This window comes from Rutidosis leptorrhynchoides, chromosome 7 (assembly GCF_046630445.1).
Source record: "Rutidosis leptorrhynchoides isolate AG116_Rl617_1_P2 chromosome 7, CSIRO_AGI_Rlap_v1, whole genome shotgun sequence".
In the NCBI taxonomy this organism is placed as follows: Eukaryota; Viridiplantae; Streptophyta; class Magnoliopsida; order Asterales; family Asteraceae; genus Rutidosis; species Rutidosis leptorrhynchoides.
Genome location: NC_092339.1, coordinates 140,564,142 through 140,636,230, shown reverse-complemented (window position 1 = coordinate 140,636,230; position 72,089 = coordinate 140,564,142). Strand labels below are relative to the sequence as shown.

At 35.0% G+C, this 72,089-nt stretch overlaps 1 protein-coding gene across 1 annotated transcript; it reads left to right on the top strand.

Moving 5' to 3' along the window:
- Positions 1–44,564: 44,564 nt before the first annotated feature.
- LOC139859649 (uncharacterized) lies at positions 44,565–46,283 on the top strand. The gene is made up of 3 exons (XM_071848427.1): positions 44,565–44,926; positions 46,095–46,149; positions 46,218–46,283. Exons 1-3 carry the CDS (start codon positions 44,565–44,567, stop codon positions 46,281–46,283), a joined length of 483 nt encoding a protein of 160 aa, XP_071704528.1.
- Positions 46,284–72,089: the final 25,806 nt, after the last annotated feature.

Here is a 72,089-nt window from a genome sequence, read left to right as displayed (position 1 = left end):
AAAAAGTGTTACTTAACAAAGAACATATGTCAAGATATTCCATTCATTCGAGGGCAAACAAGATGTACCTTGATTTTAAGAAAGAGTATTTGTAACACCCTGATTTTTTTAAACACGGCGTAAGTAAGTACAATTACCAAAATAACCTTAATTAATGTTTACAAAACATAGTTGAGAAATCAAATTAATTATCATTCATTACAACATTCCAAATTGACGATGTTACATAAAACAGTACAGAAGAGACAACATCAGAATTTAGCTTATAGTCAAACATGTCTTCAACCCGTCCGTATCACCCTTATAGCCAGCAGTACCTAAACCTGTAATGGGTGGAAATGTGGGGGAATTAGCACAAATGCTAAGTGAATGGATAATATCTAACAGACCAAGCATAAGCAACTGAACTTGCAAGGGGTCATAGATATGCTAACGTCCTGAACTACCATATAACAACAACTGACAATATGAGGATTGACGGCTTGTACGAGCACACGACTTAGCTTATCAGGCTACAGTCTATCGATAGTCCGCTTTAATGATTCCACTGCATTACCGTCCATATGCAACACATGCGTCCTTCTATGCTATACTGAACAATCAGTAACATCATGACCCGACCAGGCTACCACGATCGACCTCACACAGACCCTACCTTACCGCCTCAGTGGGTTCCCAACCTTGCCGCCTCGGTTGGTGCCCAACTAACAGTGTGTACATAAGATCATAGATAATCAGTCATGAAATCATCCTAACTAGCATGAAAATATCTAACTACGCATGGTATTCATACAGGATATAAACATAAGAGTAAAGAGTCTGAACAAGTAGCGTGTCAGGTACTTAATACTCTATTCGGAGATAGACCTATTCACCGACTACTAGCAACTAGCTCATATAATCAATCACTGAGCGGCTTCCTTATCCTTATCACCTGAACATAAGGTAAATCAACTTAGTTTCTGTCCGTTAACACAAAACATCACAGTACAGTAAATCAGTATCAAAAAGTGCCGCTAAAAAGTCTACTCAACACTTATGTATTTTCAGAATTTGCATCCTAATTATCATAAGTCACCCGGGCAGCATAACAGCTAGAAAATAGCCAAATTAAACAACACTGCAGTTCTTATCTACACCCGTACGGTTGCACATGCATCTGTACGGTTACAAGTCCATCCGTACGGTTACATCATGTATCCGTACGGTTGCATACTTTCTTCCCAGTTGCACCAACACCACTGCATCCGTATGATTGCACATGGACCCGTACGGTTGTACAATGTACCCATGCGGTTGCAGGCTGCAATCGTACGGTTGTGTTTATCAAGCAACGGTAGCAGAACTGACGGGCTTTCAAACCAAAATCACTCAATATAGTTTCCAGACATGTGTTTAACCCAAAATCCACACACAACATGTTAGGAAAACATTTAGGGACTTAAACCCTCTAGTTTTAAGCATCAACAACACCAATTTGGCTAGATTTGACTCAAAATTCAATTTTGACAAAACCTAACTTAAAACCACAAAAATCTATCAATTTGGAACTGAAATTCACGAGTTATTACCTTGAAACAAACACGAAATTAGTTAGAATAAGCTTTGTGACACAAATTCAATTCCAAAAGACAAGATTGAGGATTAGGGTTTCAAGTGGTGAGAGTGAGTTTAGGTACGGAGTAAAATTAGAAGATTCAAGAAAATTAGAGAAAAGGCTGGTCTCTAGCTTATATATTTATGCTAAACACAATACCCCATCACACACGGGTATTTACCATTTATCTGATAACTTTCGTACTTAATTTGACTGCCCTAACGGAGTTCAAATTAAATAAATGAACCTGTTTTGTGACCCTTGTCACAAACTGGTCTTAACCAAATAATAAAATAACACTAAACATTTAATTAAAATAAAAGCATAATTAACCATACAATTATGCCTAAGGGCAAAAAGGTCATCTTACGTCTAGGCCCGTTCTAAGGATGTTACAAATCCACCCCCTTAAAGAGATTCTGTCCTCAGAATCTGGTCATGGTCAAACAGACGTGGATAACGAGCCTTCATCAGCTCTTCGATCTCCCACGTAAGGTTCATTCCTAAGCTATGCTTTCACTCAACAAGCACCTTTGGATCTCCTTCTTTCTTAGCTTTATTACCTTTGTATCAACAATATAACCGGTTTTTCAACTAACTTTTGATTTAGGTCCACCCTCAAGTCACTCAACGGAACCTATTGCGTTTCATCACCGACCTTACACTTCCTAAGGTAACACACATTAAATGTGTTATGTATCTCTGCGCCAACTCTGCTAGAAGCTCTAACACAACAGTCTGGTTGTTAACCCTTTGAATAATCTTGAACGGCCCAATGTACCTCGGAGCTAACTTACCTCACTTACCAAACCTGATAACTCCCTTCCATGGTGAAACTTTCAAATAAACAAGATCTTCCACATCAAAGTTTACCGGACGTCTACGTGGATCGGCATACATTTTCTGTCTATCATGCGTCGCTTTCAACTTTTCACGTGCTATCATTACCTTTTCTGCCGTTATCTAAACTATTTCTAGACCTGCAAACTGTTTCTCTCCGTCTTCTAACCAACAAGGTGGTGTTCTACATTTACGACCATACAGCTTCTCATAAGGTGGCATCCCAATAATCGAATGATAAGTATTATTGTAAGCAAACTCGACTAATGGTAGATGTATATCCCACGGACCACCGTACTCTAATACGCAGGATCTAAGCATATCCTCTAGTGTCTGGATTGTACGCTCACTCTGACCGTCGGTCTGTGGATGATACGTTGTACTCAGATTTACCCTCGTTCCCAAACTTTTCTATAAACTGTTCCAGAAGTTAGACACAAATCTAGAATCCCTGTCAGATACGATCGATAACGGAACCCCATGTCGACTAACTATCTCTTTTAAGTACAACTCTGCAAGAACGTTCAATGAGGCTGTCTCTTTTGTTCCTAAAAAGTGTGCACTCTTTGTCAGTCGATCAACAATTACCCAAATAATATCATTACCTTTTTGAGACCTAGGTAATTTGGTTACAAAATCCATCGTAATATGATCCCATTTCCACTTTGGAATATTCATCTGATGAAATGAACCATAGGGTTTCTGGTTTTCCGCCTTGACCTGCGTGCAAATGTGACATTTTTCTACCAACTGAGCAACATCTTTCTTCATCTTTGGCCACCAATACATCGGATTTAAATCATTATACATCTTGGTACTACTCAGGTGGACAGTCAACCTCGATTTGTGCGCTTCATTTAAGATCAATTTCCTTAAATCTTCAAGCATAGGCACCCAAATTCGGTTCTTAAACATCTTAAGTCCATGAGAATCGTCAGTCAATTAGTCTTTTATTTTAGTTATCAATTTAGTCTTTAAATTTTCTTCCAATAAAGCTTGGGCTTGAACCCGTTTTATCTGTTCAATAAGTTTCAAAACAATTTCAATTCTCATAAGTTTCACGGTCTCCACGGTCTTTTTACGACTCAGAGCATCGGAAACAACATTTGCTTTGCCCGGATGATACATTATTTCACAATCGTAATCTTTTATAAGCTCAATTCACCGTCTCTGCCACATATTCAGTTCTTTCTGTGTGAAAATATACTGAAGACTTTTATGATCTGTACATATTATACACTTTGTACCATATAAGTAATGTCTCCATAGCTTTAACGAAAATACCACTGCGGCCATTTCAAATTCATGAACAAAATAGTTACATTCGTGTGTCTTTAACTGACGTGAAGCGTACTCGATAACTTTATCTCTCTGTATCAGTGCACACCCCAAACAGGTAGTTGACGCATCATAATAAACCACAAATTCATCTAAACCCTCTGCTAACACTTACACTGGAGCCTGACACAACAACGGTTTAAGTGTCTGAAAAGCCTGTTCCTGTTGGTCACTCCATCAAAAACTTACATCTTTTCTGGTCAATTTGGTTAACGGACCCACTATTTTAGAAAAATCTTTTATAAATCGGCGATAATAACCCGCAAGACCCAAGAAACTCTAAACTTCTGTCGGCGTCTTCGACGAATTCCAACCCATTACCCTTCTATTTTCGACGAATCCACTTTAATACCTGCCTCACAAATAACATGACCCATAAACTGTACCTCCCGAAGCGAAAACTCACACTTCGAGAACTTAGCGTATAGCTGCTCTTTTTTAACAATTCTAACACTAATCGAAGACATGTTGCATGATCAGCTTCTGTCTTTGAATACACCAATATATCATCGATAAACACAATAATAAACTGATCTAAATACGATTTATAACCCCTGTTCATCAGATCCATGAAGACCGCCAGAGCATTTGTTAACCCAAATGGCATAACCAAGAACTCGTAATGCCCATCTCGTTCTAAACGCTGTCTTCAGTGTATATGATTCTGCAACCTGAACCTGATGATACCCAGATCTAAGATCTATTTTCGAAAAGTAAGACGCACCCTGAAGCTGGTCAAACAGATCATCGATTCTAGGCAAAGGATACTTGTTTTTAACTGTCCTCTTATTCAAGTCTCGATAATTTATACAAATTCTTAGAGTTCCGTCTTTCTTCTTTACAAACAACACCGGTGTTCCTCACGGTAAAGAACTCGGTCTTATAAACCCTATGTCTAATAATTCCTGTATCTGAGACATCATTTCTTTGATTCAGAAGGAGCTGACCTATAAGGAGCCTTAGCTACAGGAGTTGTTCCCGAAACCAACTCAATCTTATACTCTACTTCTCTTAATGGTGGCAACCCCGATAACTCATCAAGAAATACCTCAAAAAATTCCGAAACCATCATAATATCGATAACAGATCTCTTCTCTATCTTGACATCAATAACATAAGCCATAAAAGATTCACACCCCTTAGAAAGTGACTTCTTCGCCTTCATCATAGATATCAACAAAAAACTGAACCCACTTCGTTCCCCTCGGGCCACAATACGGGTTCCGTCGGTCAAACGGAAGGTCACAATCTTCTTATCACACTTGATGTGAGCCTTATGTAGGCTCATCCATTTCATCCCTAACACTACGTCAAAACTAGGGATATGCAATACTAAACAGGACATAGCAAGCGGTCTACCATCAATTTCTATACTAGCCCCGGACACATACGTTGTGACTAGAACCGTCTTACTATCAGGTACCTCTACTCTAACAGGGTCAGACAATACAGTAACAGGTAACCCTAAATTAGTACAGAAATCTATAGACATAAACATCCTATTTGTACCTGAATCAAACAATACTCTAGCAGGTATTGAGTTGATCAAGAACATACCGATTATGACATCATCGGTATTAGTATCGGCCTCCACTGTCATCTGAAAGGCCCTCACCTCCGCAGTCGGCGGGTTCTTTCTCTTCCACTCGAGGCTGTGGAACCCCCGACAGATGCCGAACGCACCCCTGTCTCTGCCCTAAAACTTGCACCCTTTGACGCCTAATAACTTGCTGAACGATGACCCGGCTGACGACAACTCCAACAGACATTTTCCCTGAAGGAACACCCTTGAGATTCATGACCTACCATACCACATCTCAAACATCTTCTCGTAGCCTCTGAACATTGCCCATTGTAAAAAGACTTACAACCCTTACACCATTCTCTCTTTCCCGAAGCAGACCCTGTGCTTGCTTGATTACCTTTACCCTTTTGCCTAAACTCAAACGATTTCTTAGACCTCGAGCTTGACTGATTGGTAGCTTGACTACCCTGCGGTACCACATTCCCTGTATTCATACCCCTTGCTGCTCTAACATCACTTTCAACCATCTTTGCCATCACAAAAGCCTGATATAACGTCGGTGTTGACCTCACAAATGTCCTGTACTCCGGAAAGATCATGTTCACAAAATGCTGGATTCTTGATTGTTCATCAGGCACACATTGTTGCACAAACCTTAACTTATCCATGTATTTCTCAATCACCTCATCAATTGACATCTGAGGTGTCATCCGCATCTCCAAAAAATCCATCTTAATTCTATTCATGTCAAACACATTGCAGTACTGATCACATACCTTACCATAAAACTGCTCCCAAGTGATCATTCGAACTTGTTCTGGAGGAACACTTGCTATTACTGAATCCCACCACACCATAGCCCTGTATTTTAACAACCTACTGGCATAAGTCACCTTCAGTTATGGTTCACACTGATAGGCCTCAAATGCCTTTTCAACCTCCCGTAACCAATTGAGAGTCACGGTTGGGTCTGAACTTCCCGAGAACGGGGACGGTCCACAATCTCTGAATTGTTTGAAGGTACATTATTTTGGTGGCTGGTATTGTTGTTGGAATTGTTGTTGTGGAAATGATTGGTGATATGTGGGTGGATGAACTTGGTTCATCATCATTGGATTTTGATACTGGTATTGAATCTGTGGTGGCATGATGTGAAGTGGGAATTGGTTCTATAATGGGTATTGGTACTGGTTCTGGTGTATTCGTGGTATGGTGTGTGATTGAGCAGTGGCAAAACCTAGTGGTGTATCCTCATTACCCGAATGTCTTGCTAATTCAAGCTCGACAACCTTTTCCTGAGCTTCTTTGAGTTTACTTTCAAATTCATGCATCTATTCAGCCCCATAAACCTCTGCATCCTCCTCCACATCTGGAGCACTAAACGTTCCGGGGTGGATTGGGTTTGTAGCGTTCGTATCCCTGTTATCTGCCATCTGTACTACAAAACACTCGCACAAAAACTTAGTGGATAACTGTTAGCTTACTAAACATTAACATGCACAAACATCTTACATTCACTTAGCTCCCATCCCACGGACATGTTTGAGTTAACTCAGGGATTAGGAACAAATACGTGCACGTACTTGCTGCTAAACCACGCTCTGATACCAACTTGTAGCACCCTTATTTTTTAAACACAGTGGAAGTAAGTACAATTACCAAAATAACCTTAGTTAATACAACAACAACAAAACCCAATCCTATATGTGTGGGGTATGGGGAAGGTGGGACGTAGACAATCCTTCCTCTATCCTTGAATAAAGAGAAATCATCTCTCCACCCCGAGTTAAACACTCCCAAGAGTAGAGAGAGTCATCCCTCTCTCGATTTGACGGGTAGAGAGATTGCTTTCAAGCGGACCTCCGGCCAAAAAGTAAGGAACATAAATAATAATAATAATAATAAATAAATACATAAAAGAAAAGAAAAAAAAATAATAATAAAATAAAAATTAAAAATAGTTGAGAAATCAACTTAATTATCATTCATTACAACATTCCAAATTGACGGTGTTACATAAAATAGTACAGAAGAGACAACATCAGAGTTTAGCTTATAGTCAAACATGTCTTCAACCCGTCCGTATCACCCTTATAGCCAGCAGTACCTAAACCTGCAATGGGTGGAAATGTAGGGGAATTAGCACAACTGCTAAGTGAATGGATACTATCTAACAGACCAAACATACGCAACTAAACATGCAAGGGGTCAGAGATATGCTAACATCCTGAACTAGCATATAACGACAAATGACAATATGAGAATCGGTAGCTTGTACGAGCACACGACTTAGCTGATCAGGCTACAGTCTACCGATAGTCCGCTTTACTGATTCCACTGCATAACCGTCCAGACGCAACACATGCGTCCTTCTATGCTATACTGAACAATCATTAACATCTTGACCTGACCAGGCTACCACGATCGACCTTACACAAACCCTAACTTGCCGTATCAGTGGGTTCCCTACCTTGACGCCTCGGTTGGTGTCTAACTAACAGTATGTAACAACCCGACTTTTCGAGTTGCTTTTGTGCTTTGTGCTTTCACGAAACTGCGTATTTGTGCGTACTCAGCTATACCATACTCTGGGATCTTACTACATGTGGATTACTTTTGTTTATATGTGAAAACATGCCTTTAAGTACGTAGGGTACTTAACTTGATCTCCGGAAGCCTTTATGACCGTTAGTGTCACTTGACGTTTAGAACGAACTGCGTACTGTGTACACGTTTAACTTTGGTCATAATCAGAATATTATGACTATGAAATATTAATTTTTATTTTATAATAACAATTACTTGGGTTTTTGGATGCTTAATTACGCTTAGTAATTTACTAGAGCACACTAGTTGGTCTTGTTGGACTTTCTACCTTGTTGGACCTTAGCCCACCCTACACTAGCTAGTGGACTATTTAATTAGCCCAATTATAATAAGTTAGTGACCCATAATAATGAAAGACAAATGCCCATTTATTAGAGGGAACATACTAGCATTTTTTTAAACATTATCCTTAATGTTGCATGGGATCCTAACATAAGCACCAACTTTAGACAACCATTAACCAAAAAGAAAAAAGGTGTCCCCTTTGTCCCCTCCCAAACCTCACGGCCTAAACACCTCACCACCAACTCACTTCCTATAAATACCAAACTTATCCCATTCATTTCACACTTAATTTCATTTACAAATTACACACACTTACTCTCTAATTCTCTCTCTAGTCTTTCTCAATCTAAAAAGTGTAAGTTTTAAACTTTTCTTTCTCTTCTTCTCCTCTTCTCATCCACTACATCATCATCATTATTTAATGGATCTAGCTTTTAGCTTTTGATCTTGTTATATCTTGTAGATTCAAACTTGAGTTTGAATTCTTCAAGAACATGAAAGATTCAAGCTTTCTAGCTTTGAATCTTCATTTACTTATTAGATCTAGCTTGTGATTTCTTTATTTTGTTATAAAGATCAAAACTTGTGTTTATGATCTTCATGTATCTTAAAGATCCAAGCTTTATGCTTCAAGATCTTCAAGAACACTAAAGATCCAAGCTTTCTAGCTTAGGGTTTCATTATTATGTTAAAGATCTTAGCTTGTTAGCTTATGGTCTCATTACTTTCATTATTTTGTTAAAGATCTTAGCTTTCTAGCTTATGGTCTCATTAATCTTGTAAAGATCCAAGCTTTCTAGCTTAGGGTTTTCTTAATACTTGAGATCTAAGTTATTATTGTAGATCTCACTCACTTGGAACCTTTTTATGTTTTTTGTGATGATAAAGATCAAGTCTTCATCATCACATATGATGGAGATGCATAAACTTGTGTAAAATGGATAAAGGTTGAAGCTTTATTGGATCTATGCAATAAAGAGGCAATCTTGATGTTCAAAACTTGTAGAATGATAGATTTTACTCTTATTTGTGTATTTATTGTTGAACCTTGGTCAAAGTGATGCTAAAACATCAAAGAGTTGTACACTTGAAGCTTACAAGCATCAAAGATGAGAACCGTGATGAGCATCAAGCACCAAGAATCTCACCGGAGCACATGTTTGCTGTTTTTCGGGGTCTAATCAACTCTTGGGCTTCTGAAAAAATTTATTTTCAGATATTTCGTTTCGATTAAATGACATTTCGTTTAGGCCTCGACTTAATCCGATATACGGTTTAGGATTTATAGCCTTCTGAAAGTCACTACGCCTTTGTAACGTTGTGCTGAAATTTCTGACCTACTCGCACTTAAACCATCGCCCTGGTCAAACAAAGACGAGTTAGGTTCTGAAAATTGGTCAGCGGTTAGAGAACTCACATACGGAGCCATGGCCACTAACTACACATCTTTTTGATTTGTATAGAGGTCGTAACAGCTGTCTGAAATCACCCTATTGTTTAGATCTCTATTCTTGTTAAACTTACCTTAGTGTTGATGAATGATGATGATAATGATGATGTTGATGATGACATTTAAACTTAATTTATTCACTTTTAACCCTTTTGGGACAACATACTGACCTAGTGACCTTTGACTTAGGTTGATGACCTTTCGGACCGACTTACTACCTGCATACGTTTCATATCGACTTTTACTGCTTATTCACTGTGAGTTATAGCATCCATTTACTACTTTTTACTATTTTTGGGACTGAGAATATATGCGCTTTATACATTTTACATACTAGATACGAGTACTTAAACTTTACATATGTGTGGGTGATATAACGGTACAAAGATTCCCCTTAGCTCGGTAACATTTAATCATTGGTTTTCTAACCGTGAATGTGAATCTTAGATATGGATCCATAGGGTTTGACAACCCAACTCGGCCTAGTCGCGCTAACATTCAACGGGTGTTTAATACTTCGAGGACAAACGCACTAACCAAGTTCACTTTTAGGGGGTGATATACATACGTTAAGTCTAGTTATCGGGTGCCCACGGTTAAGCATATACTTTTCATACTGATTTAAACTACTGATTGAAGCACTGAAATCTCGTGGTCTACATTACTTTACTGATTACAAACTATAGCTCACCAACATTCGTGTTGACTTTTAAGCGTGTATTTCTCAGGTGCTTTGACAATGTTGCTTCTGCTGTTAGAATTGTTGTCTTGGTGTTATAGACTTACTGTTATGGAGCTGCTGTGTTAGATTTCCGCTGCATAACTTAGAGATGTCTCAATCATGGAACTTTTCTTTTGCATTCGTAACTTATGTTATTTTTAAATAATGACTTTGTAACGATCTTTGTGTCACGTTATCTTTTGTAAAACGCTATCTTTTATGAATGCAAAACTGGTTTTCAAATAACATATAGTGTTTGACCATGTAATGATCCTGTTGTTGATGAACCGTACACGATGGTTTTGTATGGGGCGTCACACAGTGTGTACATAAGATTACAGATAATCAGTCATGTAATCGTCCTAACTAGCATGAAAATATCTAACCACACATGGTATTCATACATGATATAAACATAAGAGTAAAGAGTCTGAACAAGTAGCGTGTTAGCTACTTAATACTCTATCCAGAGATAGACCCACTCACCGAATACCAACAACTAGCTTAGATAATCAATCACTGAGCGGCTTCTTTATCCTTATCACCTGAACATAAGGCATATCAAGTTAGTTTCTGTCCGTTAACACAAAACAGCACAGTACAGTAAATCAGTATCAAAAAGCGCCACTAATGTGATGGCCCTGTCAAGTACCCTTAACGACTCCGTCACTTGGTCCCACAAGCTTGATCGAACTTTAAATGAATTTATAAACAATATTGCATTCTTTTATTCAAAAAGTTTCCCAAAAAAGAAATTTACCAAAATATGTAGTTTAAACAAACCCAACATATTAAATAACCAAAGTTGACATAAAACACTGTCAACCAAATAACCACAATTTAATAATCCAAAAGAGAATGCAAGTTCAATGTTTCATAAAACGTTTAACAAAATCTGCCCAAATGTATGCAGACACTTCTAACACAGCGGAAGCCCAAACAAATCAAGTACCTGTGAAAACATGCGAGTAAACTGTCAACAAAAATGTTGAGTGAATTATATGTTTAAATAAATGAATAAACTTTAGACCACCAGATATACAAATATTAGAAAACATTAAAACATTATTCCATTATCTATGAGTCACCTCGTAACCATTTAACCATTTCCATACCCTTACCAAACACAATATATACACTGAACAGGTGTATCTTCAAATAAATACGAAGTACTAATACATTTCGATTATAAATTGCTAGCGTTTCTAGCTCGAAATGGGGTTGTCAAGCCCGATAGATCTATCCATAGGATTCGCGTTCACTAGTAGAAACCAGCGATTTGGGAATATTTTCATTCAACTCATAATGAATAATTTAAACTTAATTGCCACTTGTGTCTAAACGTAAAACAAAATGCATGTAATCACATCCCAAAAATACTTTAAAAGTATAAACAAATGGGACTATAACTCACCTCAAAGCAAATGAAGTAACCACACAAAAAGCGAACAGCAAAAGAAGTAAAGTGATCAAGAATGATTACAACACCGACCTATAAATAAAGCAGGTCGATATAAATAACTAACTTAGGCCAAGTCTTAGTATGATAGCTATAGTACTTGTTGCAAGTAAACATAGAACAACACTCAGTTGCTTCGGTTTGATCAGAACAGTGTAAGGACACGTACTTTCTATTTTTAGAAAGTTTCTATTTTTGGCAGGTTTCCATTTTTGGAAAGTTTATATTTTAGGAAAGTTTATATTTTAGGAAAGTTTCTATTTTTGGAAAGTTTCTATTTTAGTAAAGTTTCTATTTTTTGAAAGTTTCTAACTTAGGAAAGTTTCCTTAATTAGAAAGTCAACAAAAAGTCAACTGAAAGTCAAAGTCAGCCGAAAGTCAACTCAAAAGTCAACCTTGGTCAAACATAGTGAACATTAATTTTTAAAGTATAAGTTATAATAATAATATAAGTTATAATGTTATTTAAAGTCATATATGTATAATTATGTCATTACATAAGTTTAATTAAATTAAATTGAATTATTAAAGTTAACATAAGTTTAAATGATATAATTAATATAACATGAGTATTTAATTAATTAATTAAATATTAATCATAATATAAGTATTATTAATTAATAATAAATTTTTAATCATATCATAAGTAATATTAATTAATAATGAATTAATAATCATATCATAAGTATTTAATTATAATTATTAAATCATAAGTATTTAATAATTAAATTATAATTAAATAATAACTAAGCCTTATAATAATTAAATAATTAATTAATCCTTATTATAAGTCTTATTATAATAATCTCAATACATAAGTTTAGTACTTATCATAAGTATTTTCCATTAATAATAAAAGTATTATTAATCATAAGTTTAATTAAATGTTTAATTAATCAAAATGTATTTAATAAATGATATAATAAATATATATATATATATATATATATATATATATATATATATATATATATATATATATATATATATATATATATAAATATATATATATCATAAGTCTTAATTTAAAATAATTACTTTTATATCATAAGTAATTTAATGATAATGAAAATCATTATTTATATCATAAGTTTTATTTTATAACCACAAGTTTTAATTAAAAGTTCATCGGGTCATAGCTTGAGTCCCGGTTGTCGGTTTTCAGTGAGTCTTATATATATATCCTCGCCTAACCAAACCACCCGACATATTAGTACACTCAAGAACACCCCAAGAATAGCCCCTAAGTCGTGACCAATAGCCATATATCAACTTGGAGCTTTAATCCGTTCAAAAACAAGTTTTAGTCATAACGGGTGATCCGTGGCTCGGGTTTCGATGACCCGAACATGAAAGCTCATCCAATCATCAATCCTAACACACTAGTATACCCTAAAGACTCCAAAAATGGTCACAAAGTCGGACCAAACCTGAACACATTCGTTTTTATATTTTGATTTCTTGAAAACACCATTTTAATCATAACTTAAGTTCCGGGAATTGAAATAACATGAATCCGGAGTCTAAAATCAATGTCTTGATGAGAGGAACACATATAGACACTTTAATTTAACAAAATTATCAGTTTAGTTTACAGAAATGATCAAATACTCCGCTGTCCAAAATCAATCAAACCGAAATCATGTAGTAACGAGTGATTCTATGCATATAATAAATAATCCAACAACATACAAGCACTATACTATCATATTAAACATTAAAAACAGAAAAATTAAAGAAAAATCAAAAAGTTAGGGTTAGGGTTTATACCCTAATTGAGAATCAAAGAGTATAGACGCATAGAGAACGAAGAGTAGAATCCGATTTGTGTAAACAATTGTTTGATCCAAGTATTAATTTTGATGAAGATGATGATGATGGTGTATGTTTGGCGATGGCCAAGAACAAGGGAGGAGAGGGAGAGGGTTTGAGAGAAAATAGAAATTAGGTTTAGATGAAAATGGAATGAAAATGCAAAATGGAAAAACAAAGGCAAGGCTTCCCCCCCCCCTCTATGGGGTTCGGCCAAAATTTTCATGGGGGTGGGACCCATTGGCCCACTTTTGTGATTTGGTAGATTACTTGTGGCCCGAACGCCCGATCGAAGCCCGAAACGCGAAAACGCTATTACGCGATTGATTATTCGGAGAGATAACAAATACGCGACGAATAAAATATATAAACACTATATATAATCATATGACATAAAAATATCATATTTAAAATAATTTGGATTTAAAAATCCCAAAAGTTTGACCGTTGGTTTGAAAACTGAAAAGATTCGCCGGATAAAAATCCACGACATGTAGAAACGTACAATTTAAAATATGAATACAAATATTCACTTAACACATAATAATTAATATACTATTACTAAAATAATAATATAGGTCATATAAATGACGTGGCACGAATAACAAATAACGGGCATTAAATAATAAACGGTAAAAGATAACGGAAAAAGTAGGGTCGTGACAGTACCTTCCCGTTACGAAAATTTCATCCCGAAATTTAAGCAGGTGCAAGGGTTGACTCGTCATCTGGGAACAAATGCGGGTACTTCGGCCTCATCTGATCTTCACGCTCCCAAGTGAACTCGGGACCGCGTCTGACATTCCATCTCACTCGGACGATAGGAATTATACTTTGCTTAAGAGTCTTAACCTCTCGATCCATAATCTCGACAGGTTCCTCAATAAAATGGAGTTGTTTATCAACATGAAGTTCTTCTAGAAGAATAGTTTCATCGACCTCAGCCAAACACTTCTTCAAATTCGATACATGAAAAACGTCATGAACGGCACTAAGTTCTTGTGGCAATTTCAAATGATATGCCACGGGTCCAACTCTCTCTGTAATCTCAAACGGTTTAACAAAATGAGGATTCAACTTTCCTATTTTGCCAAATCGTAATACACCCTTCCAAGGTGATACCTTCAACATAACACGGTCACCGACTTGAAATTCTATATCTTTCCTTCTCTTATCGGCATAACTCTTTTGCCGACTTCTGGCAGTTCTCAATCTTCCTTTAATCTGTACGATCTTCTCGGTAGTCTCATGAATAATTTCTGGGCATGTGAGTTGAGCATCCCCAACCTCATTCCAACAGACAAGAGACCTACACTTTCTACCATACAGAGCTTCAAACGGTGCGGATTTTATACTTGCATGATAGCTGTTATTATAAGAATTTTCAGCTAGTGGCAAATATTAATCCCACTCATTACCAAAATCAATAACGCGCGCTCGTAACATGTCTTCCAAAGTTTGAATGGTCCTTTCACTTTGACCATCCGTCTGCGGATGATAAGCGGTGGTCATATCCAACTTAGTTCCCAAAGCTTCCTATAAGGATTGCCAAAATCTCGATATAAATCGACTGTCTCGGTCTGAAATAATAGATACAGGAACACCATGTCTTGAAACAATTTCCTTCAACTACAAACGAGTAAGCTTCTCCATCGAATCTGTTTCCTTAATCGGCAAGAAATAAGCTGACTTTGTGAGTCGGTCAACAATCACCCAAATGGTATCATAACCACCCACAACTCTCGGTAACTTCGTAATAAAGTCCATCGTAATACCTTACCACTTCCACTCGGGAGTCTCAGGTTGCACCAAAAGTCCAGACGGTTTCTGATGTTCAGCTTTAACCTTAGCATATGTCAAACACTTAGCCACATACGTAGTCACATCAGTTTTCAAATTAGGCCACCAATACAGCTCCTTAAGGTCATGATACATCTTTCCTGAACGAGGATGAATAGAGTACCTAGACTTATGAGCCTCATCTAAAACAAGTTATCGTAGATCACCAAATTTCGGAACCCAAAGGAGTCCCACAAAATATCTAGTACCATCTGCTGGTACCTCAAACTTCTTAGCCATGCCTCTGACTTTATCGTTCACAAAGTTCTCCTCCTTCAAGGCTTCTTGTTGAGCTGCAAGAATCTGCCTTGCGAGGTTTGTTCGAATGGTCATGTTCAAAGCTCTAAACCTGCGAGGTTCAATCCTCTCTTTACGACTTAACGCATCGGCCACAATATTGGCCTTCCCCGGGTGATATAAAAATTCACAATCGTAATCATTCAACGTCTCAACCCATCTACGCTGCCTCATATTCAACTGTTTCTGATCAAGGATATGTTGAAGACTTTTGTGATCAGTGTACACTGTACTTTTGACCCCATAAAGATAATGTCTCCAAATCTTAAGTGCAAACACAACAGCTCCCAATTCTAAATCGTGGGTTGTATAATTCTGTCGTGGATCTTTAACTGACGTGACGCGTAAGCGATGACTTTCTTTCGTTGCATCAAAACATAACCAAAGCCTTAACGCGAAGCATCACAGTAGACAACAAAATCATCATTACCCTCAGGTAGTGATAATATCGTAGCGATAGTCAACTTCTTCTTCAGAGTTTGAAAAGCAGTCTCTTGTTCATCCTTCCACTCATACTTCTTCCCCTTGTGCGTTAAAGCAGTCAGAGGTTTTGCTATCCGAGAGAAATCTTGAATGAACCTTCTATAGTAACCTGCCAACCCTAGAAACTGACGTATCTGAGTAGGTGTCTTCGAAATCTCCCACTTCTCAATTGCCTCAATCTTGACAGGATCAACTTGTATTCCCTGTTTACTAACAACATGTCTAAGGAATTGAACTTCTCTTAACCAGAAAGCACACTTAGAGAATTTAGCGTACAGTTCCTCTTTTCTCAACAAATCAAGCACCAACTTCAAATGTTCTTCATCACTCTTGGAATAAATAAGAATATCATCAATGAAAACAATGACAAATTTGTCCAGATAGGGTCTACACACACGGTTCATGAGGTCCATGAACATAGCAGGTGCATTTGTCAATCCAAACGGCATAACAAGGAATTCTTAATGACCATAACGGTTGCAAAATGTGGTGTTTGGAACATCAAATTCTTTAACCCGCAATTGATGATAACCGAAACGAAGATCGATCTTGGAATAAACAGACGAAACTTGAAGCTAATCGAACAAATCATCGATTCTTGGAAGAGGATAACGGTTTTTAAGTGTGAGCTTATTCAATTCACGATAATCAATACACAAACGAAACGAACCATCCTTCTTTTTAACAAACAGAACAGGAGCTCTCCAAGGGGATGAACTGGGACGAATAAAACCCTTGTCTAACAACTCAAGGAGTTGACTTGACAATTCTTGAAGTTCAGACGGCGCAAGTCGATAAGGAACACGTGCTACAAGAGCAGCACCGGGAACAAGATCGATTTGAAATTCTACCGCGCGTTGCGGCGGAAGGCCAGGTAAATCTTCGGGAAACACCTCGGGAAAATCTCTAACAATAGGAACATCACCAATGCTCTTCTCTTCTTTATCAGAATCAACAACATGAGCTAGAATAGCATGACAGCCTTTGCAAAGATATTTATGAACTTTCAAACAGCTAATAAGTTTTAAGTGTCTGCATTTCTTATCCCCAAAAACCATCAGCGACTCTCCAACCATACTAGTAATACGAACAGTTTTCTCATAACACACGATTTCAGCACGATTTGCAAACAACCAATCCATACCAATAACAACGTCAAAATGTGACGACCCAAAAATTTTCGATCAAATTTTAAACTTAATCTTATTATGATTCCGACATGATAAGCAAAGTCTGTAAGGTTGATTCTCAAAAAGTTTTAACTGTTTCAAATATTCAATTGACCTTCGACTGCTCTCGACGATTCACGAACCACTAATTGTAAATAGATATGTATATATTTAAATGTAAATATATATATATATATATATTTTTTGAAATATAATTTATGATGTAATTGTAAGAAACTAATTATGAAAAATAAAATAAAATAAAATAAATATTATTTAAAACATATCTATATATATAAATAAAGTATATTAAAAATAAATATTAAATGATTGTAATACTTGTTTGAGGTTTTGATTGATATTAAGCAAGTTAAATTCAAACATATGTAATTTTAAAATAAACGGTGATACGAAAATGAGTTCTATAAATTTTAGGCTTATTAAAAATGTATTTAGGAACTATTTGTTAAGTTTTAACCCTTTATTTTACCCATAAATGAGAGGGACAGTTGATGTAATTTTTATTTAACAAATTAAGGATATAATTTTATACCATAATGACCAAAATAAATAAATATAGTTAAACTAAAAATTTGAGATTTTTCCGAAGGCTTTTATTCGCCACTGAGTAACAACGGAGTACGAAATAATAGTCCATGAAAACTGTCGGTAGAAGATACAAATTCATGGGTGCTAAATGAATTCTCATGTGTTGATTTTTATTATTATATTAATTATAAGATTACTTTAACGTTATTATTTGATTCCTTCTCAAGACTAAGACAACCCTCATTCCAAATTTAGACTGTACTTAATTGAAACTTTAATATTACTGTGTTGTAGTAGTATGTTAGGATATTTATTATATATGTAGAGAATGCGAAACAAGTTTCAAACCATCACCAATTGAATTCCTTTTCTACAACAATCACCATCCCTTGATCACCTTGATAAACCACATCTGCATAAAACGTTTCTGTTGAGTACCTCCCTCCCATCTCCAAACCACCACTACCACGATTAACTTAAGTATATTTTTACTGTTTATACTTCGATCACAACAAAACCCCTAGACAATCACCACACCATTCTTTCATTCTGTTTCTATTAGTTCTGTTTCTGATCAGGCTACTCGCTAACTGTAGCACCTGTTTGATTATGTCTTCTATCCGAAAACTCACCCAAATAACCACCACCTTCATCAAACGATCATGAACGTCGAACACTATCTTCACCCTACCATCGAAACCCATTCGTTTTTACCCGTTTTGTTGTCGTGAAATCATAAAACAACAAAACCCATTTAAATCATCAAACCACACCGTCTAAAACCCGTTCAATTTATTACCATTCAATCACCATCGTTCTACTATTTTCCTGTTCAGAATGAAACCCACCAACAGACCCCTTACGAACCTCCATATACCACCATCTTTGATCCACCACGAACCACCATTAAGTCGAACACCATCAATTTTTTTTGTTTAGTCGTGAATCATTAGACCACCACCACTCCACCACTATTACCCTACTACTGCTACAGATAACCTTTCTGTTTACATTCATTCTGATTCAAAAGCCAAAGAACAAAACTGTTTCATGAGAAAACAGTTAATAAATAATGATGAAGATTAAGTATGATGATCGTAATGATTATGATCGAGATAATGGTGGTTGAAGTAAGTAATGACGAGAACATAGTGATACAGTGATCATGAGCTGCAATCCCTATTTCTGTTTGAGTTTACACGCGAAGTGATGATGATGGTGAATACCGTATGAAGCTGTGATGTCACTATGTGAGGAAATAACGAAGATGATACTGGAAGAAGTAATGATGATGATGGTGAGGAAGCTGAGTTAATAACCATATTATGTTCATGATGGTGAGTTATGATAATGACGTTAACGGTGGACGAGGAGAGAGGACGAGAATGATAATGAATTATGATGATAGTGTTATATTAGGAAAAAGGTGAGGAAAGTGTGTTACAGCGAATGATGATGGTACGTTTGTTATTGTTTGTTCCCTGAATTCGGACAACAAGAATCCACACAAAATAAAGGCTGCTAATTGAGCCTGTTAAGTACTAGCTATAGAAGTTATCACTTTGGGCCGATGAATTTCAATTGTCTGTTGGGCCGAGTTTAGTACGAGCCGAGGTTAAAAATGGGCCGAGATCCACTTGTCTGTTGGGCCAAGGTTCATTCTTCTGTGGGCCGAATAGTATAGGATAAGTACAAGCGGGTTCATATTAAATCAAAAAAACTTAATTGGAGCGACGGTTAGGGGTGTGTGCGTGGAACGAGAGGTCTTGGGTTCGAGCCCAACTCATGGCAATTTTTTTTAGAAAAGCTTGTTGAAGGTAGTTTTCATTTATAATATTAGTGTTATTATTATGATTATTATTATTATGAGTATTATTTTTATTGTTGCTGTTGTTGTTGTTGTTGTTATTATTATTATTATTATTATTATTATTATTATTATTATTATTATTATTATTATTATTATTATTATTATTATTATTATTATTATTATTATTATTATTATTAGAAAAATTATCACTTTTAGTAACATTATTACTAAATTTATCATTTTTATCATTATTAATAATATTATTGTTAGCATCATTGTAGTATTACTATACTTATTATTGTAACAAAGAAATAATATTCTTATAAAAGTATAGTTAAAACATATAACCTAACTACATTGATATTTTATACTAAGTATTTATAAAATAAGTATAGTTAATTAATTAATGAAACATATAATTCATTAAAATAACAAATATATCATTAATAATAATAGTATATAAATTTGTTCGATTACAATGTGTTAATATATATAATTGATATAGGTTCGTGAATCCGAGGCCAACCCTGCATTGTTCAATATCGTCATATATATTTTTACTACAAAATACAGTATTGTGAGTTTAATTTGCTCCCTTTTACTCTTTACATTTTTGGGACTGAGAATACATGCACTGTTTTTATACCTGTTTTATTAAATGCTTTTGCAATCTATATTTTTGGACTGAGAATACATGCAATGCTTTTATAAATGTTTGACGAGATAGACACAAGCAAAATATTCTTCGAATGAATTATTATGCAGACAGAAGTTCTGTGGATTATTATTGAATTAGTTGGACGTTATAATTGCCACTAATTGTTGTGAATATTTTCCCCTGATTATTATTGCTTGGTAACCTAAGAATTAGAAACGGGTATGGCCCTAATTCACGCGAATCCTAAAGGTAGCTACTGGGTTTAACACCCCCACCCAGAATATTCACTAGACGGAAGAGCTAGTGGGCGTGGTGTTTAGTACTTCGAAGTTTATATATTATACAGACGAGATGTTCTGTTTTGGGGATATTATTTATGCGCATTATATGTTAAGGTCGGTTACCAAGCCAAGCAATGAATGAAAAGTGAATGTTATGTATCGAGAGAATGATTTTATACACAGGTTATGTGTATGATATTTTTGTACACGAGATATGTGTACGGTTACTAAGATTTATGAAAATGGTTTCGTACACGAGATAGGTGTACTGTATTTAAATCTTGTGGTCTATCAAAATGATGAATTTTATTGTTTTATGATAAACCTATGAACTCACCAACCTTTTGGTTGACATTTGAAAGCATGTTTATTCTCAGGTATGAAAGAAATCTTCCGCTGTGCATTTGCTCATTTTAGAGATATTACTTGGAGTCATTCATGACATATTTCAAAAGACATTGCATTCAAGTCGTTGAGTTCAACAAGATTATATTTAAGTTATTCATAGTTTGGATATATTATGAAATGGTATGCATGCCGTCAACTTTCGATGTAATGAAAGTTTGTCTTTTTAAAAACGAATGCAATGTTTGTAAAATGTATCATATAGAGGTCAAGTACCTCGCGATGTAACCAAATGTAATGTATTCGTCCAGATGGATTAGGACGGGTCGTTAAACAAAACTGCCTAGATCAATCGGTATTAAATCTACCTTAAAATCTCTACCAGCCAGATTAATGTTACACTTACGATACACACTCTTAACAGTAAGCACTTTACCATTAGCTACCTCTACAACATAAGTTCTGTCTAAAGGAATTAACGGAGTTTTGATTTTTGGACTAAATTCACTTGACACGAAACTTAAATCATCCCTTGAATCAAATAGTACATAAACCGATAAGTCATTGATCGAGAATGTACTTGTAATAAGTTTTGGATCTTCCTCAGCATCCCTAGCATTAATATTGAACGCCCTTCCATGTGCGTTTTCAGTAGTCTTTTTGTTAGGGCAAGTATCACGAAAATGCCCCAGTTTACCACATTCATAACACACCTTCTGATTACTACCATTTCTCGGCTTCCCATTACCATTACCACCATTATTACCACCATTATTACCACCACTTGCAGCAGGAGTAGCAGTATCCGGCATGATCACCGTACAATTTTTAGCAATGTGTCCCTACTTGGAACACCTTTTACAAGTAACCGTGCAATAACCATCATGAGCCTTATAGCATCGTGGACAAACACGCTGATTACAGTTATTCGAACCAGAAGTATTTTGTTTATTCTGCTGATTTTGATTCTGGTTGCTGGTGTTATCTTTAACGACCCGTTCATATCGATTATAAACGATTCACAATAGTTGATTACATCGCAAGGTTCTGACCTCTATATGATACGTTTTACAAACATTGCATTCGTTTTTACGAGACAAACTTTCATTACATCGAAAGTTGACAGGCATGCATACCATTTCATAATATATCCAAACTATAAATGACTTAATAATAATCTTGTTGAACTCAACGAATAGAATGCAACGTCTTTTGAAATATGCCATGAATGACTCCAAGTAATATCTTTAAAATGAGCAAATGCACAGCGGAAGATTTCTTTCATACCTGAGAATAAACATGCTTAAAAGTGTCAATCAAAAGCTTGGTGAGTTCATTAGTTTATCATAATCATTCATTTTCATCATTTTAATAGACCACAAGATTTTCAGATATTTAATTGTACACGTAACCCGAGTACAAAAGAATACGCGTAACCCGCGAATTAAAAATCATTCATATGGTGAACGCTTGATAACCGAACTAATAGCATGCATATAGAATATCCCCATCATTCCGGAACTCTCATCGGATATGATAATCGAAGTACTAAAGCATTTGTAACCCGAATCGGACTTGTCGAGGTCCATAGATCTATCTTTAGGATTCGCGTCTATTAGTGGCAATTATAATAAACACTAATTCTTAGGCTACCAACCTAAAAAGGGGCATATTCGATTTCGATAATCCAACCATAGAATGTAGTTTCGATTACTTGTGTCTATATCGTCAAACATTTATAAAACAGCGCATGTATTCTCAGTCTCAAAAATATATATTGCAAAAGCATTTAAAAAGGGAGCAAATGAAACTCACAATACTGTATTTTGTAGTAAAAATACATATGACGAAACTGAACAATGCAGGGTTGACCTCGGATTCACGAACCTATATCAATTGTATATCTATTAAAACATATATTCGTAATCGAATAATTCTATTTATTATTAATGATGTATTTGTTATATTAATAATTTATAAGTTTCACTATTTATTTATATTTTCATTTTATATACGTAGATATATTAATTAAGTTATGTAATTCAAATATATTTTTGTATATAAAAATCTTTATTTTTATACCTATAACCTTAACAACGTTATTAAAACTTTTAATTTTAGTAATCATAATTATTTTAATAACGATAATATAGATGATATTGATAATAATAATAATCGTAGTTTTAATGATAGTAAAATAATAATTTTAATAAAAATGATAATATTGTTAACAATTTTTAATAATATCAATACTATTAATGATAATCATATTAGTACTAATAATGATAATATTTATAATAATACTTATGTTACCAATAATAATAATAATAGTAGTAGTACTAAAAAAAGATACTAATGCTAATATTTATGAAAACAATAATAATTTATATTACCTTTATAACAATCATAATAATATTAATCATAATCATAAAAATGATAATACTACTAATGATAATAAGGATTATAATACTTATATGTATGGTAATAATAATAATAATTATAATTATAATACTACTAATAACAATAATAATAACAATCATAATAATAACAATAATAATTATGATTATCACAATATCACTTATAATAATAATAACAATAATAATAATAATAATAATAATAATAATAATAATAATAATAATAATAATAATAATAATAATAATAATCATAATCATAACTAATAATAATAAAGATAGAAATAAAATAAAAGTGTATACCCTTTCCAAGCTTTTTCTAAAAAGAAATGTAACAGACCAGGATCGAACCCGAGACCTCTCGCTCACTCGACAACTCCCTAAATCAGTGCACCATTTCTATTTTTCTGATTAAATGCATAATCCATATTTATTTTAACTCGTTCATCTGTTTCCCTTATTCTCCTTCTTCTCCAATTCGAATTCAAATCGACCAGTGTGGTTACAACACTAAATTTTATTTGTTTTAAAAACAATTAAATGAACCAGATTGCTTGTTTATGTGTTAATTTCATTAACAGAAATAATTTAATCAAAAAAAAAAGAACTGCAGTTATGAAAAAAACGATATGAACTCAATGATCAAATTCAAAATTTAGGACGTTTTAGATCACGATCCCTGAATGAAAAAGGTTGCAAATCTTCTTTATGAACTATCTGGTTCATCAATTTAACTCAAAACATTAAAATAATTTCGAATTTCACTATGAACACCTCGTTTGACTTTTTGATTTTGAAACTTTGACTCAAAAATTAAGACTCGATATAAAGAATTGGGATTTGAGGTTTTACAGGAAGTTTTAATGGAGGATTCCTAACAACTTTGCATTTATACATTTTGAAATAAAACTCTAATTCGAAGTTTGGCAAAAAAAAATGAAGAACAGAGGTTTCGTATCTGTTTTTCTTGAGTTTCTTGGTATTAAATTATAAATTGCAGTATGTAACTTATATAGAGTGATTATATACATGATTTAACAATTGTATTGGATTCTAATTGATTGTGAAGTCGACATTTACAGATTTACAGACAGGAAGTACCGATTATTCTTCAATCAGGAAATAAAAAAAATATATAAATAAAACAGAAAAAGACCTCAAAAAGATTTTGGTTGTATCTGAGATTGAGATTCGATTTGTACCAATTTTGAGACGTAAAAACACATCAACAACAGATTGAAAATGATGGGAAACTGAAATAGGTAATTATTTGTATTGACATATATATATGTCAGTTATTGATATATCCATATACATGTATATGTATATATATATATATACACACACACACACACACACACACATATATATATATATATATATATATATATATATATATATATATATATATATATATATATATATATATATATATATATATATATATATATATATATTTATATATATATATATTTATATATATATATATATATATATATATATATATATATATATATATTTATATATATATATTTATATATATATATATATATATATATATATATATATGATTGTATTTTGTATATATATATATGTATTTATATAAACCTGCATGTATATATCTGTTTATATGCATATAATTCATAAATCTGGATAACTACAAGTATAAATATGTTAATATTATTAATAATGCAATAATAAAATTATTGGTAAAAAGGCTAGTAATAATAGATATTAAATAATGATAATATTAATACTAACAATAATGCAAAGTTTAATAAATTTAATTAATAATATTGATAATAATAATCTTATTAATGATACAAATAATAATACTAGTTATAATAATATTAATATTATTAATGATGATAATAACATTAATAATAATGATAATAATATAACTCAAAGCTTATATATATATATATATATATATATATATATATATATATATATATATATATATTATTTTAGAATTAATAATATTACTAATACAAATATTAATATTAATATTAACAATAATAAAAATGATGAATTTAATGGTAATAATATTAATATATCAATTATATTCAAACTTGTAATTTAATATAATATCATTTATGATTTATATAATATTATATTATGTGATGACTTTTATTGAATGGGGGATGATTCTCACACACACTTTTTTGATCCTCACACACCTATTTTAACCTTTTACTCTTCTAATAATACTCAATTGGTGTGTGAGGATCAAAAAAGTGTGTATGAGAATCATCCCCCTTATTGAATAGATAATATTTATATATTTTATAGCAACATATATATTTATATATATTAACATTAACTTAATTATTTTAATTGTTATTTTACATTTTAATTCTAATGATTCATTTATATTTTATTATTTCCAATACCCTCATATATATATATATATATATATATATATATATATATATATATATATATATATATATATATATATATATATATATATATATATACACAACACTTGTTCGTGAATCGTTGGAATTAGTCATAGGATAAATGAGTTCATGTAAACTATTTCAAAGATTTTGAGACTCAACTTTACAGACTTTACTTATCGTGTCGAAACCATATAAAGATTAAGTTTAAATTTGGTCAGAAATTTCTGGGTCGTCACAGTACCTACCCGTTAAAGAAATTCCGTCCTGAAATTTGAGTGGGATCATCATGACTAACAATAAGAATGTTTTCCTGACGAATATGAGCTGATAAATAGAGTTTTATTACTGTTGAGTAATATGGATAAGATAATTCAATTACTCGAAGAGTACGAGTGAAGCTATCGTAAAAGAGTGAAATGAGTAAATGCAAGTTCGTCTTAACCGGTGACGTAGTCACGGTTGATTTCCGGAATTTAAGGGATTTAGAGGAAATCTTTGTAATAATATTTGATTCTCCGGTAATTAAGGAAATTAGAATCTTCTTTGATCAAATGCAATAATCTATTTCAATTGCTCTGTCGGATATTTCACTATAATTGAACTTCTTCCGTCCCATTATTTCCACAACTCTCATCTTTTATACTTCAATTCATATTTCTGAAACATTCGCCAAATTATCAGAAGTCACTGGAAAAGATAGAATTATCAAGAAAATATGTTCTAGATTTGTTTAAAGATTTAGTAGAATGTAAGAGTCGTGTAACATGGCACATGATGACGTTATGGTCTGTGAATCATCATGTTTCATTAGAAATTCAGCATGACTTACTGTAATATAATCACGTTGATCAAGTGTCATTATATTATACTAACTCATACTTCAGTTCCCAACACTTCTTAAAAAACATTCATATTTTAAATTCGAATTTTTCAGAATTTATAAACTGAAATAGTTTCCCTTATGATGTAACATTGATAGCGCGATGAGATAAATAATTTTAGGTAGAATAGTTATGAAAATATCTTCAGAAATATGGATGATATTTATAATGAAAGATACGATGATATCTTGAAATATCTAAGATCAGAGGATGATGAAGAATATCGTCCACAAGGGTCTAGAGTAAGGAGCAAGGTATTCGCTAAAGATTTCATCGGAACAGAATCATCAGGATTCTTTATGTACAAGTTTAGTCCTTGTGATTTGTTCAGAGTCTCCTTCATGGTTTGAGCAATTCATTTTTTCAGTATCAAAATCTTTGAGATTTTTCAACATTCCATTCTTTATCATCAAACTTTTAACTGTTAAGGCAGTCTTCAGTTTTCACTGCTTCATCAGCTTTTTCAAAACTCAGAAACTGTTTCATAGGTTAAAGCGCTTTTCAGAAATTCAGAATTGAAGTTCGTAAATCCAGGAGATAGAAGTTTTATATATATATATATATATATATATATATATATATATATATATACATATATATATATATACATATATATATATATACATATATATATATATATATACATATATATATATATATAATTACTGTCGTAGAATCGCTGAGAAATTTGAGATTATCGATTGATGCCTCTCGGTATTTGGTATGGTAATTATCGTTACAAGATGCCGATGAGTTCATGATAAGACTTCAATATATACATATAGTGATTTTTCGGAGAGATTGAAGCCAAGGAGCAACGAGGTTTCTGGTACGTCTGCTGGTAATATGGTGGAATATAAAAGGTTCCCCGGTAACAATAAAAGAGCACGCATGTATATCAAGGTTATAATAAGGCTAGTCCTACTGAAAAGTCAAAGTTGACTTGCTGGAGTTGTGACAAAACTGGCTATCTCGAACAGGAGTTGTAAAGTTATTTTCGGTAATAATAACGCTAAAGGAATTAGCACAACTACGTATTAAACTTTTACTCAGTTTCCGAGAGTTTTCAGGTGCACAACTATATGCATAAATCTTTCCTTTCGTAGATGAAGTGCGGTTGGTTCATCCGTTCGATTGAGGTGTTTTCAAGAATCATGAAAGGTTTGAACGCAGATTGTAATCCTCAAGATACAAATGAGGTTTAATATGAAATCAAGTGGAAAACTTGAAGAAATGTTTAGTTTCATATGTTATAATCAATTTTTTAATTCATTTTAATTATCCAATGTTGGTAGTCCACAGTTAGTAATTCAATAATTCATATGTAGTTTAATATATAATATTCAAATTAATTAATACGTATCGTGACCCATTGTATACATGTCTCAGACTCGATCACAACTCAAAGTATATATATTATTTTAGAATCAACCTCAACCATGTATAGCTAACTCGAGCATTACCGCATATAGAGTTTCTATGGTTATTCCAAATAATATATATAGATGATGTCAATATGATATGTCAAACATTGTATACGTGTCCCGATATTTAAAATGCGTAAATAACAGTATTTAAATGACGATAAATAAAGTGTGTAAAATAAATAACAGAAATTAAATGACGATAAATAAAATTGCGAGAATTAAAATTGCAATAAATAAATTGCGATAAATAAAATGTAATAAGGAATTAACAGTTAGCTAGGATTTTGTTAGCGTGGATTCATAACAAATTTTCTCATAGTTAATTTGTTTGATTCTAACAAATTTTATTTTTTGTCCAATGTTTTCTTCATTATGCCACTTGGATTCTGATAAGTCAAAATCCAAATATGAAATTGAATTAAAATGGTTATTCTGCGGTGAACGGATACGTATATATGTGGATGTAAGTAGGATAGTAAATGACTGTTGAATCAGATTTGAAAGAATGTACAGTGTAACTTATTAATGTGAAATCTAAATATTCCTCGAGTATTACCTACCCGTTAAAATATTTTCACCATTAACAGTTTGTACAAAAGAATTTTTAATTACAATCTTTATGAAAACATATATACATATATATTTTCTTCAGATGTAATCATGGATTTAATGAGTCAATATGATATTAAACTCATTTGATTTACTGTTAGAACAAGAATATATAATCTCTAAAACATTAGAGATTACATAATTGCCATGTCGAACGAAGATAAATGATGTAAAACGTCATGTAGAATGATGATTATGCTTGAGGTATAGATTGTGATGTTGAGGCTTGTAATGCGGATGTTGTTGTTGGTGGTACTGGTATTGATGTTGGTGGTACTGTTGGTGCCGGTGATGTTGTTGAAGCTGGTACGTTTTGCACCATATTTTTCAAGGCTACAACTCGGGCGCGAAGCTCGTTGACTTATTGCTGCGGAATGATTATCGATAGGAATGAGCGAATGAATAAGGTTTAGAATCTGAGTTGTGATATAATCGTGGCAAGATACTCTAGAAATGAGAGAGAAAATGGTGTTTCGAACAGATTCACCGGTAAGTGCTTCAGGTTCTTCGCCAAGAGGTGAATTCGGTTGGTGGAAGGGATCGCCTTCTTCGCATCTCCATTGACTAAGTAGACTATGAATCCACCCCCAATTCATTCAGAATTGATGATGGCTGATTGGTTGGTTCATTTCGGTGACGCTGCTTTCGGAGCTTAGGTGATCATCTATGTCAGAATAGCTGTCGGATTTCGAAGAACTTGAACTAGTGGTGAGTTTCATTTCGTACGATTGAGTAAAGGGTTTTTCGGTATGAAATGATTTTCGGTTATCGGATGGTATTCTAATTACATAGAATATCTATATATATAGAACAAAAGATTTCATAGATTATGGAGGAATTTACGGAATATGTCAGGCAAAGTTTACAGTAACAGACACGCTAAGATATGAATTAGCAGATACGCTAAGATATGAATTTTGTCTATACACTATTCATGCAGTCAATGCAGTAAGATGTGTCTAGACTAAGAATGATAAGCAAATAATTTTCGACACGAAATGATAAGCAAAACTTTTTACATGCAGACACGGTCGAAGTCCATACCCACTAATGCATCTAAACAACTATCAGTTAGACACACTAATGCAAGACCTGGTTCGCTAAGACCACCGCTCTGATACCAACTTTAACGATCCGTTCATATCGATTATAAACGATTCACAATAGTTGATTACATCGCGAGGTTCTGACCTCTATATGATATGTTTTACAAACATTACATTCGTTTTTAAAAGACAAACTTTCATTACATCGAAAGTTGACAGGCATGCATACCATTTCATAATATATCCAAACTATAAATGACTTAATAATAATCTTTTTGAACTCAACGACTCAAATGCAACGTCATTTGAAATATGCCATGAATGACTCCAAGTAATATCTTTAAAATGAGCAAATGCACAGCGGAAGATTTCTTTCATGCATGAGAATAAACATGCTTAAAAGTGTCAACCAAAATGTATGACCCTAATATTTATTGTACATAGCGTAAGAATGACGTACGTATAGTGTGAGGAGCGTGGGTAAAAGTTAAAAGCTCAGAATCTATTCAGACGTGTGTGCGCGGCGTACACTTAAAGGAGCGTGTCGCACACGTGGCCTGTGAAAGAATTTCTGTCTTTTTCTATTTTTAGTTAAATGATGGGCATTTTGGTCATTTCACTTGGGGTCGGTTTGGAGCCTTCAAAGCTGATCCATTGATCATCTTATCCTCATTTCCACACCACAAACACTCTCATCTTCAAACCCTAGAGAGAGAAGAGTTTTAGGGAGAGGAAGCTTCATTTGGAGAAGAATGAGTTGGATTCTCACCAAAGCTTGGGTTTTAAAGTTGTTCATCTCGTTCACGGCTACGTTGTGGTAGTATTGGTAAGTTTAAACTCTGAATTTCATTGTTTGATTTTGATATTCAAGTTAGGGTTTGAACTTAATTGTTGAGAAACCCATTTAAACTCTTGAAGTGAGTTCTTTGATGCTAGTAATCGGGTTTATTGTTGTTGTTGGTGGGTTTTGGGTTGGAAACCGACTTGGCCATGATTTAGGACTTGGAATTGGGTTTAATCACTAGGTTTTGTGATTATGGAAGTGTTGGAACCCATTTTAGTGTATTTGAAAGACTAATTTTGAATTAAGTCAAAATTAGGGTTTATGGGTGATTTGGAGAATGATAAGTGTTTAACACTTGTGTTTGGGTTCAATTGGCATATTAGGACCATTTCCACTTGTGTTAGTGATTATTGGTTAGTTTGGGCACGTATTGTGCTTGGAAGTGCAATTGGCCGAAATTGCACTAAGTGTCATTTTGAGTTGATTTGTAAATCCACTCTAAGTGTGTTACTTGTATTGTGATATTGGAATAGGTACATTCCATCGGTGAGTTACGGATTATTCGGTAGCATTCATCAAGACGACAAGGTGAGTGTTAATATCCTATGTGCATATGTATGTGTAGGATGGGTGCGGGTCGGGTGAAGTGGTTCTTGGTTATAGAGCTTACTTCACATATAGGTGGATTTGGTGGACTTGTGTATAGGTCCAATTGGCACGGTTGTGCGTTTTGGTTGACCACCTTTGGCGAGGTACACACTATGTGTGTACGTTAACACATATGCTTGTGATGTGGATTATACAACCCCAATGGCGAAGGGTTGGTATTGAGTTGTGATTGGAGAAGTGGAACACGTGTGGATGCAGATTCACGATGACTCGTGTAGTTCGGTCATCTTATTGAGGTAGTGATCTCGTGTGGTTGCGGATTCACTAAGGCTCGTGTAGTTCGGCCAACCTCGATGTTGTTGTGATAATGAAGATAGTAGTCTCATGTGGATGCGGATTTACTATGGCTCGTGTAGTTCGGCCAATCTTCATTGTGGTAATTGACTTTTGGTATTGGGTTAAGGGGTTAACCTTGGGCGTTGTACGCTTATTTTTTATCTATATCGTTGTATCGTTGGGATGTAGCTAACCCTCCAGGTGTAGCTTGTTGGAGTGGTTCATATCGTCGTTGGTGAACTTACTTGTTGATTATTTAGCTTGTTATATAGCGGTTGAACGGTATGCTTAGTTTGCCTTATATGTGGATGCTCTGGTATGTGTTATTTGATTATTTGTGTGGCGTGTCCATTTTATGCATATATATGTATGTAGTATATTCTCACTCACTAAGCGTTAGCTTACCCTCTCGTTGTTTACTTTTTTTTATAGATTTGCATGGAGGCGGTGGCTCGGGTAAGTGTGGGAACTAGTGGACTCGCGTAGTTTGCTTTAGAAGACTTGCTTTTGGATTTGACTAGGCTTAGGTAGCGTATCCCCAATCGCAATGCTCGGCTTTTATGTTGTGTTAAAAACATGTAGTCGAAAATTGTATTTTGTACGAAAGTCCTAAAACGGCCGATGTGGGCCTGGTGTCGTAAAACTCATTTTATTATTGGAAAGCGTTAGTTTTAACTAATATTAAATGTTGTGAAAACAGTTTCGTCTAAAAGTGTCGGGAAGTGGGAGATCATTAATCGGAAATTGGAAATTTTGACAGCAAGCTGCCAGGCTATGTGCGCGCCGCGCACATATGGGGTTGCGCGTCGCGCACCCCTTCTGTATAAAAAAAAATTTATGTTGCATATTCGGTTGGATAACGGGTTGGGTCGTTACACAAAAGGTTGGTGAGTTCATTAGTTTAGCATAATCATTCATTTTCATCATTTTAATACACCACAAGATTTCCAGATATTTAATTGTACACGTAACCTGAGTATAAAATAATACGCGTAACCCGCGAATTAAAAATCATTAATATGGTGAACGCTTAATAACCGAACTAACAGGATACATATAGAACATCCCCATCATTCCGGGACTCTAATCGGATATGATAATCGAAGTACTAAAGCATTCGTAACCCGAATGGGACTTGTCGAGGTCCATAGATCTATCTTTAGGATTCGCGTCAATTAGTGGCAATTATAATAAACACTAATTCTTAGGCTACCAAACTAAAAAGGGGCATATTCGATTTCGATAATCCAACCATAGAATGTAGTTTCGATTACTTGTGTCTATTTCGTCAAACATTTATAAAACAGCGCATGTATTCTCAGTCCCAAAAATATATATTGCAAAAGCATTTAAAAATGGAGCAAATGAAACTCACAATACTGTATTTTGTAGTAAAAATATATATGACGAAACTGAACAATGCAGGGTTGGCCTTCGATTCACGACCCTATATCAATTGTATATCTATTAAAACATATATTCGTAATCGAATAATTCTATTTATTATTAATGATGTATTTGTTATATTAATAATTTATAAGTTTCAATATTTATTTATATTTTCAATTTATATACGTAGATATATTAATTAAGTTATGTAATTTAAATATATTTTTGTATATAAAAATCTTTATTTTTATACCTATAACCTTAACAACGTTATTAAAACTTTTAATTTTAGTACTCATAATTATTTTAATAATGATAATATAGATGATATTGATAATAATAATAATAATAATAGTGGTAGTTTTAATGATAGTAAAATAATAATTTTAATAAAAATGATAATATTGTTAACAATTTTTAATAATATCAACACTATTAATGATAATCATATTAGTACTAATAATGATAATATTTATAATAATACTTATGTTAATAATAATAATAATAATAATAATAATAATAATAATAATAATAATAATAATAATAATAATAATAATAATAGTACTAAAAAAGATACTAATGCTAATATTTATGAAAACAATAATAATTTATATTACCTTTATAATAATCATAATAATATTAATCATAATCATAAAAATGATAATACTACTAATGATAATAAGGATATAATACTTATAAGTATGGTAATAATAATAATAATTATAATACTACTAATAACATTAATAATAACAATCATAATAATAACAATAATAATTATGATTATCACAATATCACTTATAATAATAATCATAATATTAACAGTAATAATAATAATAATAATCAAAATAATTACTAATAATAATAAAGAAAGAAATAAAATAAAAGTGTATACCCTTTCCAAGCTTTTTCTAAAAAGAAATGTAACAGACAAGGATCGAACCCGAGACCTCTTGCTCACCCGACAACTCCCTAAACCAGTGCACCGTTTCTGTTTTTCTGATTAAATGCATAATCCGTATTTATTTAAACCCGTTCAATTGTTTCCCGTATTCTCCTTCTTCTCTAATTCGAATTCAAATCGACCAGTGTGGTTACAACACTAAATTTTATTTGTTTTAAAAACAATTAAATGAACCAGATTGCTTGTTTATGTGTTAATTTAATTAACAGAAATAATTTAATCTACAAAAAGAAATGCAGTTATGAAAAAAAAATGATATGAACTCAATGATCAAATTTAAAATTTAGGACGTTTTAGATCACTATCCCTAAATGAAAAAGGTTGCAAATCTTCTTTATGAACTATCTGGTTCATCAATTTAACTCAAAACATTAAAATAATTTCGAATTTCACTATGAACACATCGTTTGACTTTTTGATTTTGAAACTTTGACTCGAAAATTTAGACTCGATATAAAGAATTGGGATTTGAGGTTTTACAGGAAGTTTTAATGGAGGATTCCTAACAACTTCGCATTTATACATTTTGAAATAAAACTCTATTTCAAAGTTTGGCAAAAAAAATGAAGAACAGAGGTTTCGTATTTGTTTTTCTTGAGTTTCCGGGTTTTAAATTATAAATTGCAGTATGTAACTTATATAGAGTGATTATATACGTGATTTGACAATTGTATTGGATTCTAATTGATTGTAAAGTCGACATTTACAGATTTACTGACAGGAAGTACCAATCATTCTTCAATCAGGAAATAAAAAAAAATATAAAAATAAAACAGAAAAATACCTCAAACAGATTTTGGTTGTATCTTAGATTGAGATTCGATTTGTACAAATTTTGAGACGTAAAAACACATCAACAACAGATTGAAAACGATGGGAAACTGAAATACGTAATTATTTGTATTTACATTTATATATATCAGTTATTGATATATCCATATACCTGTATATGTATTTATATATATATATATATATATATATATATATATATATATATATATATATATATGATTGTATTTTGTATATATATATGTATTTATATAAACCTGCATGTATATATCTGTTTATATGCATATAATTCATAAATTTGGATAATTACAAGTATAAATATGTTAATATTATTAATAATGCAATAATAAAATTATTGGTAAAAAGGCTAGTAATAATAGATATTAAATAATGATAATATTAATACTAACAATAATGCAAATTTTAATAAATTTAATTAATAATATTGATAATAATAATCTTATTAATGATACAAATAATAATACTAGTTATAATAATATTAATGATAATAATAACATTAATAATATTAATAATACAACTCAAATCTTATATATATTTTATTTTAGAAGTAATAATATTACTAATACAAATATTAATATTAATATTAATATTAACAATAATAAAAATGATGAATTTAATGGTAATAATATTAATATATCAATTATATTCAAACTTGTAATTTAATATGATATCATTTATGATTTATGTAATATTATATTATGTGATGACTTATACTGAATATATAATATTTATATATTTTATATATTTTATAGCAACATATATATTTATATATATTAACATTAACTTAATTATTCTAATTGTTATTTTACATTTTAATTCTAATTATTCATTTATATTTTATTATTTCCAATACCCTCATTATATATATATATATATATATATATATATATATATATATATATATATATATATATATATATATATATATATATATATATATATACTAATTATTCATTTATATTTTATTATTTCCAATACCCTCATTTATATATATATATATATATATATATATATATATATATATATATATATATATATATATATATATAAATAAAATATAAATGAATAATTAGTATATATATATATATATATACTAATTATTCATTTATATTTTATTATTTCCAATACCCTCATATATATATATATATATATATATATATATATATATATATATATATATATATATATATATATATATATATATATACAACACTTGTTCGTGAATCGTTGGAATTAGTCATAGGGTAAATGAATTCATGTAAACTATTTCAAAAATTTTGAGACTCAACTTTACAGACTTTGCTTATCGTGTCGAAACCATATAAAGATTAAGTTTAAATTTGGTCAGAAATTTCCGGGTCGTCACATTATCCCACTTCCTTTCTCCATCATCAGCCTTTTTAACAACTTCCTCACTGGCATCAATCGCAGCTTTCTTACTTCTTCTCAAAATCTTATCATTAAGCTTATGTGCCATACACATGGTAGCTTCAATAGTCTGGGGCTCACTAGACTCAACCCCATGCTCAATCTGCTCAGATAACCCATCAATATAAGCCTCAATTTTACGATCCTCATCAGCATAAGCATTTGGACACAACAATGTCAGTTTAAAGAACCTTTGCTCATAGGCATCTAAATCGGTGCCCTTCATCTTTAAGTTCTTAAGCTTAGTCTCCAGCTTCTTAAGTTCACCTCTAGGATGATAACGAGTGATCATCCTCTCTTTAAAAACATTCCAAGACAAACCATAAGCAGCATCATTACCCAAACTGCTAACCAAATTATTCCACCAAGTTAAAGCATTGTCTTTGAGAGTGCACCTGGCGAAACTAACCTTGTCCTCATCTCGGACCCTGCTAACCCGAAAAATAGACTCAAATTTCTCAAACCAACGAGTAAGTCCAATGGGTCCTTCTGTGCCACTAAATTCTTGTAGACGACTTGCCATAAAAGTCTTGTGGGTGCATCCCACCTGATTATTGGCATTGGCATTAGCATTAGCTGCCATAGCAGCTGCAATCCCTTCAGAAATTAGGCGTTGCATACGAGCTTCGTTGGACTCACGGGGCGGCATCATCTTCAAAACATAATAACACAACCGTTAGTACTAAGAATAATACCAGTGTTATAAAGGAATAGATCGAACACAGAAAGATTAACCATTAGAATAATAGTCAATGAACACTATGAGAAATATCATGATAGTTATAGAAATAGCCACCACATGCATACATACTTTATGATAAAAATCATACAACATACATAGCACCTAACATACATGAACTATATTACGCATAATATAACATGCCAAGAGTCACAACACCACAATATAAACGTGATAATGATAACCAGATGTTATAAAAGAAATACCCATCCATACATAAATGAAATATCTCATAACAAAATCCTCGGCAAAACGACGTACATCACCCAAAAATGAATGTATAAAAAGGACAAATAGTCTATGAAATAAAATAATCACTCATGAACATCACATTACATCTGCTTGGAGTGGGTGTGATAAGCTGGGCCGGTATGAGGCTCGTCAGGAATCTCATACTTCCTCAACTTTCCTTTCAACTCCTCCAACTCCGTCTTCAGACCACGAATCACGCTCTCAAGAGCCTCGAACTTAGCGTCCACCTCTCGATTACGCTTTCGAGTCTCGAACTCATTCCCATGCTTGAAGCTAACTAACGTATCCATATCAGCTATAATCTCATCCATCACCTCCGTATGCGGCAAGACACGCATACAGTCACTAAGAGCATCATTGCGAGTCTCGTTCGTATATGCCCTAGTCATGTGAGTGATGGTAGCCATGTTGTAGTTAACAGGGTCCCTCAGATGAGGTTGCTGTGCACGACGATGGGCGGTAGACGGGGAAACGGGAGCAGGAACAGAATTGTTGCTCGAGGCCGACATCTGCAAACAGTAAAACCACAAACCACATACAAAATAGAAATAACATAAGCAATAACTTATAATTATTCCTCATGCGAAATGAAATGCATAATAATGCTATATCAAGAAAGGCCTGGTTGTAGACTAGACTCTAATGCACCCTAAAGATCAAGGGTTAACCACATTAATGCAGCCTAATTCCCTACAACCAGAGTTCTGATACCAACTGTGATGACCCCGTCAAGTACCCTTAACGGCTCCGTCACTTGGTCCCACAGCTTGATCGAACTTTTAAACAACATTGCATTCTTTTATTCAAAAAGTTTCTCAAAAAGGAAATTTATCAAAATATGTAGTTTAAACAAACCCAACATATTAAATAACCAAAGTTGACATAAAACACTGTCAACCAAATACTCACAATTTAATAATCCAAAAGAGAATGCAAGTTCAATGTTTCATAAAACATTTAACAAAATCTGCCCAAATGCATGCAGACACTTCTAACACAGTGGAAGCCCAAACAAATCAAGTACCTGTGAAAACATGCGAGTAAACTATCAACAAAAATGTTGAGTAAATTATAGGTTTAAATAAACGAATAAACTTTAGACCACAAGATTTAAAAATGTTAGAAAACATTAAAATATTATTCCATTATCTATGAGTCACCTGGTAACCACTTAACCATTTCCATACCCTTACCAAACACAATATATACACTGAACATGTGTATCTTCAAATAAATACGAAGTACTAATACATTCCGATTATAATGTAACGACCCAACCCGTTATCCAACCGAAAATGCGAAATATATATATATATATTTTTTATACAGATAGGGTGTGCGGCGCGCAACCCCTATAGTGCGCGGCGTGCACAAGGCCCAACAGGTTCTGTCCGGATTTTTCAATTTTCGTTTAATGATCTCTTGCTTCCCGACACTTTTAGACTAAACGCTTTTCACAACATTTTATAATATGTAAAACTAACACGTTTCAATAATAAAACAAGTTTTACGACACTGGGCCCACATCGGCCGTTTTACGACTTTCGTACAAAATACAAGTTTTTGACTACATGAGTTTAAGTTCCAAACACAACTACGAGCATGATGTTTGGGGATAAACTACCCAATCCTAAGTCGAAACCAAAAGTAATCCAAGCAAGCATCAAAAGGGGAAATCATCTAATCCCGAGAATACCCTTGCCACGTCCGCCTCCGAACCTAAAAATGTAAACAACGAGAGGGTAAGCTAATGCTTAGTGAATGCAATACTTATACGCATACGTACATAATTCAATCACTTGCATACACCTACACAAACAATACAATATCATTAGCAAACCGTAAAAATCAAAATAATCGTACGTACAACAAGTCAACACCATTAGCATAGAGATCTTTACAATAATACGTCCCAAACAACAAAATACGTACAATGCTAGTGAAACTTACACACACCAATATACACAAGGCCGACATTCGACTCGATGGTGGCCGACGAAGAGTGGTAGGTCAAATTCGTTAACCACTCACCACCCATCACAACGCGTACGTGGCCGACGAAGAGCGGTAGGTCAAATACGTTAACCACTCACCACTACGCACCATGAGGCCGACGAAAAGTGCAACCGAAACGTTAACACTTACCTCAATCACAAGGATGGCCGACGTAAAGCGTAACCGCTTACCATCCTACGATAAGTGGCCAACGAAGAGCGGATCCCTAAATGGATAACACTCACCACTTACCCCAACACATATATGTGGCCGACGAAGAGCGATAGGTCAAACATTAATCACTCGCCACATAACCAAACATACACATATGATCGACGAAAAGTGATAGGTCGAGTATTAATCACCCGTCACATAACTAAACGCACACATGTAGCCGACGAAGAGTAATAGGACATCCATTAATCAATCGCTACATAACCAAACACACACATGTGACCAACGAAGAGCGATAGGTCAAACATTAATCGCTCATCACATGCTTCGCCTCCAATCATGGTCGACAAAGAGTCATTCCTTCCGGATATCACTCACCACATAACGCAAACCAAATATAGCCAACGAAGAGCTATCCATACGGATATCACTCAATATATTTTCCAGCCCAATTATGGTCCCCGAAAAGTGAATCCTAACGGATATCACTTACCACGCCACACACAAGCAACCAAATTATATACATAAACGTATAAATATTCTACTCACCTCGGTTACTTGAAAAGTAATCCCGCTTGAGCTCCTAAACGTCCAAATGCAAATCACCTAAGTAATTCACAAACAAGTAAGCTAAACACTCTAGCTTATGCCCAAAACACCATAAGTGCAATTTCGACCCAGTAGCACTTACTCCCACTTTGACTAAGTCAAATCTCACCTGAAAACCCCCATAATCACAATCGACTAGTGATTATGTTCCAACAACTCATTTTAATCTAGGTTTCATCATCAAAATACATTACTTGCATCAATTTACACAAAACCCATTTTGACCTAATCTCAAGTCAAAACACCCATTAGCAAGCTTACACAATTAATCACTTATAACCTAAGTTAACTAGTGATATTAACACCCGATCATGATTATCAACTAATCAATTTCATCATCCAACCCAAAACTCACCAACAATGGTTATCGACACCATTTACTAGCTCAATCACCCAATTTTCAACTAGTGGGTTTACTCAAGAACACTCAAATCAAAACTCCAATTATGAACACTAAATCAAACTATGAAAACTCGGAGTTAGAACTTACCAATACTACCATAATGTAGCCATGAATGAGATGAACAACTTTAATACCCGAGCTTTGGTGAGAATCCAACTCCTTCTCCTCCAAATCAAGCATTCTCACTCTAAGCTCTTTCTCACTCTAGGGTTGGAGGTTGAAGATGAGAGAGTGAAGATAAGATTGTGGACTTGAAAGAGTCCACCAATCTGCCATTTTGTGGCCTAAAACCGACCTCCAAGTGAAAAGACCAATATGTCCCTCATTTAACTTTAATTAAAAAGGCAGGAAGCTGTCGCCAGGTATAGTGCGTGACACGCACCACTGCTTGTACGCGGCGCGTACAAGCTCAAACACAGTCTGTCAGCTTTTGTTCAACTCAGTTTGATTTATCGACTTTTATGCACCCTGTACACTTGGGTTTAGGGTCTTACATATAAATTGCTACCGCGACTAGCTTAAAATGGGGCTGTCAAGCTCGATAGATCTATCCATAGGATTCGCGTTCACCAGTAGAAACCAGTGATTACAGTTACCAGACTAGGGAATATTTTCGTTCAACTCATAATGAATAATTTAAACTTAATTGCCACTTGTGTCTAAACGTAAAACAAAATGCATGCAATCACATCTCAAAAATAATTTAATAGTATAAAAAAGGGAATATAACTCACCTTAAAGCAAATGAAGTAACCACACAAAAAGCGAACAACAAACGAAGTAAAGTGATCAAGAATGATCACAATGCCGACCTATAAATAAAGCATGTCGATATAAATAACTAACTTAGGTCAAGTCTTAGTATGATAGCTATAGTACTTGTTGCAAGTAAGCATAGAACAATACTCAGTATGCTTCGGTTTGATCAGAACAGCGTACGGACACGTACTTTCTATTTTTAGAAATTTCTATTTTTGGCAGGTTTCCATTTTTGGAAAGTTTCTATTTTAGGAAAGTTTCTATTTTTGGAAAGTTTCTTTTTTAGGAAAGTTTCTATTTTTGAAAAGTTTCTAACTTAGGAAAGTTTCCTTAATTAGAAAGTCAACAAAAGTCAACTGAAAGTCAAAGTCAACTGAAAGTCAACTCAAAAGTCAACCTTGGTCAAACATAGTCAAAATTAATTTTTAAAGTATAAGTTATAATAATAATATAAGTTATAATGTTATTTAAAGTCATATATAAGTTATAATGTTATTTAAGTTATAATGTTATTTAAAGTCATAAGTTTAATTAAATTAAATTGAATTATTAAAGTTAACATAAGTTTAAATGATATAATTAATATAACATAAGTATTTAATTAATTAATTAAATATTAATCATAATATAAGTATTATTATTTAATAATAAATTTTTAATCATATCATAAGTATTATTAATTAATAATGAATTATTAATCTTATCATAAGTATTTAATTATAATTATTAAACAATAAGTATTTAATAATTAAATTATAATTAAATATTAACTAAGCCTTATAATAATTAAGTAATTAATTAATCCTTATTATAAGTCTTATTATAATAATCTCAATACATAAGTTTAATACTTATCATAAGTATTTTCCATTAATAATAAAAGTATTATTAATCATAAGTTTAATTAAATGTCTAATTAATCAAAATGTAATTAATAAATGATATAATAAATATATATATCATAAGTCTTAATTTAAAATAATTACTTTTATATCATAAGTAATTTAATATAATGAAAATCATTATTTATATCATAAGTTTTATTTTATAACCATAAGTTTTAATTAAAAGTTCATTGGTCATAACTTGAGTCCCGGTTGTCGGTTTTCGGTGAGTCTTATATATATCCTCGCCTAACCAAACCACCCGACAAATTAGTACACTCAAGAACACTCCAAGAACAGCCCCTAAGTCGTGACCAACAGCCATATATCAACTTGGAGCTTTAATCCGTTCAAAAACAAGTTTTAGTCATAACGGGTGATCCGTGGCTCGAATTTCGATGACCCGAACATAAAAGTTAATTCAATCATCAATCCTAACACACTAGTACACCCTAAAGACTCCAAAAATGGTCACAAAGTTGGACCAAACCTGAACACATTCATTTTTATATTTTGATTTCATGAAAACACTATTTTAATCATAACTTAAGCTCCGGGAATCGAAATAACATGAATCCGGAGTCTAAAATCAATGTCTTGATGAGAGTAACACATCTAGACACTTTAATTTAACAAAATCATCAGTTTAGTTTACAGAAATGATCAAATACTCCTCTGTCCGAAATCAATCAAACCGAAATCATGTAGTAACGAGTGATTCTATACATACAATCAATAATCCAACAACATACAAGCACTATACTATCATATTAAACATTAAAAACAGAAAAATTAAAGAAAAATCAAAAAGTTAGGGTTAGGGTTTATACCCTAATCGAGAATCAAAGAGTATAGACGCGTAGAGAACGAAGAGTAGAATCCGATTGTGTAAACAATTGCTTGATCCAAGTATTATTTTTGATGAAGATGATGATGATGATGGTGTATGGTTGGCGATGGCCAAGAACAAGGGGGAGAGGGAGAGGGTTTGAGAGAAAATAGAAATTAGGTTTAGATGAAAATGGAATGAAAATGCAAAATGGAAAAACAAAGGCAAGGCTTCCCCCCCCCCCCTCTAAGGGGTTCGGCCAAAATTTTCATGGGGTGGGCCCCATTGGCCCACTTTTGTGATTTGGTAGATTACTTGTGGCCTGAACGCCCGATCGAAGCCCGAAACACGAAAACGCTATTACGCAATTGATTATTCGGAAAGATAACAAATACATGATGAATAAAATATATAAACACTATATATATTCATATGACATCAAAATATCATATTTAAAATAATTTATATTTAAAAATCCCAAAAGTTTGACCGTTGGTTTGAAAACCGAAAAGATTCGCCGGATAGAAATCCACGACACGTAGAAATGTACAATTTAAAATATGAATACAAATATTCACTTAACACATAATAATTAATATACTATTACTAAAATTATAATATAGGTCATAGAAATGACGTGGCACGAATAACAATTAACGGTCGTTAAATAATAAACGGTAAAAGATACAGGAAAAAGTTGGGTCGTGACAGCTAATAAGTCTACTCAACACTTATGCATTTTCAGAATTTACATCCTGATTATCATAAGTCATGCAGGCAGCATAACGGCTAGAAACAGCCAAATTAAACAACACTGCAATTCTAATCTTCACCCGTACGGTTGTACATGCATCTGTACGGTTACAAGTCCATCCGTACAGTTTCACACTTTCTGCCCGGTTGCACCAACACCACTGCATTCGTACGGTCGCACATGCACCCATAAGGCTGCATGATGTACTCGTGCAGTTACACGCTGCAACCGTACGGTTGTGTTCATTGAGCAACAGCAGCAGAACTGTCGGGTTTTCGAACCAAAATAACTCAATCTCGTTTCCAGACAAGTTTTTGACCCAAAATCCACACACAACATGTTAGGAAAACATTTAGGGACTTAAACCCTCTAGTTTTAAGCATCAACAACACCAATTTGGCTAGATTTAACTCAAAATCCAATTTTGACAAAACTTAACAACCACACAAATCTATCAATTTGGAACTGAAAATCACGAGTTGTTACCTTGAAACAAACACGAAATTAGTAAGAACAAGCTTTCTAACATAAATTCAATTACTAAGAACAATCATTTTACAAATCGATTTTGGAATAAATTTCATGAAGATATGGGCACAAAATGAAAATGAGCACGACATATCATCCTCAAATGGATTGTTAAATCGAGCGTACGAATCAAACGTTGGAGGATATGTTACGGGCATGCGTTATTGATTTTGGTAGTAGTTGGGATGAGCACTTACCTTTGGTGGAATTCTCGTACAACAATAGTTATCACACTAGTATCAAGATGCCACCATATGAGATGCTTTATGGGCGAAGGTACCGAACCCCAATTTGTTGGGGTTTAGTTGGTCAAAAAGAATTCGGGAGTACCGACTTAGTACTATAGACGAATAGTAAGATTTAAATGATTCAGGCCCGACTTAAAGTGGCACAAGATAGACAAAAGTCTGATGCGGATAAGCGAAGGCAGCAAATTGAGTTTCAAGAAGGTAACATGGTGATGCTCAATGTTTCGCCATGGAAGGGTATTATACGATTTCGAAAAAGAGGAAAATTAGCTCTCGGTTTATTGGGTCATTCAAAATCTTTGCTCGTGTTGGTGAAGTTTCTTATAGATTAGAGTTACTTGAAGAACTTGTGGGAATTCATAACACATTGCATGTTTCCCATCTCAGTATGTGTCTTACGGATGACTCGATGTGGGTGCCATTGGATGAAATCACTCTAAATAACAAATTAGAGTACGCCAAGGAACCAGTGGCAATCCTTGATGAAAAGGTCAAGATGTTGCGTAATAAAGAAGTGAAAACTTATAAAGTACAATGGCAACATCGAAAGAGTTCAGAGTTTACTTTGGAACCCGAAGAGCTCGTGTTGGTGTATCTTCCGCTTGTTATGCGGCTTGGATCACGAGGACGCGATTCGGTTCAAGTGAGGGAGAGTTGTAACACCCTGTTTCAGATACATGTTATTTTGGACGTCGCCTCAGGCTTTTGGACATCATTTGAGTTTGCAAGGTAAATTTATGATCAATAAGAGTGTAAATTAACCAAGGTTGACATAAAAGTGAACCAAGATGGCATAACAAGGGAAAAGTGGTAAAATGACATAATGCGGCGCATATAAACCCCAAATGAGGTGCATATGTAGTGTAATTTTGAGCCACTTGTTAACAGGAGAAAATATGTGGCTCATAAGCCAATAATATGCTACGCATATACTATTTAAGACAATATGCGGTGCATATATTTGATATATGCGGCGCATATGCGGGCTGGGAGGACTTGTTTATTTGATTATTTTAAAAAGGGGCATAATGGTCTTTTCACTAGGGTGCTGAGTTTTAAAGCCTTAAATCTGGTCCCACCCATATCTAAATCTCATTTCCATTTACTCAAACACTCCCACTTTGAGAGAGAGAGCCAAACCCTAGAGAGAGAAAGCTTGAAATAAGGAAGAATAAGCTATATCTCATCGTTTGGAGTTAGGATATTGTTGAATCCACTTTCTAGCTATGTTTTGGTGGTAAGTTCTAAATCCATGTTATATTGTTTAATTTGAGTTATGGCTAGGGTTTTAGCTTAGAGTTGGGTGTAAGCCCCATTTCTTGTAAAACTTAGGCAATTTGGGTAGGGTTTGTGTATGTAGACCCTAAGATGCTTTGATCTAGGGTTTGATGTTGTGATTTGGGTTGGTAAGTATTGAAATGGTACTAAATCACTAGCACACTGATGTGTTAGTGTATGGGTGTTGTTTGGGTTCATATTTGACCCAAAATGTGAGTGTTGACTTTGAAATGGGTCAATTGGGTGTGGTGAGACCAAAGCTTCAAAGATGAGTATATAATTACTAAATTATTGTGTTAGTTCATATATTAAGACCATAATCACTAGTAATTAGTGATTAGGGGTGGTCTTGGCCTAGAGTGGGTGTTAGTAGTGCAAATGGGTCACATTTGCACTAAAGGGTCGTAATTGATCTAGGGGTTATGGGTACGTAAATAGTCTAACTTGTGTTGTGTGTTGATTGTTGTGATAAATATAATAGGTACATTGCATTGAAGATTGCAGGATTTTGTGCTAGTGTTCACTTAAGCATTAAGGTGAGTGGAATGATTATACATGTATGTATATCATTTATTTATTTGTGTGGGATACGATGTGGGTATAGTGTTATCCGTGTATGTTGGATTCACTCAAATTCGTGCGTTCGATACCACATCGTGTTGTGGCGTGAAATATGTGTATAGTTTATCCCTGTATGTTGGATTCACTTAAGTTCGCGCGTTCGATACCACATTGAACGTGACGGGTGGGTTTAAAGTTGTTGTGTTCGATACGACCCATGGGGGTTAGTATTTCATCCTGTACATTGTATGGACACTAATGGTAGTAGCATTTACCTTCCCCGGTGTTTTATGGTCGACCATAATGTGCGTGCTGTTTAATGAATGCGTTAAAGATCGGTTTGGTTAATGTGGAACCATGTTTGTACTTGTGTTTGCTTAGAATTATACATTGTTATAGTATGCTACTTGGATTGCTAGCTTTTATATGGTAATTGTGTAAGTGTTTGCAAATAAGTAGATTGTATATGTAGATGTATGATTGTTGCATTCACTAAGCATTTTGTTTACCCTCTCGTTTTTTATCTTTTTAGATTTGGGCGCGGATAAAGGCAAGGGTAAGCTCGGGGATTAGAGAACTCCCTCTTGTTGATTGTTGGAAGATCTCTTTTGGATTTCGACCTAGGTTTGGGTAGTTTAATCCCAAACACCATGCTCGCTTTTTTTAGAAGTTAAACTCTTTTAGGTCGAAATTATTATGTGGTTGTATTAAATGGGTCGTTGGAGTCCCACGGGTTATTATGCCCATTTTGATAGTTAAAACAAGTGTGGTTAATGTATTTAAAACCGTTTGAATATGGTTCAATCGTTATGAGTGCATTTGGTGTAAAAACATTATGTTGGTCTTTGTTGTTGATGTCTCTACCTTTAAAAAAATAAAATTATGTCTTGTTATGATAACGGGTTTGGGTCATCACACTATACTGATCAATGCATTAAAGATTTATCAAATACAGATTTGTTCCTCAGAAAGAAGTTTTTCTAGAATTTAATTGACTAATAATTATTCTAAAGATTAAGTTGTAAATTTGGGGTTTTAATTAAACTAAATTACGAAAAGAAATAAACTATAAACAATTAATAGACGAAACAGTGCTCACTCAGATGGTTCACAAATGACGTGGATTGCTTTTTAACAATTTAACTCGATTAATTATCTAAAAATATAGTATTATACTTCTCATAAAGTATTAATCACTCGAATTCAATAAACTCGCATAAATTTCCCACAAGAGATTAATTTATTTTATAATTAAGCTATTAAGATTCAACCTGGATTAAAATCACTTAAAATCCTAACTACAAAGATCACTCAATGTAATTATCACAATTAAGATGTTCAATTTATCATTCAATCACCAATTACACTCACATGCAATTGTCTAGATCACCTAAGTGTTGAAGTACAAGTTGTTTATCACTAATTATCTAACAATAACTAGTCAACAAATTGTATAATTTAATTAAAGTAAGAAACATGTACAATAGTGGTTCTTTGATCAAACTTAATAACACAATAATCAATCAAATAATTGAATCCATAAAATAAAGCAATCCAACAATCATATGTTTCACATCCAAGCAAACACTAGGAGATTTAGCCAACCATAGCCAATGAAAGAACAACCAAACTCATAAACACAATATAATTCATAATGATTTCACAAAAATTAATGAAGAATAAAGTACCATTGATGTTTAATTGACCAATCCTTGATCCTAGATGATAACTCCTTTGGATTTGATGAACTTTGGCTTTTGAATCACCAAAATTGCCCTTCTATTGCTCCAAAATGGCCAAGAACAACTTATAATCTAAAAGATAATGAAATCATGTTTTAAAGCAAAAATATCGTAATTGACCACTTCCCGGATCGGGATCTAGAGATCCCGGATGGTTATCCTTCTTTTTTAGCATTTTTTCTTTGTGGCTTGGAGATTCTCGATAGGGATCTTGTGATGCCCCGTACAAAACCATCGTGTACCAATCATCAAAAACAGGATCATTACAAGGTCAAACACTATATGCTATTTCAAAGTACATTTGCATTCATGATAAAAGGTGACGTCATAACTAACGTCGAATGTTTTACATCAAAAGTATGCTTCTATGAATAGAAGCAATTAATAATTGTACGTGACCCCAATGGTCGTTACAAATCATAGTTTCAAAAGTAATAATGTTTATGAATGCAAGATAAACGTTCATGCGGTGACATCTCTAAAGCAGCGGGTGTCTACAGCAAGATTAGTACAACAGCGGAAGCGGCTAACCTTAAGCACCTGAGAAAAACATGCTTAAAAACGTCAACACAAAGGTTGGTGAGCTATAGTTTAAGTATAATAGTAACGTAAGGTAGGCCACGAGATTTTAGTGCTACAAAGAGCGTTTCAAAACAGTATGATAAAGTATATGTTTAACCGTGGCCACTTGGTAACTAACTTAACGTTTATAACCCCTGAAAGTACACTTGGCGAGTGCGTATGTTTACGAAGTATTAAACACCCGTTAAATGCTAGTGCTACTAGCCCGAGCGGGGATGTCAAACCCTATGGATTCATATCTAAGATTCACGTTCACCGGTTCAAAAACCAATGACTAAACGTTACCGAGCTAAAGGAAATGTTTATGTCGTTGTATAACCCACACATATATAAAGTTTAAGTACTCGTGCCTAGTATGTAAAATGTAAAATGCGCATGTATTCTCAGTTCTCAAAATAGTTAAAGTAAAAAGGGATGCTATAACTCACAGTGTAAGGTAATAGTAAAGTTGAGTCGGGAAGTAAGAAAGTATGTAGGTCCGGAAAGTCCTCAACCTAAGTCAAATATTACTAAGTCAGTAAATCGTCCCAAAAGGTTTAAAAGTATGTAAATTAGTGTAACATCCCGCGTTTTTCCGTTAAATTTATTTTAACACCGTCTTTTTTTTTTATAATAATATCTTTCGTATTTAAATTCGTCGACTCCGTTGACGAACGTTCATGATATTCTCGTTATTTAATTATAACATCACTCGTTTACTCTAACGTTTTAAAATATTTCGTTTGGTTAATTCCCGCACCCGACAACAAACTTGAGGGACTAGTTTCGCCAAGGTGCCAAACATTTGACTAGGTCAAATGGTCAACACCTCCTCTTATCCACTCATTTCACCTCCCACTTTCTTCTTTCTTTTCTCTCCACCATTTTTGAACTCAAAACACCCATTCACTAAATTCATCATCTATTGCCATTCAAGCAATCAAACATCAAAACAAATTATATATTTGGAATCCTCTCTTCATCCTCTTCAATTTGATACCAACTTCATCTCATTTGGGTAACTTTCTAAAATCACTAATTTTATGTGTTCTTGAGATTTTTGAGTTATAAAGTTGTTAATTAGTGTCTATGGCTCAAGTCTAGTTTGATTATGTGCTTTGTATGCTTGTTCTTGCTATTTTGGTGTAACTAGTTCATATTGAAAGAATGCTTGCTTAATCTTGAGTTTTAGGTGTTCATATGTTGTTGAATGATGAAAGTTCACGTTTTAATTGTGTTCCTAACATCACTAGCTTCAAATTGGTATGTAGGTTGACATGGATTAGTTTCATATGCAAGATTGTTGAATTTGTGATTTTGGGTTAGGGTTTGATAGAAGTAAATTGAATTTTTGATGCATTAAATGCTTGTTAATGTTACTTGTAAGTGTTAGGTTGTGTTGTATGCTTAATTACCTTCGAAACGGCATATCGTTCATGTAAATTGGTTGCCAAATCATTAAATTGCAATTTTGACTTGTATGCATTGATTATGGAACATTAATTGCGGTTTTTGGTTGTTTTAAGTGCAAGTTTGATTGATGATATGTGTTTAGTTGCATTCCTCGTCAAAATACCTTTCCAATGATGTATGATAGGCGTTATAAGTGTTTGCGGGTCAAGTTTTGTGTTAAAATTGATTTTGGCTCGTGCATAGTTTTGCAAAACAGAAACAGACCTGCACAGATGGTGGCGCGGCGCGCCCCATCCCCGCGCGGCGCGCAGATGTACCTGGTCAGATTCTGACCTCCTCGTCCCATTTCACGTGAAATGTTTGATGACCTACGGACCTCCGATTCACATGAAACTTGTTCTAATATACTTGTATATGAATAATTAGCATAGAAAAATAGTCCGGGACCCGACCCGAACATGTTGACTTTTTCGTTGACTTTGACCCGACCAAGTTTGACTTTTTGTCAAACTTAACCAATTAATTATGCAATCTTCCTAACATGCTTTTATACTTGTATCTTGCATGAAACTTGACAATTTGCTTCACATGCTATATTAATCGAGTCGTATTGAGCCATAGGACTAATTGAACATCCTTGACCCTTCGTGACTATCGTTATTGATACAACCTAATTGTTTAGGTCGAGACTAGCATTGTTCCTTGCACGTTTACTTGTTGAAGTACTATTTCACTCTTGCAATCAAAGGTGAGATCATAGTCCCACTTTTACTCTTTTTGAACTTATATTTGGGATGAGAAAACATAAACGATTCTTTTGAACTAAGTGAACACAAGAACGGGAAAACAAACATTCTACATACGAGTTTAGAACAAAAATCCTCAATTCGATTATCATTAGTTACACTTGCCGGGTGTAAGCGAGAACTTATGTTATATGGCCATATGGGTTGACAACCCTCATCTTTGACGGTTCGCTACCGTCTACGGATGAAATATATTTTCGAGAATCAGTGTTTGTTCTAGCACTATGGATGGGGTATACAATGGATGGAATGTTAAGCTTTGATAATTGGGTGCTCGTGAAACAAACTTTTGGAATGTATTACTATTATTTCATTGATGCAAATCTTGTGGTTCACTTGTACTCACTTACTTAAACCTATGATTTCACCAACGTTTTCGTTGACAGATTTCTATGTTTTTCTCAGGTCTTGCATGATATGTGAAACATGCTTCCGCTTACTATTTGATACTTGCATCCGATGTCAAGTATACATGCATTTCATGGAGCGTCTTTTGACTTTACTTTAAACCGTGTCGCCTAGATTTCAATCGTACTTATAACGTTGTAACTTAACTTTTGGTTGAACAATTTTTGTAAACTTTGAAACAATCTTTATTTTGAAATGAAGGCGACATATTTTGGTCAAACGTTATCTTAAAGACTTATAATCAGGTAATGGGACCCACGTAGCCGACGCCGTCACTTGACGATTTGTCGGGGTCGCTACAAGTGGTATCAGAGCCTTGGTTGTAGGGATTTAGAGTTCATTTGTGTCCATCCCGAGTCATAGGGTACATAGGTGAATCTAGACTACAACCGGCATATAGACTGAAGTAGGAATTACTTGACTATTTGTGCATTTATACTCGAACTTTTCTATCATATCTAACTCGTATTCGATCTTGATCTTACGTTGATAAATTTTGTTGACGCGCCACCTTGACTTTATAAAGTAATGTTAAATGCACATGTAAATCAGGGTAATATAATTTCCGGGATTATATTACGGTGATTCACATGGACGTTCCGACATTATGACGTAAAGAATTTAAGGCGAGTCAAGGAAAAATTTCCTCTCTATCCTTATTCCATACTCCGGTTGGTATTGTTGAAAATACTAACCAACGATATTCTTGTGTCATGAAGGAACAATGGCTCACCAAGGTCAACACAATACTCCTCTCGAAACCCTAGAACAAGCTCTTCAACGAATGATAACCACCGCCGTGGGTACGGCCGTGGCCGATCACTTTTCTAACAACAACAATCATGGAACCGGTAATTCAAACGAAGGTTGCTCCTACAAGAACTTCATGAAGTACAATCCTCCCACTTTCGATGGAACCGGGGGACCGGTTACTCTCACCCGATGGTTTGAACAAACAGAATCCGTTTTTAGCATAAGCGGTTGTCAGGACCAAGATAAGGTCAAGTTTTCCACCCTCACTCTTACCGGTATCGCTCTCTCATGGTGGAACACGTATGTACAATCAGTGGGTATCGATGAAGCCCTTACACTCTCTTGGACCGAATTAAGAGAAAGAATGATCACCGAATACTTCCCGCGCGATGAGACTCGAAGGCTCGAGCAAGGGCTAAGGAATTTAAGAACGGTCGGGAATGACCTCGGAGCTTATAATCAACGGTTTACCGAACTAGTCTCAATGTGTCCAAATCTCATGACTCCCGAATCCCTAAGAGTCGAACTTTACATGGATAGCCTCCCTAAGAGCATTCAACACGGGGTAATGGCATCCCAACCCACTAACCTACAAGAGGCTTTAACAATGGCCCGCCATACTTTAGACACGGCGAATGAAATGGAAACGCCGGCACCAATGGTCGAGAACCAATCTAGCGGCAATAAAAGAACATGGGAAACCTCTCAATCAAGCAACCACAACCACAACAACCTCTCCAAGAAGCCTTTCGCCTCCAACGACAAGAAAGGCTATACCGGAAAACTACCTTTTTGTAACGAATGCCACAAGCATCACTTTGAAGGATGTGGCAGGTTTCGCCACCGGCGCCAAGGACCCGTCGCTCGAAAGATGCCCAACGCACACAGAACGGGTGCTTGCTTCGAATGTGGCCAACTGGGTCATTTTAGGAATGTGTGCCCAAATAAGAAAATCAACCCCAACGCACGCCGTTGAACCTTCGACATCGACACCAAGGATGCCCGGAACGACAATGGACTAGTAACGGGTACGTTTCTTCACAACAAACCGTATATTTCATACTTGTTCGATTCGATTACCGCTAGACGTTTTACAACCAAGACTTTGGCTTGTACTCATTACCTTCCATTTTTTTTTTCTCCCTAGATACTATTTAGGCGATTTAAGCGACCAACAGAAAAATATTGTATGCCTATAAATATTATCGGAGGATATACGTTAAGAAATTGAACTCGACACCAATAGAACTAAGGAACTCAAAACCTATTCATTAAGGAGAAATTGTTGCCCTACATTTATGTATAGATTATTGTGAACTAAGAAATTTTCGGTTAGAAACCGATACCCTCTCCCTCGCATCCATGACATCATGATTATTTGCACGAATCTCGTATGTTCCAAATCGACCTCCGTTCCGGTTATCATCAATTGGGGGTTAAGTGAGACGATGTCTCCTAAGCCATTTTCTGAACTCGCGACGTTAGTTGTAAATCTCTCTTAGTACCGTTTGATTTATTTAGGACTCCGTCCGTATTCGTGAACCTCCTAAACCACGTATGCAACTTATCTAGACTAATCTGTTATCGTATTTATAGATGACATCTTAACCTATTCAAGTAAAGAAGGAAAACGAACAACATCACCATCTTAAGCTCGAACTTTTGAGAAAAGAGCAACTCTATACCAAATTCTCCGAGTGAGAATTTCTGTTGAACGAAGTCCAATTTTCTAGACCATGATGTTAATGGTCAAGGCATTACAATCAATCTCGAAATCAAGCCACATGTAATCAGGAAACTCTACCAACTCGGACTTGTATTCGTAAAAAAAAAAAAAAAAAAATCTTAGATCTCGTCTGTTATTACCAAAGATTCATTTCTGACTTTTCTCGTGTTACCCGACTTTTAAACTCGTTAACTCACTAAGGGAAAACTTTAAACCTCTCCGTGTTCGAACCTTGAGCGTGATTCTTCACACCAACATTTCTAGCTAAATTCGTACAACACCAGATGGGACTCAAATATGGAAATATTTCTAGTTGGACGCCGAAAGGCATACTCCCTCGACTCGAAATCAACGGAACGGAAATTCGTTATTTTGCACGAAGAATTCAAATACTAAATTGTGGATCCGATCAGTATTCTCGTCATCACGTACCACACTACATACCTCTGTTATTTCACCGTTACCGTCTGATATTACTGGAAATTAAGATAACACACAATCCAACGATACTTCACTCTTCTTTGACTTAACGCCCTTGTGTTTCTGATAATCGGCCAACTATTATTCAACCCCGAACTATACAACTACGTGTACTATCTCGTTTCTCTTTCAGACTTCAACTTTTGACAACTAGAGGCACGTTATGGCAACCTCGAGATGCAAGCTCATCCTATTCTAAGTCCTCATTTCACTCCTATCTTTATCGCTCGCATTTCCGTTTAGAGAAACTCCTTGTAACATTTCTCCATGGATAGGGAAATTCCTCATATTACATTAGTATTCGCCACGAGGGTGAATAGTCCTAACGAACATATTTCGAACCCTAACTGACTTGTTCAAACATATCTTAAGAGATTCTATTCCAGTACGGTGTATCTTCGTCATTTATCCTGTATCGAAATACTCGTTTCACTTCTAGTGTTACAAGAAACCTTGGGAACTCGCTTAGACACATGTACCGCGTATCTCCCACAACCGACGAACTGAGCGAACGTACGATTCAATCTTGGAAAGACATGTTACAGACTGGTATTGTCACCTTTAGTAGTTCCTCTTACAACGACAGCTATCACTCGTATATTAACGCCGCACCTCCGAAACCCTATATGACCGCAAATGTCATACCCCTGTTCATTTAACCAAAGCATGTGGCAAGCAAATCACCGAATCCAAACCCCATCAAGAAACAACAATTGAGATCGTTCAAGTCCGAGAAGGGCTAGAGATGACCCGTAGTCGCCAGAAGAGTTATACCAAACTTAGATGAAAACCTCACAAATTCCAGTGTGTAACCACGTAATATTGAGAACCTGCACCTTGGAAGGGTGTAATCCGTTTCGGGAATCAGGGAAAGTTAAACCCGCGACATGTTAACCCTTTTGAAACCTTGGGGCGTATTGGAACCGCTTCCTATCGTTTAGAACTTCCGACTCAATTAAGTTTCCGTTTACCCTACATTTCGTGTAACAAACTTAGAAACGTGTCCTGCAGAACAGGAACGTGCAATCCTGCTATATACACCAACTATCGATGACAAACTTCTCTTCATAGGAAAACCAGTTGAAACCGGGGATCGTAAAACCAAACCTTAATACAACGTAAAACCCTGACTATCCAAATTCATGAGAACACTCAAGGACGTACCTACACTTATTCATATCATGAACAACGTAAAGTCTCGAGTAAGAGATATCGACTACTACTTCCAACTAAATTTCGGGACGAAATTTCTTTTGAGGTGTGGATAATGTAACATCCCGCGTTTTTCCGTTAAATTTATTTTAACACCGTCTTTTTTTATAATAATATCTTTCGTATTTAAATTCGTCGACTCCGTTGACGAACGTTCATGATATTCTCGTTATTTAATTATAACATCACTCGTTTACTCTAACGTTTTAAAATATTTCGTTTGGTTAATTCCCGCACCCGACAACAAACTTGAGGGACTAGTTTCGCCAAGGTGCCAAACATTTGACTAGGTCAAATGGTCAACACCTCCTCTTATCCACTCATTTCACCTCCCACTTTCTTCTTTCTTTTCTCTCCACCATTTTTGAACTCAAAACACCCATTCACTAAATTCATCATCTATTGCCATTCAAGCAATCAAACATCAAAACAAATTATATATTTGGAATCCTCTCTTCATCCTCTTCAATTTGATACCAACTTCATCTCATTTGGGTAACTTTCTAAAATCACTAATTTTATGTGTTCTTGAGATTTTTGAGTTATAAAGTTGTTAATTAGTGTCTATGGCTCAAGTCTAGTTTGATTATGTGCTTTGTATGCTTGTTCTTGCTATTTTGGTGTAACTAGTTCATATTGAAAGAATGCTTGCTTAATCTTGAGTTTTAGGTGTTCATATGTTGTTGAATGATGAAAGTTCACGTTTTAATTGTGTTCCTAACATCACTAGCTTCAAATTGGTATGTAGGTTGACATGGATTAGTTTCATATGCAAGATTGTTGAATTTGTGATTTTGGGTTAGGGTTTGATAGAAGTAAATTGAATTTTTGATGCATTAAATGCTTGTTAATGTTACTTGTAAGTGTTAGGTTGTGTTGTATGCTTAATTACCTTCGAAACGGCATATCGTTCATGTAAATTGGTTGCCAAATCATTAAATTGCAATTTTGACTTGTATGCATTGATTATGGAACATTAATTGCGGTTTTTGGTTGTTTTAAGTGCAAGTTTGATTGATGATATGTGTTTAGTTGCATTCCTCGTCAAAATACCTTTCCAATGATGTATGATAGGCGTTATAAGTGTTTGCGGGTCAAGTTTTGTGTTAAAATTGATTTTGGCTCGTGCATAGTTTTGCAAAACAGAAACAGACCTGCACAGATGGTGGCGCGGCGCGCCCCATCCCCGCGCGGCGCGCAGATGTACCTGGTCAGATTCTGACCTCCTCGTCCCATTTCACGTGAAATGTTTGATGACCTACGGACCTCCGATTCACATGAAACTTGTTCTAATATACTTGTATATGAATAATTAGCATAGAAAAATAGTCCGGGACCCGACCCGAACATGTTGACTTTTTCGTTGACTTTGACCCGACCAAGTTTGACTTTTTGTCAAACTTAACCAATTAATTATGCAATCTTCCTAACATGCTTTTATACTTGTATCTTGCATGAAACTTGACAATTTGCTTCACATGCTATATTAATCGAGTCGTATTGAGCCATAGGACTAATTGAACATCCTTGACCCTTCGTGACTATCGTTATTGATACAACCTAATTGTTTAGGTCGAGACTAGCATTGTTCCTTGCACGTTTACTTGTTGAAGTACTATTTCACTCTTGCAATCAAAGGTGAGATCATAGTCCCACTTTTACTCTTTTTGAACTTATATTTGGGATGAGAAAACATAAACGATTCTTTTGAACTAAGTGAACACAAGAACGGGAAAACAAACATTCTACATACGAGTTTAGAACAAAAATCCTCAATTCGATTATCATTAGTTACACTTGCCGGGTGTAAGCGAGAACTTATGTTATATGGCCATATGGGTTGACAACCCTCATCTTTGACGGTTCGCTACCGTCTACGGATGAAATATATTTTCGAGAATCAGTGTTTGTTCTAGCACTATGGATGGGGTATACAATGGATGGAATGTTAAGCTTTGATAATTGGGTGCTCGTGAAACAAACTTTTGGAATGTATTACTATTATTTCATTGATGCAAATCTTGTGGTTCACTTGTACTCACTTACTTAAACCTATGATTTCACCAACGTTTTCGTTGACAGATTTCTATGTTTTTCTCAGGTCTTGCACGATATGTGAAACATGCTTCCGCTTACTATTTGATACTTGCATCCGATGTCAAGTATACATGCATTTCATGGAGCGTCTTTTGACTTTACTTTAAACCGTGTCGCCTAGATTTCAATCGTACGTATAACGTTGTAACTTAACTTTTGGTTGAACAATTTTTGTAAACTTTGAAACAATCTTTATTTTGAAATGAAGGCGACATATTTTGGTCAAACGTTATCTTAAAGACTTATAATCAGGTAATGGGACCCACGTAGCCGACGCCGTCACTTGACGATTTGTCGGGGTCGCTACAATTAGGTCTTAAAGGTCATCATCATTCATCATCAAGCAAAAGGTGTAAAGTAAGTTTCATTCTAGAAAAGAGTTTAAAACAAAGGCTGATTCGGTCAGTCGCCATGGCCTCTATACCTACTGAAATAAGGTGAGACTAGTGGCCATGGCTCCGTATATGAGTCCTCTAATTTTGGTAAAAATTCGAGAAGCAAAATTGTCTTTGTTTGACCGTGGCGACGGTCTAAGTGCGAGTAGGTCAGAATTTTCAGCACAACGTTAAAAGGACATAGTGACGATCGGAGGGCCATAAATCCTAAACCGTAACTCGGATTAGGACGAGTCTTAAACGAAAAATTATCTACTCGAACAGTGCTAACTGAAAATCAACTTTAAAGTAGCCCAGGTATTCGTGTCTGTTCCAGAAAACAGTAAACAGTAGGTTCTGGTGAGTTCTTGGTGCTCGATGCTTATCACGGTTCTCATCCTTGATGCATATAGCTTCAAGTGTACAACTCGTTGATGTGTTTGCATCATCTTAACCAAGGTTTGACCATCATAACACTTGTGTAAGTCTAATACATGTAGCACAACTCATTTAAGTATTGCAAGTAGCTTGATGAACCAAAGTTACATCAAAATCTTAGATCCGACACATACATGAACTATAAAAGTAATATTGAACTACAAACTTGAAAGTAAACTAACTAATCAAGATCTTAAGTTGTAGAACATAGTTCTTAGTTAGATCTTGAAGATCCAAGACCCAAAAGTCTAGATCTAAAGTTATTAAGTTAAATCCTAAGTAATAACACTTGAATCTTTACTTTAATGAAACCATAAGTTACAAAACTTAGATTTTCATCTTGTAAAGTGTATGTAAGCTTACAAGCTTTTGTTTATGACAAAATAAGTAGACCATAAGCTATAAAACTTAGATCTTTTATAAGTATGTGAAGTTATAACTAGAAAGTTATACTTCCATGCTCTTGAACTTATAAAGTTAACTTTTGTTCAAGAAAAATGAGATCAAAGTTAACTAGTAACACTTGACCAACAACAACCAAAATCACGATTTTAAAACATGAACAAGTGAAGAAATAAACTAATTTAAACAAGTAACAAGTCATGGTTGTTCATACTTTAAAGATTCAAACCAAAGTCTTGATCTTTAAGAAAGTAGACTTTAAGTTTACTTCATGAACACAAGTATGACTTTACAACACATGAACTTACAATCTTTAAAACATTAAGTGTAGAACATAAACTAGAGAGTTTAGTTCTTGTGTGTTCTTCTAAATACAAGATAATATGAAAAACAAACTAAAGAGTTTGGTTCTTAGTAACTAGTAAGTAATCAACAATAACAAAAGAGCAAGTAGTTAAACAAGAGAATGATGATGATGTGTATGTATGTTTCGGTTTCTAAACAAGAAAAAGAAGAGAGAAATAAGTCTTGTTACTCACAAAGTAGAGAGCAAATGAGAGAAAAACTTGAGAGGAAAATGGAAGTATTTTTGTGTGTGAAAGATGAAATGAGAGCAAATGAAGAAGTAATCAAAAAAAAAAGTTTTGAACTCCCCTAAAAGGGCCTCTTGGCCGACGGTTTCATCAAAGGGGAGGGGGAAGAAAATTGTCCACAAGTCTCTTGCATGTTTATGGCTCAAAAGTTGGTTACAAGGGGTGTTTTTATGGGAATGATGTGTAACCATACAAGTAACTAGATTCCATAAGTATTAATCAAATTAGTTAAGTCTTAATGTGATACTTACATGAAAGTAATGGGCTAATTAATCCATTAAGTGTGTAGGGTGGGCTCTTAAGTCCATTAATCATGAGTCCATTAATAAAAAACCAAGTATGTAACAAATAATCCAATAAAGTCCAAGTAATTAACTAGTAACCTTAGTTAATTAAAATGATTAATAAAACTTAATCATGAATGTAAATAATATTCTAAAAATATTATTCGTGTAATGTTCGTGTGTCACAAAGATGTGTCGGGCATTTAAAAGTCATGTATGGTAACAAGTAAATGTATAACAATACATTCATTTAATCACAAGTATTAATAATAAATATTAATAAGTAAACGTTGGAAAATCCAGGGTCGTTACATTACCAACCTGTTAAAGAAAATTTTGTCCCCAAATTTTAAGCTGAGGTAGATGGAGGAGTCGGGAAAAGGTGGGGATACTTCTGCATCATTTGATCCTCTCTCTCCCAAGTAAACTCAGGTCCTCGTTTGGCATTCCATCGTACTCGGACGATCGGAATCTTGTTGCGTTTCAAAGTTTTGACCTCACGGTCCATAATTTCAACAGGTTCTTCCACGAAGTGGAGTTTGTCGTCAATCATAAGTTCCTCCAGTGGTATGATAAGTTCGGGTACAGCAAGACACTTCTTCAAGTTTGACACGTGGAAGGTAGGATGAACTGAGCTCGATTGTGTTGGAAGATCCAATCGGTAAGCAACGGGTCCAACACGCTCCAAAATTTCAAAAGGACCAATGTATCGCGGGTTTAACTTTCCACGCTTTCCAAAACGAATCACACCTTTCCAAGGTGCAACCTTCAACATTACACGGTCACCGACGTTGAATTCAAAGTCTTTACATTTACGGTCATCATAACTCTTTTGACGATTACGGGCCGTCTTAAGTCTAGCTTGAATCTGGGCAATCTTCTCTATTGTTTCCGTAGGTTTTCCGTATGCCCGAGAGATATATCAAATTAATGTGGCTAACATGTTATGATCCAAGTCGGGTCATACCCAATAACAAGCTTACCGACACCTTATACGATTTAAACTTAACGATTGGTTCGTTAAATAAATTCGCGACACTTGGATTTTAGAAAATCGGGTTTCTGAAATATTATCACTTGGGATAAATTATTTGGATAATTTATATTTAATTATTTATTGGTTTAAATAATTAAGTTGTGTTATATTTTATAAAATGGTTTATAAAATAAAAGAAACTTAACAAAAGCATTATATTTATAACAAGTTTTATATAACTTTGAATAAGTTTTATAAATTTATTATAAATATAAGTAATGGGCAGTTTTTTTGGGACTCCAAGGACTTCACCCATGCTTGTTTCTTTGATGCTTTCAATTACACAATCCCATAGGTGCATGCTAGATACTTGTACCAAGGCTTGACCACTTTCTTCCAAGTGAAAACATAGATGCAATAGCTTAAAAAAAACTGCTCAAAACAGTCTCCTTTTTCTACCTGCTGGCCGTGGCCTTTTTGCTCAAAAGAGGAGTTCAAATTTTGTTTTTGCAAGCTTGCATCTAGTGTCAATAAAATCCTAACTAATTACAAAGGTGTTGGGGTTATTGCTTGGGGTATGCAACACTTGAGGCTTCAAGTTAGAAGCTAATATTCATCACATTCATCATCATTTTGAGCTGCACCAGGTTGCTGCTGTTCGAATTTTATCAAGACAGAAAACTGGTTTTCTAGCTTAGTTAACAAGGGTTTAAAGGTTCCAAAGTATTGCCAAGATTAAGGGTGGTGTTGGAGTACAAGAGCTTAGGGTTCTATACACTTGAAGGTTCAAGTTAGGAGCTCATTTCATCATCATCTCCTTCAAACTTTCTGCTCATTTTGAAGAACCCTCAAACTTGTTTTGAGGAGGTATAAACACTATCCTTTCTTGTTAATTAGTAAGTATTATTTCACAACTTGATCCATGGGATTTACATTTAAATGGTTGAATGATTAACAAGTTCTTAAACGGCTAAACATACTCATATTAACACGCTTCCGCAAGCTTACTAATAAATGGTTTTAAGGATATTGAAACTTGTTAAATCCCTACAATGGTATCCAGAGCCGAGGTTGTTGAAATATGCTTCAAATTGTTGTTTTAAAACCCATCAACTTTGCATTCTAAGTACATGCATGAAAGAAGAATGCAAAAATTGTTGGATTTGGGTGGGTTTATGTTTAATGCCGAATTGGTTAGGGTCCAAAAGTGGGTTTGGGCTCTTCCATTTGGTTCATATTTGGTTGCATGTTGAAGTTCACAATCTATGCCTTGACCTTGTGTTGATTGCATGCTATATTTGGTTGATTTGTTATATTCATTTTGTTTGTAATAATAATTATTCAATGGCATGTAATAATTGTTCAATTGGTTTGTAATAATTATTTCATTTGGTTATGTAATTCATTTTATATTTGGTATGTAAAATAGAATAGGTTGTAATTTCATTTTCTAGATAAAATGTATTAGGATACATATTTTGTAAAAATGAAGATACAAGGTGATGAAGACTTGAAGAACACAAGGAGCATATGGATGCAAGATTAAGTGAGAGATTTGAAATCTCCTACTTTGTATGATTAACCCTTACCCGGTGACATTTGTTTTCGGCTAAACAAATGTCCATCAAAATGGCTAGATTGAGAACATACTTATTTTGCATATGTAGTTGTTTGTATGTTTATGGATTGTATGTTTGATTGCAACAAATTAATCACACAAATTAACAACAAACATAACGAAAATTTAATTGGTTAAATTAGACGTATTAACGACATGCAAAACGGCAATTTAAATGGTTAAATTGAAAAAGGCAACCAAAAACCTTAATAAATGGTTATTAAGAACAAGAAAAGGATAACGTATATAAAATGGTTTATATCAAGTAATTGGCTCAATTACAAGACATGAAATTGGTTTTTCATAAGTACCATACACTAAATGCATGTTGGTGTATGGCATAAAAGTTTTCTCAAACTAGAATTAACGAAAACTTAAAATCCCTTTTACAAACAAGGTAAACAAGTTTAACGCCATCCTATTGTGTGACACTTAAAAGTATTAGGGAACTCATGATGGGATAAAGGTCACCTAACCGTTATGAGCAAACTAATATGATTAAGGTAAATTTCGCATGCTTGTGGGATAAAGGTCACCTAACCACTTGTATGTTAAATTTACAAGTCTATACAAGTAGGACGACTTGATTTGGGAATCATGAACTTAGGGTCACCGAAGCATGAGGAACAAATAGGCGTTGATGGGATAAATATGCCATGCAAAAGGATTGCATGATCCCATACTCTAGAAGTTGCAAATGGATTGCAATTGTCATTTATTGACTACCTAGCTAAATCAAATTGCGGGATAAAGGTCACCTAACCGAAATTTGGTTTACCGTTGGATTCTAGAATTTAATAATTCAATTTGATTTAAAGGGTATTGAATGTTAAATTAAAATCGATACTTAAACGAACTTTGTTAATTTTGTAGATGGCCGCCAATAACAACAACAACATTCCAAACGCACCTATTAACATGAACAACCTATCGTTAAGGTCTCTCCTCGAGAAAGACAAACTCAACCATACGAATTTTATGGATTGGTTCCGTAATTTAAGAATTGTCCTCAAACTTGAGGACAGGGCGTATGTGTTAGAGGACCCTATTCCCGACCAACCGGACGAGGAAGATGTAGAGGGCATGGCTTACTATGATAAATATTGCACCGATTCGGTACAAGTTGCTTGCCTAATGCTTGGGACTATGATACCCGAACTCCAAAAGGATTTTGAGCATCATAGTGCATATGACATGATTACGCAATTGAAGGAGATGTTCCTTCAACAAGCACGTGTCGATCGCTTCGAAATGGTTCGAGCGCTACATGCATGTCGTATGGATGACACCCAATCCGTCTCATCTTATGTCCTAAAAATGAAAAGCCTTATTGATCGCGCTAACCGTCTTAATCTCAACATATCCAAAGAGCTAGCCACCGATCTTATCCTAAACTCCTTGTCAAAGAGGTTTGACCAATTTGTAATTAATTACAATATGAATGGAATGGATAAGACCATTGGCGAACTTCATGGCATGTTAAAGACGGCCGAAACTAGCATGGGTAAAAGGGCTTCACCCGTGCTAATGATCAATGATGGTGGGTCCAAAGGTAACAACACCTCTAAGCCAAAGGCGGCTAAAAGGAAAGGACCCGCCCATCAAGGCAAGGGAAAGGGGAGGATGGTTACCCCAACCAAAAACAAGAACAAGAAGCAAAAGGTTGCCGGACAAGAAAACCCCAAGGAAGACCCGTGCTTCGGTTGCGGTGAAATGGGTCACTGGAAACGAAATTGCCCGGTCTACCTTAAGGAGTTGAAGGAAAAGAGGGATGCGGGGCAATCCTCAGGTAACATATATATGGTATATATAGAGCTTAGTATTACTTCTTCTAATACATGGGTATTAGACACTGGATGTGGAACTCACATTTGCAATTCTTTGCAGGGGTTCAAAAGAAGTAGCAGGCAAACGGGAACATCAAGTCTCTTTATGGGTAATGGAGCCAAAGTGCAAGTGAAGGCTCAAGGAGACTTTGTATTAAAACTTCCAAGTGGTTTGGAACTTATTTTGAACAATGTTTTGTATGCACCGGATTTATGTCGAAACATTATTTCAGTTTCCCGTTTAAAACAATGTGGTTTTTATCTTAATTTTGTTAATGATGATATCCACGTTTATTTAGATAATGTATTTTATTTTAAGGCTTCGCCTTCAAATGGAATTTATGAATTGGTTCATGATGACACATCATCTAGTAGCTCAATATACCATACTAGCACCAAGAAACTCAAAAGGGATTTGAGTGATTCCTACTTATGGCATTGTCGCCTTGGTCACATAAACAAGAATCGAATGCATACACTCCAAAAGAATGGCCTTTTGAAATCAAATGAACTAGACTCGTTTGATGTATGTGAATCTTGTTTACAAGGCAAAATGACTAAAGCACCTTTCAAAGGGACCTACGAAAGGGCTAAGGACTTATTGGGATTAATACATTCGGATGTATGTGGACCCTTTAAGCCCATAGCTAGGAACGGTGAAAGATACTTCGTTACTTTCATTGTTGACTTCAGTCGTTTCGGATATGTCTACTTGTTAAGACATAAAGACGAAACTTTTGAAGCATTCAAAGAGTATCAAAACGAAGTACAAAATCAACTCAATAAGACAATTAAGGTACTTCGAACTGATAGAGGAGGTGAATACCTAAGCGATGCCTTCCAAGATCATCTTAGAAGTTGTGGGATTATCTCGCAACTTACTCCACCTGGGACACCACAGCTTAATGGTGTGTCCGAAAGGAGGAACCAAACCCTAATGGATATGGTTCGATCTATGATGGCTAGAAGCTCGTTACCTCTATCATTCTGGGGTTATTGTCTATGCTCCGCGGCTCGTATTTTAAATATGGCCCCAACCAAGAAAGTGGAACGAACTCCTCATGAGATGTGGTTTGGAAAACCTCCATCTCTATCATACTTAAAGGTATGGGGATGTGAAGCTTATCCTAAGCGTTACGTCCCTAATAAGTTGAATGTTCGATCCACGAAGTGTATCTTCATAGGATATCCCAAGGATGATATGGTATACTATTTCTATGATCCAACCGAGCAAAATGTATTTGTTGCTCGAAAGGCTGAATTCCTTGAAACTAAGTTCCTATTGGAAGGAAATAGTGAAAGGAAGATAGATCTTGAAGAGATTCAAGATCAAGTAGATGATACACAATTGGTTGACACTAGCACTCAACATGAAAATGTCGAGAATGATCAGATGGATGATCAAAGTATACAAGACGTTCGCAGATCTGGTAGGATTAGTAATCCTCCTGAGAGTTATGGGTTTCTCATGGATGATTGCTATGTGGTTGATTTGGATGAACCAACAAACTACCAAGATGCTTTATCAAGGATTGATAGAGATAAATGGCAGGAAGCCATGAACGCTGAGATGCAATCCATGTATGACAACCAAGTTTGGGAACTAGTTGTACAACCTACTAGCTCCAAGTTAGTTGATTGTAAATGGATTTTCAAGATGAAAACCGACATGCATGGAAACTTAAATACATATAAAGCTAGACTTGTAGCAAAAGGTTTCACTCAAACTCAAGGGATTGACTATGATGAAACCTTTTCGCCTGTGGCAATGCTAAAGTCTATTAGGATATTATTTGCCATTGCTGCTCATTATGATTATGAAATATGGCAAATGGATGTCAAGACCGCTTTCCTAAATGGATATCTTGAGGAAGATGTCTATATGGTTCAACCTGAAGGTTTTGTCGATCCAAAACATCCTAACAAAGTATGTAAGTTAAAGAAGTCAATCTACGGATTGAAACAAGCATCTAGAATGTGGAATCATCGTTTTAATGAGGAAGCCAAGAAATTTGGCTTCATTAAAAATGGTGATGAAGCTTGTGTATACAAGAAAGCTAGTGGGAGTACTATCATGTTCCTTGTATTATATGTGGATGATATATTATTATTTGGGAATGATATCCCGACAATGCAAGGAGTTAAAACTTGGCTAAAAGGCTGCTTCTCCATTAAGGATCTTGAAGAAGCACAATACATTTTGGGGATTAGGATCTACAGGGATAGATCCAAGAAATTGATAGGTTTGAATCAAAGTGCATACATTGAAAAGATCTTGAAAAGGTTCAAGATGGAGAACTCTAAGAAAGGTTTGGTACCTATTCAAAAGGGAACACTTCTCAGTTCATCTCAGTGCCCCATCACGAAAGATGAACAGGAGAGAATGAAGAAAGTCCCATATGCATCTGCTATTGGGTCAATCATGTATGCAATGATATGTACTAGACCGGACGTGTCATGCGCTCTAAGCTTGACAAGTAGATACCAGAATAACCCAGGAAACAGTCATTGGATTGCTGTTAAAAGTATATTGAAATACCTTAGGAGGACTAAGGATATGTTTCTTATATACGGGTCTGGTGAGGAGGAGCTCGCTGTGAAAGGTTACGTGGATGCGAGTTTCCAAACTGATCGTGATGATTCTCGATCACAATCCGGTTATGTCTTCACATTAAATGGAGGTGCGGTCTCTTGGAAGAGTTCAAAACAGGATGTTGTTGCATTATCCACTACAGAGTCGGAGTACATCGCCGCATCATTGGCAGCTCAGGAAGCTGCATGGATGAAGAAATTCATTGATGACTTAGGAGTAGTCCCTTCCATTCAGGACCCTCTTGAGATCTTTTGTGACAACGAGGGTGCGATTGCTCAAATCAAGGAACCTCGTGCTCACCAAAAGACCCGTCACATTGAGCGAAGATTTAACTACATAAGGGATGAAGTTGAAAAAGGAAAGATATGTATTCGCAAAGTTCACACAGATCTAAATATAGCGGATCCACTCACGAAGCTCTTACATGGTGCAAAACATCAAGGGCATGTTAGTGCATTAGGGCTTCGATATTCTAGTGATTGGTCATGATCTGTTTTAAGTATTGTAACGGAACGAAATTGTTCAAACTCATTAATATAATTATGGTATTAATTTATTTTGAGTTATGTTCCTATTTTGCATATTTTATCCATGAATAAGTAATTATTCTAAATTCCGTAGTCGATCACATTTGTGGGAGCAAATGTGAGGTTTAGACTATTATGAACTCGGATTGGTATACATTCACGGGATGAATGTGGTGCAAGGTTGCAACCAAGGTTCATAGATATTTGTGGGATACAAATATTGGAAGACCCGCCCTCAAGACTTACTAAATGGAGCCTTTGTGGTTGATCACATGTAATCTTATGTAAAGGAGAATATCATTGTATCCTCTGACCTGAGATACATATTGGGTTCGGACATTCACTAAGTATTGTGCCTTGATTCCTTCCTTCACTATTCTGAAATATGGTAGTTCATAAGGAAGAGCTCAGGTATAATGCATAGTGTATGTCTAGGACATATGTAGTCAAGATGGAATTTGTCCCTCTTATTCGTTGAGAGTCAGATGTCTAAGGCCTGATAAAGTTAAATCTAGAAGAGAGTGATCACTCTATGTCTCTTGGATTTAACATGACATCTAGGATGAAAGGATATAATGAAAAGATTCACCTATATATCAATTCGAGTTAGATACTCGAAAGGGATGATGTTATTGAATGGCACAAAGTCATAACATGTTGGGGTGATGGACGGTAGTTAGGTGGTATCCATCACTTACATTAATTTCTTATGTTTCTCGTGCAAGTGGGAGATTGTAGGTTTTCCGTATGCCCGAGAGATATATCAAATTAATGTGGCTAACATGTTATGATCCAAGTCGGGTCATACCCAATAACAAGCTTACCGACACCTTATACGATTTAAACTTAACGATTGGTTCGTTAAATAAATTCGCGACACTTGGATTTTAGAAAATCGGGTTTCTGAAATATTATCACTTGGGATAAATTATTTGGATAATTTATATTTAATTATTTATTGGTTTAAATAATTAAGTTGTGTTATATTTTATAAAATGGTTTATAAAATAAAAGAAACTTAACAAAAGCATTATATTTATAACAAGTTTTATATAACTTTGAATAAGTTTTATAAATTTATTATAAATATAAGTAATGGGCAGTTTTTTTGGGACTCCAAGGACTTCACCCATGCTTGTTTCTTTGATGCTTTCAATTACACAATCCCATAGGTGCATGCTAGATACTTGTACCAAGGCTTGACCACTTTCTTCCAAGTGAAAACATAGATGCAATAGCTTAAAAAAAACTGCTCAAAACAATCTCCTTTTTCTACCTGCTGGCCGTGGCCTTTTTGCTCAAAAGAGGAGTTCAAATTTTGTTTTTGCAAGCTTGCATCTAGTGTCAATAAAATCCTAACTAATTACAAAGGTGTTGGGGTTATTGCTTGGGGTATGCAACACTTGAGGCTTCAAGTTAGAAGCTAATATTCATCACATTCATCATCATTTTGAGCTGCACCAGGTTGCTGCTGTTCGAATTTTATCAAGACAGAAAACTGGTTTTCTAGCTTAGTTAACAAGGGTTTAAAGGTTCCAAAGTATTGCCAAGATTAAGGGTGGTGTTGGAGTACAAGAGCTTAGGGTTCTATACACTTGAAGGTTCAAGTTAGGAGCTCATTTCATCATCATCTCCTTTAAACTTTCTGCTCATTTTGAAGAACCCTCAAACTTGTTTTGAGGAGGTATAAACACTATCATTTCTTGTTAATTAGTAAGTATTATTTCACAAATTGATCCATGGGATTTACATTTAAATGGTTGAATGATTAACAAGTTCTTAAACGGCTAAACATACTCATATTAACACGCTTCCGCAAGCTTACTAATAAATGGTTTTAAGGATATTGAAACTTGTTAAATCCCTACAGTTTCATGGACTACCTCGAGTCCGGTGATTTGCTTTTCGCCTACTTCGGCCCAACAAATAGGAGAACGGCACTTGCGGCCATACAATGCTTCAAAAGGTGCGGCGTTAATACTCGAGTGATAACTGTTATTGTAAGAAAATTCGGCAAGTGGCAAATGCCTTTCCCGGGCCTTTCCGAAATCAATGACACATGCACGCAACATGTCTTCCAATGTCTGAATCATTCGTTCACTTTGCCTGTCGGTCTGTGGGTGATATGCAGTACTCATGTCGAGACGGGTTCCCATGGCTTCTTGTAAAGAACGCCAAAATCTAGAAGCAAAACGGGGATCACGATCTGAGATGATCGATAAAGGTACACCATGACGAGATACAACCTCTTTGATGTATAGTTGAGCGAGTCTCTCCATCGTATCCGTTTCCTTCATAGCCAAGAAGTGTGCAGATTTGGTAAGACGGTCAACGATAACCCAGATGGTATCGTATCTGCCCACCGTCTTTGGTAGCTTAGTAATGAAATCCATTGTGATCCTTTCCCACTTCCATTGCGGAATTTCCGGTTGTTGAAGTAATCCAGAGGGCCTCTGATGCTCGGCCTTAACTTTCGAACAAGTCAGACACTTACCAATGTAAGTTGCAACGTCCTTCTTAAGATTCGGCCACCAGTACTGTTCCTTAAGGTCGTGGTGCAATTTACCCGCTCCGGGATGAATCGAATATCTAGACTTGTGGGCTTCATCAAGTATAAGGTTCCGTAGATCTCCATAAAGAGGTACCCAAATTCTTCCGGCATAACATCGGAGTCCAGTCTCCCTAACCTCGAATCGAGAGACAAGTATGTTCAAGTGTTCATGAGATATATTCTCCTCCTTGAGAGCCTCATCTTGGGCTACTCGGATCTGACTGTTGAGATTCGAATGGATGGTGATGTTCAGAGCCCTAACACGAAGAGGTGTCGTCCTCTCCTTTCGGCTTAAAGCATCAGCTACAACATTGGCCTTGTCAGGGTGATAACGAAGTTCACAATCGTAGTCATTCAATGTCTCGATCCATCATCGCTGTCGCATATTCAGTTGCTTCTGATCGAAGATGTGTTGGAGGCTTTTGTGGTCGGTGAAGATAGTGCTCTTAGTTCCATACAAATAGTGTCTCCACAATTTGAGCGTAAAGACAACGGCTCCAAGTTCGAGATCGTGAGTAGTGTAGTTCCGTTCGTGAATCTTCAGTTGACGAGAAGCATAGGCAATAACCTTTGATCTTTGCATTAGTAAACAACCAAAACCACTTTTCGAAGCATCGCAATAAACAACGAAATCGTCACTGCCTTTAAGAAGAGATAAGATAGGTGCGGTGGTCAACTTCTTCTTCAAGGTTTGAAATGTTGATTCGTGTGCGGGTTCCCAAATGAAATTCTTCCCTTTGTGAGTCAACGCGGTCAAAGGACGCGCAATCAAAGAGAAACCTTCGATAAATCTTCGGTAGTAACCGGCGAGACCTAAAAATTGGCGAATATGAGTCAGAGTAGTGGGGGTCTCCCACTTGTTGATAGCTTCAATCTTGTCGGGATCAACTTTGATACCCTGGTCGCTCACAACATGACCCAGAAATTGAACTTCCTTCAACCAAAATTCATACTTGTAGAATTTCGCATAAAGTTGCTCTTGTCTCAAGAGTTCAATACTAGTCGAAGATGTTGCTCATGCTCTTCTTCGCTCATGGAGTAGATGAGGATATCATCTATGAAGATGATAATGAACTTATTCAGGTATGGCTTGCAGACACTATTCATGAGATCCATGAACACGGCAGATGCGTTGGTTAGACCGAATGGCATCACTAGAAACTCATAATGACCATAACGAGTTCTGAACGCAGTTTTGATCACATCACTTTCCTTCACCCTCAACTGGTGATAACCGGATCGCAAATCGATCTTAGAGTAAACACTCGATCCTTGAAGTTGATCAAAAAGATCGTCAATGCGGGATCAAAAAGATCGTCAATGCGGGGAAGAGGATACCGATTCTTGATTGTCAATTTGTTGAGTTCACGGTAGTCGATACACATGCGGAAGGATCCATTCTTCTTCTTCACAAATAAAACAGGTGCGCCCCAAGGCGAGAAACTTGGTTGGATAAATCCACGGTCAAGTAGTTCTTGTAGTTGGCTCTATAATCTTGCATCTCGGAAGGTGCGAGTCGATAAGGTGCGCGAGCTACAGGTGCAGCTCCTGGTACTAAATCGATCTGAAACTCTACTGCTCTTGGCGGCGGTAATCCAGGCAATTCTTCAGGGAAGACATCAAAAAATTCGTTCATAATTCGAACGTCGTTCACACTCTTCACCTCGGTTTCTACCGTTTTCACATGTGCTAGGACAGCAAGACGTCCCTTCTTCATGATCTTTTGTGCTTTCACGCAACTAATGAGGTTCAGCTTCAAGGTACATCTCTCTCCGTAAATGATCAGTGGCTCACCATCTCCTTGTGGTATACGAAGAGCTTTATCTCCACAGATAATGCCGGCCCTTATCTTGGTCAACCAATCCATACCGATAATAACATCAAAGCTTCCTAACTTAATGGGTATCAAGTCAATCTCGATAATAGCTCCTCGACTAATATGGTCAACTTTCTTAAGTTTTCCATTGGCGACCTCGAGAAGCATACTTTCTTTTAAAGGGACTAACGACCAATTAATCTTATCGTAAAAGTGTCTACATACATAACTTCTATCGGCACCAGTATCAAATATGACAGAAGCTAAAAGATTGTTGATAGTGAATATACCTGTCACCAAGTCGGGATTCTCGCGTGCATCCCTTGCATTAATGTTGAAAGCTCTACCATGCGGTGGTCCGCCGTCTTTTCTTTTGTTGGGGCACGCATTTCTGAAATGGCCCGTTTATCCGCATTCATAGCACTTTTTCAGTCCATTGGGGTTCGCCTTCACATTCAGGGTGGTGACCTTGCAGTCTTTACCGATATGTCCCGTCCGTTGGCACTTTTCACAAACAACGTTACAATACCCAGTATGGTGCTTGTTGTAGTGACCCGAACTTTTCCATGTTTATATATATATTAAATGAAATTGTTATTAATATGATTAAGTGTTTCCAACATGTTAAGCAATCAAACTTGTTAAGACTTGATTAATTGAAATAGGTTTCATATAGACAATTGACCACCCAAGTTGACCGGTGATTCACGAACATTAAA

Coding starts and splice junctions, on each gene's coding strand:
- LOC139859649 (XM_071848427.1), top strand. CDS start 44,565: ATGGAAGGGTATTATACGATTTCGAAAAAGAGGAAAATTAGCTCTCGG. Junction 44,927..46,094: donor CCCGAAGAGCTCGTGTTGGT/GTATCTTCCGCT, acceptor TAAATATAATAG/GTACATTGCATTGAAGATTG. Junction 46,150..46,217: donor GTGTTCACTTAAGCATTAAG/GTGAGTGGAATG, acceptor ATGTGGGTATAG/TGTTATCCGTGTATGTTGGA.